Source organism: Cupressus sempervirens, chromosome 9, assembly GCF_028749045.1.
Source record: "Cupressus sempervirens isolate cs-2001-9-10 chromosome 9, ASM2874904v1, whole genome shotgun sequence".
In the NCBI taxonomy this organism is placed as follows: domain Eukaryota; kingdom Viridiplantae; phylum Streptophyta; class Pinopsida; order Cupressales; family Cupressaceae; genus Cupressus; species Cupressus sempervirens.
The window spans coordinates 115,346,788-115,418,876 of NC_143126.1; positions in this window are offsets into that span (position 1 = coordinate 115,346,788).

Here is a 72,089-nt window from a genome sequence, read left to right on the forward strand (position 1 = left end):
AAAATAATGTCACATGATATTTCTTCAGTGAGAAAATAATAAAGAGCTAGTTTTGTGCAAAAAGGACAAGTTTGACTTCAAAATTTTATTTTTTAGTTGATCAATCAAGTGGTTTTTGGATCAAATAGTGAGAAATTTTAATTTGTGTCAATTATTAGCAAGGTTTTCAAATAGTAGGGGTGCTAACATGTCTCAAATAGTTAAACAAGGATTAAAAAAACCTTTCCAACATGCACTTGTGATATTAGAACAGCCTTTCTACGAATATTATTGAGATTGTTTGATGTATAAGAACGTTAACACTGGTCAACACATTCAAAAATAGTAGCTAAGCAATCTACCTTAAGGTCACAATTCATTACTCAATAAATTGGCCCACACTTGATGCTTCTTTTCTCACACCAAGTGGTTAACCACAAGAGATATTGGCTTTGTCATGGAAGTTCCATAAGCACAACCAAGGGAACACATATGGTGAGTGTAAATCTTGAGGTGATCCAAGTAGTCCACTAGGATCGATCCTTGCACCATGAAGTTGAGCTGCAAAATAGGGTGGATACTAACCTAGGGTGTCTAGAAAGGACTTCTATTCATAGTTTTCCTATTGCTCCCAATTAAGGGACACTCCACCTTGTGGTGGGTAACAAACCTCATAGCCACAAGAGCACCTTAAGCATTCTTGCCTAGTGATCTCCCTATGGTTGAAATCCCATATGCGATTACACTAAGCCAAGACAAACACTACATCTACCAAGGTTTTGTGTCCTTAATAGCCTTGAGTTTATAATGGGTTGGAAGAGCCAGGTAATTTTCTTGACCCCACTTGGGTCATTCCTATTAGGTTGCCCAAGAGTAGGCTCTCTAAAGGATCCTAACTACCACAAAATGGATCCACTCTCAAGGGTCAAGATTTTTGATTCACCTCAAGGGTGAAGAGCATACTCTCCTACCTTAATTGCTTCCCCCAAACATTCCAAGAAGATCCAATTATTCCCTTTCTTTTGAAATCCAAAGGTGGGACAAGATTTTTGATTCACTGCAAGGGTGAAGAGCATAATCTCCTATCACCAAAGAACCTCAATCACAAGTTTAATGTGCCTATGAAATGAAAGAAACTAGTATAGTTCCACACATGGAATAAAAGAAATAAAAGAAAATTTGGTTTTTATGCTTTGGGTAGCCCTACAAATAATCATTAGTAGTCCTTATGCATTTGAAACTTTGACATGTGTTCTTTTAGGAAATTTTAAGCAATGTTTAATGCTTCAAAGCAACACCTTGCAACACCACAACTGTTAGCACCACAATTTAGCCTTTAAAAAAAAGGAACAAAAAGAAATCTGTAAATAGACCTCTATAAATAGCTAAAGAGCTACAAAAAAGCCAGTAACTAGCAAGCAAAAACTAAAAACTAACCAAAAAACCCTTAGTAGCAAGAAAATCCCCATTAGGCAATAGTTTTTGCTGGAAGATTGTTGTGCAATACTTCTCAGTATATCCACACTGTATATGAGCAATGTTAGTATGCTAATAGAAACCAAATTTAAATAAAGCTTCTACAAACTAAACAAAATTCATAAACTTCAAGATAGACTAAGATGAGCTCTCAATTGAAAATATGAGCCATTAATGGGCTCTCTCAATGAGAAGCTCTCTTATTGAGTGGCTTTATCTAAATGGATAGGATGTATGCTCAATATGCTTCCAAAGGCTTCAATGGATGATTGTGGATTTTTGGTGTGGATAGATGGCTTTAGTATCGATTTGGCTCTCAAAATAGCATTATAACTTTACTTCATGGATTGTGTTATTTTGCAAAGGGAAAGGATCCAATTTATAGGCAAGAGGCTTGAGGGATTTAGGGCTAAGATGCAAGGATGGGAAAAATCTCATGGAGGGCTTAGATTGCATGAGAGGAGAGCACATGGATTGTGCTTCCTTACAACCAATCAAGGAGTGACACATGTTACATGGTGAGAGGATGGAGGAAAGGGGAAGGATGAGTCAACAAAGGAGGCTCAAGGGATAAAATCTTCATAAAGACCCTTCATAACTGCTTTGTAAGAACATTTATGACTTTGTGGGCTTTATAAAGTTTTGTGGTTGAAGATATTTGTGAGAGATACCATGAAATTTGAATTTGAGGGTTTAGGGGGGTTTTAAGCTTTCTTAGGGTTGTAAAAATGATTAGAGGAAGGGTTAGAGATGGCTTAGGACTAGGCAAGTGGATGGCAAGTGGATGGCAATTAATGAGGGGGGGTGAAGGAGAAGATATTAGTTAACTTTGACTTGAGTTGGCAAGTCTTAACCCATGTTTAGGGAATGTGACAAGGTTAGGAGGGGATTAGGATTAGGGTTAAAGAGATCTTCTAGAAGAGTTTAGGCTTTGGATGAGGATGAAGACTTTCTAGAAGAGTCTAGGCTTTGGATGAGGATGGAGACTTTCTAGAAGAGTCTAGAACTTCCTAGGATAAGATTTTATGAAATAAATAAAGTTTTATTTATTTCAAGGGTTTGGGTTGAGGAGATATTTATTAAAATATTTTTAATAAACATGAGGATTAATATTTAATCTTGATTAAATATTTTGAGTTTGGATTAGGGGTAGGAAATGATGGGATTAGCCTTTAATCAAAATTAAAGAAGGATTAGAATATTTTGGAAGAGGTTAGTGGTCTTAAGGAAATTGGCCAAGTTTTGGGCAAAAAATAAATTTTTTATTTATTTTAGATTTTTTGGTCAATTTATTAATTAAATAATTAATAAATAAGAAAATAATGTTTAAATAAGATTTAAAAAATTTTGGGAGGGATTCCTTAATTAAATATTTTTAATTAAGATAAAGGGATTTAATGGCATAAAAATAAATTAATTAATTAATAAATGATGATGTCATCAGGGATTTTTTTTCAGAAAATAAAAATATTATTTTCTAAAAGATTTTTAGGTGTCTACACACACAACAAAATTTTCCCATGCAATATTTCTTTCTAAGCCAGACAATAGAACTCCCTGTACTAGGGTGACAATATTTAGATGATAGTATGACACTTTTTCCAAAATGTATTGCCTGACAGTTATGAGAACTATCACATGATACTGGAAAAATATCGCCCAAGAATTGTGACTAAAAAATAGAAACTTGCAGATAGAATGCAAAAAATATAGCTGAAAGTGCAGCAAAACTAAGATGTTCAGCCCCACAGTGGGCACCAAAAATGTACACTCAAAAAGTGCAGTCCTCTAAACCCTTCTATTCAAGGTTTTCCATAGATTGGAAAGCTTGAATAGTGGCTTAGAGCTCCCTAGTCATGGAGTGCAAGAGGCATACAAATGAGCATAAAGAAAGCTCTCAACTAAGCCTTAGAAACACAACCCTTCATAGTAAACCATGAGATTGGAGATTCTTTGACCAAGAGCAATAATGCTAGTATCAAAGAACTCTTGAATATGAAATGCAAGAATGAGAGTAAACTAAAATGGAATGCACAATTCAACTAAGCTAAACAAATCAAAATTTTACATCCATGCTAATTAAACTATGTGAGCTAAACTATTGCAAAGAAACTATACTAACATGCAACTAGACTATAATGCCATATGACAAAATGCCATGGATGAAAGAAATGTAGACAAGAAATATAAGTTCTCCACAAAGCTCTCAAGAATTCAAATAGAAAACTTTCAGCATAATAATACTCAAGAGTGTGGATCCTTTGAGGGAGAAAGCTCTCTCCCTTTTAAAGTTGTACGAATGGTAGAGATCAAGATGGAGGTGGTGGATGATCAACGGTTGTGTTTGAAAAGAAGAGTGATCCATGTGCACACACAAGTCAACCAATAGAATATAAGTTGACTTCCCACATAAGACAAAAGTCTCAAAAAGCCTTTTCTTTTAATTGCAAAATAGAAAAAGAACTTTATGTGTGCACTTTAAGTGGGTTAGAAGAATGGGGTCTTTTATTTAATTAAAAGGGGACATGTTCTTTTAATCAAATAATGAACTTAGGATAGCATAGTCAAACTATAGGTTATAATAAAATTATTTGATTATTAGGAATTTGGGCTAGGTAAATGATTAATTAAATGATCCAAAATGTTGAGAAGGGGGGTAATGGTCTAGATGACCATTTTTAGGTGATTACACTATCTAACTTCTTGATCTAATTGATTGCTTTACAATAAATATCATTGGCAATTCTCTCAAAAACCCATTCTTATGCATATCCTTACTACTACCTAGAAATCTCATCACATTCACTGAAGCATTTACTTAATCCATTGCATTAAAAGCAATAGTGAACAAATATACAACCTATCCTAGTTGCATTAAATTGAACAAGATTTTCCCATGCACTCTCAAAATAACTAATTAATAAAAATGGAGACAAGATTCAGAGAAAAATATATGGTGACAGTTCATCTTTGTATTAATTCTCTTTGAAAATTACATAACATTGGAATAAAACTCAAGAAAAGATGCAATGATCCTAGAAAATTAATGTATTCTTAGAAAAGTGTAGAGAAAACACATCACAGAGTTGACATCAAGAAAACTAGACCAAATGCAAACTTAGGAAGAAAACTATTATCCTTAAGATAGAAAGATATTTACAAGGTTATTGTCATAAAAGATAAAAATTGGTGCAACAGAATATTTTTGATCATGAATATTCTCTTGTGGGACCACTTCTACTACACATTTTTGTTGCTAAGGAGTTTTGTGATTGGCTTTAATGTTGTTGTTGTCCCTCTAAGGGTGTAACCAATGAACTTGCTTATGGTGGACCTAGTTCTCATGTTTGTAGACTTAATTCAACTTGAGGTTCTCCATCTACATCATCATGTACTAATAGGTTGATAGTTGCATTTGATTGTGTTGTTTCCAAGTCATCTATTTGAACCTTTGTGCTTGTAACTGTAATTGTTTGCTTACCTCTACCCTCTTCTACTTTTGTTGATGTGTCAATTGTTTGCAAATCATCTTGTTCCATTTCGTCATCATTAGTTTCACCTAGTTTCAATTTCTTTGCATGTATAAAATCTTCCATCCACTTGTCAAAAAGTGTGTCATTTGGCCAATTGAAGTTCATAATCTCATGTTGTTTTTTAATCACATATTCTCCTAATTTATCAATTTCAATAAAATCTTCCCTTAAAGAATCATAAAATAATTGCACTTTTACAACTTCTTCAATTGTATTTTCTTACCATGCATTTTCCTTCTCATTTATGACTCTATTCATCCTAAGACATGATAGGTCATCCAATTCTTGGGCCCACTCTTCCTTATTCTTTGACTTATCCTTTCTATCCAAGGCATGGGGGAAGAGTTCAAAAATTTTACCCTTATATTTTGCAAGATAATTAATGATTATCCTTTGTAATGCACTTCTTTTATCATCAAACTCAGAGAGATCATTATTCAGGTCATAAGTCTTTTCTATATGTTCACAAAATAAACTAATAACTAAAAAACATAGAGAGTGACATCTTTGTCCCTCTTGTTCCATTTATTGACATTTGGCTTTAGAGCATCATCATTTTCTTTTAGCCCATTCCATATATTTATTACCTTTTCTAATTTCTCATAAAATGTTGGCCAAACAATTTTATCTACTAAATACATGATTTCTTTCCTCAACTTATCCTCATACTAAATATCTAGTTCCATATGCAATGCCCACAGTATGTTATTTTCTTCTTCAAAATCCTCTATACAATAATAGTAAGGTCCCTGTGGTGTGTTTGGAATTTTAATTAGAGGAGTGGATTTAAAAGCTTCCACTAGTGGATAAGGATAAGTGATTATTGACCTACTAGACTATCCTCAGTGCCCCATTATGTTATTTTCAATTTCTATCCTCTTCTATACTTCTTTATTATAGGCAGCCAAAATTTTTTCATATTTTTCTTGTACTTTAATCTCTACCTTTTATCCCTCAAGGTTGTGGCTAGGGTGAGGTTGGCTATTCCAACACCTAGCTCTCTGGCTTCTTCACTTGGAGTATCCTCCACCCTTTTTACAATCAATTTTCCTATCGAATTAGTATCATCAAGTTGAGAGGATCTAACTCTAGATCCTTTCCTCATTGACCAGATCACTAATGTGGCATGATCTTCACTAAACTTGGCACCTTTCAACTCTTTCAGCATTTAATTTCTTGGTGATAGAATTAAAAACCATTGTATCAGCAATGTCCCAATTTGGCAGAAGCAAGACCCTAGATGATTTTATCATTTTTCTTCCCTCTTTAGGGGTCATGCTTTTAAATTCTTGCATCATCTCATCCTTGATTTGATCTTGTATGGAAGTCTCTTCCATCTTAGGATGCTCTTTTTTCATCTTATTACATCTCTCTTCAAATAATCCAATATTTGTCCTCCATGCAAACTAGTAGAAATCCCTACATTTGACAAAATTGTCATTAGAAAGAAACTCCTGACTGGCTTGCTCTACCATAGGGTCCAACTCCCTTCCTCTATAGTTAGAAATAGTTAACTCAAGGCTTGGCATAGGAGGTTCTTGAGGATTCCTCTCTTCTAATTCTATAGCAATAATAAAGACCCCCCCTTGGGATACCAATTGCTCCATTTGCTCCTCAGTGAGTTGTTCATCTCCTATATGTAGTGGGGACTAAGTGGGTGAGTACTCTTCTACTTGGTGCACCTATTTCTCTTCTATCTTTTTCCTCTTGGGCATAGGCTCATCAGGCAACTCCTCCAAATTCGCATTGGTTGACCCAATTATTTGTTTACCCTTTTCAATTGTAGACCTTTTATTCTGAATGATATTATAACCAAGTTTCCTCTGAATAACCAGTTACCCTAATCCTACTATAAGGATAAAAGATAAATTTTTCATGACCTCTCTAGCCTTTTTAGGAAAAAAAATTAATAAATAATATTTTTTTCTCATTCATAGCCTCCATGATCTCTAGAAAAGTGATCATCAACTTATTTATTTTACCCACCTCTTTCTTGGCATCCTTCAGAGGCTTGTAATGCTTATCAAAACAATTAATAAATTCTAAAATCCTAGACTAAACTCTCCATTTCTCTTTCTTAATCTCTTATTCTTGAAGAGAAAATTCATTTCTAATTATGTCCTTAGGGAAGTAGGGTTGATGCTTCTTGGCACTAGTTTTGGCCCTTTGTCTGAATATATCAAAAAATCCCTCACTATCATTGAAATGAACATGAGAAATAGTGATTTTATATTGATCCAAAAAATTATACAAAAACAACCAACCACCCTTGGTGGTTATGAACTAGTGATCAATTGTGTAAGATGGGAAAATTGAGCCTCTAGACTAACCAATTAGTTGTGCTTCCTCTAACCCACATATCTACCATAGCATTTTAGCCATCCATACCTTCAGAAGTACTTAGTAAGGAAGTACGTGGGGAGTCCCTTGAAATCCATACACTCTAAAAATTGTAGATGCAGGGTAGGGTATGATGTCTTCCCAATTGTGAGACACCTTCAAACTAGTAGGGTTGTCGATAGGCATAATAAAATCTAGCAGTGCCTTAGGAATTCTAGGATTGTCCCATAATATGAGGTTTCTCAACCTAGATGCAAAGTATCTATCAAATCTCATAAAGCTAGCCTCTTCTGCATTCCAAGTCATATATGCACTGCATAACTAGACTAGCAGAGCTTCTCCCTCATATTCTCTATTTAATTCCATTTCTTTTTTGAAGTAACCCCTTCAAACAAGAACATATGCATCAACAATGAATAATGGCCAAATATTTTCTCAAATTTTCTCTTTGCAATTCCAATTAGGCATGTGTGAATTTCATCTTCTTAATAAGATGCAAAAAAAAATGATATCCACACTAAAAGAAGAGATTTGTGTCATCACATACATGAACTTTATTGGCATAAAAAAAAATTCATCTTCACCAAAAACCATACATAAAGTCATGTAAATATTAGTGTCCCTAGTATTGAAAAACTACTTCTTAAAAGGCTCTTTAATTGATGATGTGACAAATGTCAAATTGCCAATTGTGGCTAGGTGTCCTCTCAATGCACCTTATCTGACTTGATCCTTTCTAGACAAATACTCCTTTTCCAGTCCCTAAAAGTCAATGATATCATGGTAATCTATGATTGGCTACAACCTAATAACCTCTCGAATCTCTTTTGGATTGATTTTTATCAAACCCTCCCCATCTACTATCCTCACCATCCTAGTTACTAGGTCATAATTTAGGGATATAGCTATGAGAAGGTATGAATCCATGAAAACCCTAGGGACTACTAGCTTTCCTAAATCAAAGTTCCAAATATTCCCATGGGGGGTGGGGGGAAATTCCTCTTCGAGAACCATTTCTTGAACAACTAGAGCCCTGTTTTAGAGGTTATGGTATCCCTAGTCCAATTCCCCTAGTCATACAAACCATCTACAATATGGAGTCTAGGGTTTATAGGAACTATCTTCTTAATCTAGGCTAACTTGTTTGTGGATTCACTTAATTGTTTAAGGAAATTTTTATGGATATTCCTATTAGCATACTCTATTTTCCCCAAGAAACCCTTCTTTGAAGGCATGTTTGATAAAAATGTAGAATACAAGAGTGCTTTGAATTAATACATGAACTAAAATACTCTCTTGGCTCTCTATTTTCTTCTTTCCAAATTCTATAGTGAATTGATTATATAGCAAATTCTTAATGATTTAACTAGGCAGAAAATAGCTCTTCAATAGGTTCTTAACTCTCAAAAAATTATAAATGCGTTTACATGAAGAAAATCTCTGAATCCTACACTATATCCCTAGTTTTACTTGCATAGGGAATCTTAGTTTTCATAAATGGATCATAGAGAAATAGGGTGGTACCACCTTTCAATTTTGAAAACAAGTTGTCAATTTTTGAAAAATCTAATGATTGAGGAATAAAGCCTTTAATGACTCAGCTTCAACCCTCCAAGTTGGCAATCAATCCAATTAAATCCTTCCACATAATTTTCTTATTTTATTGTTGGCAACTTACATTGGACCCACTTGTGTCTCTGGACACATGCCATGCTCTCACTATGTTGCCAAGGGTTAAAATGGAGTAGCTCCCTTTGGCAACATAGTAACCATTGTTGATGATCCTTGCATCAAATGATTAAAACTTTATAATTATTTCATTGTAAATATGGTGGACCCATGGTATTTTCTCGTGGTCTCTATGTCACCAAGGATAAACTTCATGCAACTTCCCATGGCAAAATAGTGACCATCGTCAATCTTGAGGAGATCTGACGATGTGGATCAACAATACATTTCCTTTAGTGTGAATCCTCTATGGAATCTAACAATTTGACAAATTGACATGTTGACAAGGCTATTACTGACATGGAAAATATGGCATCATCTTCAAAGGTTGGTCCCACCACATATCCACATGGTGTTCGGTCGCTATGTCACCAAGGGTAAAAACCTTATGGTTTCCCATGGTGACAAAGTGACCACCATCAATCATAAGGAAGATCTGACAATGTGGGAAATTCACTTTATAACCTTGTTCCTTTATTAATTGGGTCCCACAAGTGAACATTACTTGGTTGCTATGTCACTAGTAATAAAAGGAATGTTATTTCTTATAGAAACAAGGTGACCACCATTGATCTTGAGGAGATCTGACAGTGTAGTACTTCCTTAATTTTTCCAAATAGAAACATAAACCCATAGAAATATAAAGGTAAAAGCTTGGGTTAAAAATATTTTGGGAACCTTAGGAAATATTCAAACAATGTGAATAACCTTTTAAATAGTTCCCAGAAATAGAAAGGGGAAATTTAAAATGATTTTTCCTATGTATTTTAATTTGAAAAGGCACACAACGCAAAAGTTTTCTAGGGCAACATTTAGTGAAACAAAAATTAGGGTTAACAACACTAAAATCATAAAACCCCAATTCTCACAAAAGGAACCTGGAACATTCACTTAGAGATATATTCAGATAAATTTGAAGTGAAAACAAGACCAAAACTAGGCACACATTACAGAGTGAGATGTGATAACACACTAACCTAAATGTTAACATGATGTGGGATAACTTCAACTTGATAGATACTACAAAATTACTGGCACTCAATTGCTACAACTTGGCAATGATTGTAACTTAGAAACAACTGGAAGAATGAACACAAGTGACTAGGATAATATGTCAACCTAGGATGCTCCTACATCAAAAAACTAGGGTAGGAAGAAATGATTCTTCTAAATCATTGAGATGTCACAACCTAAGCTGAATCCAACTCAAATTGAGAAATCCATATAACATCTTCAACTGATCTATCTTTCACTTCATCAAATACTTTAGAGTAGTATTTTCCTCTTGTGCTTTAACCAACTCTCTAATCCAACATGTGCTCAACCTCTTTAATCTACTTCTTAGGATAATCATTGAAGGTATAACAATTCTATCATCTAACTCATGATACTTATATAGAACAGCAACAATTAATATAGAAGATATATCCATGCCATCAAGTAACTCAACTTCATAAGAATTACCATTGTCAAACTTCCTCAAGATCTTATAAGGTCCAAACTTCTTCATCTTTAGCATACCATATGTTCCAATAGGAAATATTCCTTTCTTCAAATGAACCATCACCTCATCACCAACTTTAAAAGCATGATGTCTTCTAGTCTTATCAACATTCTCCTTGTACTTCTAATTACTCTATTCAAACTTCAGTTTCACTTCCTTATGTAAAGACTCCATAAAATCACCAAATTCTTCTCCTGCAATACTTCTCTTCTCTTCACCAGCAACATCCCTTAAATTTGATACTCCTCTAGGTTTCATTCTAGTAACAATCTCAAAAAGTGTCTTCCCCATACTCCTATTCACAAAATTATTATATGGAAACTTAGCTTGTGCCAATACCATATCCTAATTATGTGTTTCATCTCCAACTAAGAATCTTAGTGAATTATCCAAGCTTCTATTCACAACCTTTGTCTATCCATTAGTCTATGGATGGAATTTAGAACTAAATTTCAAATCATTGCCCATCTTCTTCCATAAAGTTCTCCAAAAATAACCAACAAACTTACCGTCTTTGTCAGAAATCATACTTCTTGGTAATCCATGCAATCTAACAATCTCTTTGAAGAAAAATTTAGCAACATGCTCACCATCTAATGTCTTCTTACATGGTATAAAATGGGCCATTTTAAAAAATCTATCCAAAACAACAAATATAGAATCATACTCATTTTTTGTTTTAGGCAATCCAAGTACAAAATCCATACTGATGTCACTCCAAGGTTTCTCAAGAATAAAAATAGGTGTATACAATCTAGTATTTTAACTTACTACTTTTGCAACTTGAAAAACTCTACAACTCTTCACAAATTTTTGAACATCCTTATACATCAGTGGCTAATAATATTTCTCCTTTAGCAAACTCAATGTTTTATCAATTCTAAAATGTCCATCCAATCCACCATTATGTTTTTTCTTAATCAGATCAACTCACATAGAACTTCTAGGGATACACAACTAAATACCTTTGAACAACATACCTTCTTGAATAAAATATTCTTCATACTTATTGATGTGATCTATTAGATTTGGTTCTCTACACTCTCTCCACACCTCAGAAAGATCAATATTAGTATCATACAACTCTTTCATGTGATCAAAACCAAGAACTCCAACATTCATTTTGGTCAAAAAAGAATGTCTTTTTCTCAATGCATCAACAACTTGATTAGTAACTTGACTCTTATGCTTAATCACAAATGTAAAACTCTACAAATACTCAACCCACTTCATATGTCTTTGATTCAATTTATGTTGACTTTCCAATTATTACAAAGTTTTATGATTAGTATACAACAAAAACTCCTTAGGAATCAAATAATGTCTCCACTTCTTCAGTGCTTGAACAATAGCATAAAACTCTTGATCATACATAGAATACTTCCTTTTAGCATCATTCAACTTCTCACTAAAGAAAGCAATAGGTTTACCTTCTTGACTTAATACGACTCCTATTGCACTACCACTTGCATCATATTCAACATGAAATACCTTATTAAAATTAGGAAAAGCCAATATAGGTAACTCAAAAACCTTGTGTTTTGATGTCTCAAAACTCTTATCATCTCTATTTGTCCACTTGAGTTCATGTTTATCTTCTCTGATTGTCTCAGTCATAGTATTACAAAAGATACTAAAATTCTTTATAAACTTCTTGTAGAAACTAGCCAAACCATGAAATGATCTTACCCCACCCACATTCTTAGTTTAGGCCATTCCAAAATTGCTTTAACCTTCTCAAGATCCATTCTCAAACCATTAGCTAAAATCACAAATTCCAAATACACAATCTCCTCTTGCATAAAAGAACACCTTTTCAGATTAATCATCAACTTCTTCTCTTTCAATCTCTACAATACTTGTCTAACATGCTCAAGATGTTCTTCCTTAGTCTAATTGAATATTAGAATGTCATCCAAATAAACAAACACAAAATTACCTAAGAACCTCTTCAGAACTTCATTCATCAATCTCATGAGAGTACTAGGTGCATTATTCAAACCAAAATGCATAACCAACCATTCATACAAACCATCTTTTGTCTTGAAAGTAGTCCTCCATTCATCGCCTACTCTAATTTTGATTTGATGATAGCCACTCTTCAAATCAATCTTGGTAAAATACTTTGCTCCACTCAAATAATGCATTATGTCATCTATCCTCAGCATAGGAAACCTATATTTCACTGTGATCTTGTTAATAGTTCTTGAATCAATACACATTCTCTATTCTCTATTCTCTGATCAAACCTTTTTGCAGCAATTCATGCACTTTTTTGTTAAGTTCTTCATTCTTTGTTGGTGTCAATCTATATGGTTCCTTGTTTACAAAACTAGCTTGAGGAATCAGATCCATACAATGACTTATACTCCTTACTGGCAAAAAACCATCAGGAAAATCCTCTATAACAATATCCTTATACTCATTCAACAATTGATGAGAAGTCTATAACATTCAATATCTGTTATAACAATATCCTTATACTCATTCAACAATAGAGGATACTCATATACCATTTCTATTACCTTGCCACTTTCAAAGGATCTATATTCAAGGATCTATGCCCTTATTTACCACATTTGAAACAATTACCACAAAATCCACCTCTAGAATAAGAATTACCTCTTCCTTGGTAAGAACCAGTACCTCCTTGGTATGAACTTCCACCTTCCACTTGGTCTTATCTTTATCATCATTCTAGCATTCAAATTTTCCCTTATCTTGCATAAAACTATCAGATCTACCACCTTCACCATAAGATCTACCTTTGCCTCTCTAGAATCTACCACTTCCATTTCTATGTCTTTGTTCATGCTTCTTTGTCAAGATCTCCTCAACTTTCAAGGAATATTGATATGCTTCTTCCACACCTTCCAATTTCACAAAATTAATTTCATCTTGAATTCCAAATCTCAATCCATTTAGATATCTTGCAATTTTCTCAACATCATCATCCACATATCTAGATCTTATGTCCAATCTATATAATTTCTTAGTATACTCCTTCACACTCATGTCCCTTTGTCTCAAATTTTGCATATTTCTCAGCAAACTAACTTGGTAATTAGAAGGAAGGATTTTTTTCTTTACCTTGTTCAACATCTTCACCCAAGTTTCAATCTTCTCCTTTCCTCTCATTTGTCTATCAATTTGTAAATGCTCTCACTATAGTGAAGCATGACCTTTCAACCTAGTAACTACAAGTTTCACCTTCCTATTATCAGGAGTATTTTCATACTCAAATAACTTCTCCATATCAGAGATCCAATCCAATATAGCATTGGTTTCCAACTTTCCATCATAAGGAACAACTTCTACAATAGGCTTTGAATATCCCCTAGATAAGACTCTCAATAATATTTCCTCATTTTGGTCTTCTTCAAGTTCTGGGTTAGGGTTTGGTGCTACCACTTCATCATCACTCACATCATCAAGATGTGCTCCTCTCCTCTAGGTTATCTCCATAGCATCTAATCTAGCTACAATTTGTCTGAATGTATCTAATATGGCATTATTGGCATTTTCTCTACGATGAACCATCTTTACAAATTAGGTTCCTACAAGATCATAACCCTCTACAAGTTGTAGGTCAAATCCATAGATCTGTAACCCTACAACCAAATTCAAATTAGGGTTCTACACAATCCAATCTCCACAAGGACAAACCTCAAGCTCTAATACCACTTGATGCAAGGAGGGAAAGAAGAACTAGGGCCAAAGACACAATCAGCAATCCAAAACAACCTTGCAGAGTAAACATAATTGAAGAAAACACATAAAGAGAATAGCACTGCATAGAGAGAATGAACTACTTTTATTGATTCATCAAATAATTAGCATACATGCCCAGTTGTAAGGCCTTCTGGGTTATGGCCAGATACAAAATACATTCATGATCCAAGATCTAGCTTCAAATTCACACTTCCAAACACATATGCATCAAAATTTCTGAGTTCTACTCTAACTTCTCTAAGTTCTCCCCAAATTTCTACCAAAATTTGCCTCAACTCTAAGCCTAAACACCCTATTTATACTTGTCAAAATGTCTTACAGAAGATTCTAGAACATTACATAATAGAAAGGCTAACCCAAATGGTATGGACACATCCCAAGACAAGATTGTATCATAAAAGTTACAATCAAAATTAAACATGCAAGTTAGCTCCCAAAATATAGAAAACTTAGCAAAATGTTGTCACTCAACATCAACAGGTTCACTCGGCACATGAAGGATCACTCGGCACACACTGAAGAACTCAACACACACTTCAGAACGAGATGGGATAAAATGCTAATCTGAATGTTAACATGACATGGGATAACTTCAACTCAATAGATATTGCAAAATTACTGGCACTCAGTAATTTTTGTAACTCAAAAATGACTGCAACTCGGCAACAACTGGTAGGATGAACACAACTGAGCAAGATAATATGTCAACCTAGGATGCTCTTGCATCAATGATACACTATCTTACTACTACAAGAGATCATATTGTTCTACTTCTAGGTGTGACAGTGATTGTGATGATGATGTTACATTTTATGATGTTGATAATGAGGTGTTAGATGAAGTTGTTATTGAAGACTAGCCTACACCTTACAATGATTTCTATGGTGAATGCTCTAATATGATGGCCAATTAATTTTTTTACTGTGAAGAATCATTGGAGAACCTTTGATTAGTTTCAAACATTGACATGGATGACATTTGTTAATATAAATCTGATTTCTCATTTGAATACCAACCAATTACACATGAAGATAAACAATTTCAGGGTATGTGTGATCTTTTTCCCCAAGTTGAATATGAAACTTTCATATTTGAGGTTGATAGCATGCATGATTCATTTGATGAAGAAGAGTCTCAATTTAATTTTAATATATTTGAGCATGCTCTACCACTCTTTCATAGTAAGCATGATGTTGAAGTCAATTTAGATTGGTATATGCATTATGAAAGTGAAGAGAGTTATTTTTTTTTACCAAATGAGTTGATTTAAAATGTTGATTTTGTTTGTAAAACTTATGAGAAAGATTTATTTAGCTTACCTTAGGAAGATGTAAATAAAAATTATGTGTTTGAAATAGATAAGAAGTTTTGCGAAGTTTTGGTGGCCCATGGCGATCATCTTGTATGATTAGAGTAGATTTCCTATTTTCAGTAAAGTTCTTTCAGAGAAGTATTGGAGTGTTGTTCTTCTTCCAAAAATTCTAAATCCTTGCCACATTTGCAAGGGACATGCATCACCAGATAGAGCCACTATTGGCCTAATTTTTCACCTAGTCAAAAGATTTGAAATACCTTGTAAAAATTAGGGAGAAAATTTATTTTTGTTGATTAGGGTTTTTGAAAATATAATATTAACAAAAAACCTAACCTGATAAATTTTTCCCTAGGCCAGTTTGAAGTTTTTCCTTAGAAGGATATTTTGATGTCCTTAGGATTATGTCTTTACCCTATCATGGAGAAATTTCTTGAATCTATGATCAAATGTGACCTTTACCCTAAGTTTTGTGTTCAAGCGAGATATCATATATCATTTTCATGTTTTTTATCAAGTGATATGATCTTACAATCAGGGTTCCAAGTGTCTAGTTATAAGCTTAAATTTTCCCTCTTTTGATGTTACAAAGTAAAGGCTAGTGGAGGATTGTAAAGGTAAAGTGTTGGGTATCCCAATGTTATGGTATCCTTTGTAATTGTAGCATTGTGGTTGTATACTTTGAATTTTTTGATCTTATGATCATTCTATTATCATGTTATCGTGATACGATATTATGACAAGCTAAAAGGCTTGTGATCATAAAAGACTTAAAGGGGAACCCATGACCATTCAAGAGAAAAGAGATCATATGATTGTAAGACATAAAATACAAAGGTTGTAAAGGGTTATGATCTTACAAAAATGAGGAGATCATAAGATCATAAGCAAGGAAATGATAAGTGATATAGTGATACAAAGTGGGTCCATACTCAGCTAGAGGCTATAAAAAAAAATGTGTCAGAGCAAGTTGAAAAAGTGACATATTTTGGTTGGTTGAAGATGATGACTATGACAAAAGAACTTCAGTTATATAGAAACCATCAGATCATGTTAGATTGATGGTTGTCACTTTTTCACTTTATGGAGTTGCACAAAGATTAGCCAAAGCAAGAAAGTGAGGTAACAACATGTAGAATATGGTAGGACTAACCTATGTTGTGAGTTTCCAAAAGGTTGTTGACTATGTGCAATTCCAAGTGGCAAGTTTCAATTTGCTACAAATAAAATAGATATGGAAAAGTATTGTTTTGTCATAACTACCAGATCTTACAAGATCAATGATTCTCATATTCTCTCTTTTTATGGTTGCAAGAAGATTAGCCAAAGAGAGAATATGAACATTCAACAGGTGTCTTAGTGGGCCCAAATTCAAAAGGAAATGTAGCAATAACTAGGATCTTTCATGGTTATTAGATCTTAGCAGATCAATGATCGTCACTTTCTCACTTTATAGAGATGCTCAAACTTTAGCTAAAGTGAGAAAGCAGCAAGATGACACATATCCTATTTTCCAAAAAGGTAAAGGAAGAAATTAAAGGAAAGCCTTCAAATTTAGGAATTTTTTTGTATAAGATAATCATGAGATTGTAAGGGCAGATCATGAGCTTTTTGAAGTTACGACAAAGGGGAGACAATGGCCAGTGTATGGTTGGGAGTCAAAGATAGTAGTTAAAGACAAGGTTATGAGGTTATGACAAAAATATAGTTGATTGTGATCATGAGATCATTAAGGAAAAATTAAATACTTTTGAAGCTATGATAAAGAAAGGTTGCAGCTAGGCATAGGATCAGAAGGTAAGAGCAATGGTTAAGAGGTAACTTCCGAAGTTAGGAAGAGGTTCAGTTAACTACAATTGAGAGACCATAAAGAAAAAAAAGGAGAGGCCTAATGCTATGAAAAGTTGTGATCATAAGATCACAAAGGTCCATGTATATTGGAATGATGCTATAAGAATGTTTGTAAACCATTGAGTGTAAGATAATAGCTAAGGAGTGTAGACACCTAAAAACCTTTAGAAAATAAAGTATTTTTATTTTCTGAAAAAGTCCTAATGACATCATCATTTATTAATTAATTAATTATTTAATTAATTAATTAATTTTTATGCCATTAAATCCCTTTATCTTAATTAAAAATATTTAATTAAGGAATCCCTCCCAAAAATGTTTAAATCTTATTTAAACATTATTTCCTTATTTATTAATTATTTAATTAATAAATTGACCAAAAATCCTAAAATAAATAAAAAATTTATTTTTTGCCCAAAACTTGGCCAATTTCCTTAAGACCACTAACCTCTTCCAAAATTTTCTAATCCTTCTTTAATTTTAATTAATGGCTAATCCCATCATTTCCTACCCCTAATCCCAACTCAAAATATTTAATTAAGATTAAATATTAATCTTCATATTTATTAAAAAAGTTTTAATAAATATCTCCTCAACCCAAACCCTTGAAATAAATAAAACTTTATTTATTTTCTAAAAATCTAATTTATCCTCACCCTAAGAAGTTCTAGACTCTTCTAGAAAGTCTTCATCCTCATCCTAGGAAATTCTAGACTATTCTAGAAAGTTTTTATCCTCATCCAAAGTCTAGACTCTTCTAGAAGATGTCTTTAAAACTAATCCTAATCCCCTCCTAACCTTGTCACATTCCCTAAACATGAGTTAAAACTTCCTAACCCAAGCCAAAAGTTAAAAAATATCTCCTCCTTCACCCACCCTCATTAAATGCCATCCACTTGCCTATCCCTAAGCTAATCCTAAACCATCCTAATCCATCCTCTAATCATTTGCACAAGCCTAAGCAAGCTTAAAACCTTTCTAATCAAGTCCAAGTCTAAATTTCTCTCATCACCCTCAAAATATCTCAACCATAAAACTTTATGAAGTCCACTAGGTCATAAATGACTCTTCCAAGCCCTTTTATTGCTCTTACAAGCCATTATGAGGGTCTTTATGAAGATTTTATCCCTTGAGCCTCCTTTGTTGACTCATCCTTCCCCTTTCCTCCATCCTCTCACCATGTGACATGTCACTCTTTGATTGGCTATAAGGAAGCACAATCCATGTGCTCTCCTCTCATGCAATCTGAGCCCTCCATAAGCTTTTTCCCATCCTTGCATCTTAGCCCTCAATCCCTCAAGCCTCTTGCCTATAAATTGGATCCTTCCCCTTTGCAAAATAACACAATCTATGAAGTAAAGTTATAATGCTATTTTGAGAGCCAAATCCATACTAAAGCCATCTATCCACACCAAAAATCCACAATCATCCATTGAAGCCTTTGGAAGCATATTGAGCATACATCCTATCCATTTAGATAAAGCTACTCAACAAGAGAGCTTCTTATTGAGAGAGTCCATTAATGGCTCATATTCTCAATTGAGAGCTCATCTTAGTCTATCTTGAAGTTTATGAATTTTGTTTAGTTTGTAGAAGCTTTATTTAAATTTGGTTTCTATTAGCATACTAACATTGCTCATATACAAGGAGAAGATATTACAGCTAATGCGTCGATGTTATGACAAAATGTTGATCATAAGATCATAAAAGTTTTGAAGGTAACCCTCAATCATGTGATAAGGAGGTGATTATAAGATCATAGAATTTTTGAAGGGTTTGAATTCTAAAAGTGTATTGTAAGATTGTAAACCATAGGTTTGACATGAGAGCACTTTTTACCCTTTTTCTGACCTAAAAAGTGACATAGGTCTCAAACAATAAAATTTCAAGAAAGTAAAAAGGATAGAAGAACTAGAGGTGGAAAAAAATATTGGGTTTAAGGCTTAGATTTCAGAGTTAGAGTAGGAGGAAATGACCAAGAGGGATGAGCATTGATACTCGATATACATAGAAATAATGAGGATCTAATTTTTAGGAGGAGCAAAGCTTGATTTAGATGATTTAGATGAAATCAAATTCACTGAATAGTCACAAGAAAGAAATAAATGTTTTGGAAGCAATTGGAAATGATCAAGGCTCTACCAGTGGGAAGTAGTTATAGATATACATGATTAAAGGCAGTAAAAGATAAACAAAATTGAATTAAAGACTGTTATAGTAAGTTTCACCTGCCAATTTTGCAACTACTTTCCTTTTTTTGTTTGAATACAAAGAATTTTTCAAATGTAACATTATAGAAATACCTTTGTATTCATTTTTCCAGTAATATTTTGACTTGTGTCCTCCCATCTAAAGCTTGTTGCAATCCCTCTCTATAAAAGGATTTCCAAGATGTGGATCAAGGGTTCTATATTTATTGCTATAATACCACAAGGTTGGTTCTAGTTTTTTTAACTATAATACCACAAGGTCCATTCTAGTTTGGAAGGTTTTCTAGAGTTGTGATACCACTATTCTAAGTATTTCTCTTTGATGAATAGAAGTGAATGAATTACAGAGATATACTTACTATATTCATCTATTTTATGAGTATATTCATGCATCCTATTGTATTTATTTCAATAAAATGAGTAAAAAATCAGCGACAAGTTTATCTTCAATATGATTCTCATCTCCTATTCATGTTGACTATAATATTTTGTGGTTTATGAACAAAGTTCTTAAACCCAGTTGACACTCCTTAAAGTTGTATGTCTCAATATGCTTTTTTGTTAGATCAAATACCCAATTAAATGATTGATATATTTGATAGGGTTGCATATTTCAAAGTGGTATAGGTCAATTATGAGGTTTAGTTTTGATGCAGATGTATGTTCACAAAGTGATAGGATAGATCTAGAAGTCCTAATATATAAGATGTATTGATGATTTCCAAGGATGTGTGTTAGTGATTTATGGAATTTCCCAATAGATAAGGTACTAACCAGCTATAGGATCTATATGTTTTTTGTTCATATCTTTGTTTTTTTGATAATAAATGCATTAATCAAAGTCTTTTCTCTTTTATGTTGAAGAGCTGAAAATATTTACCCTCACTTAGCTTGTCAAGTTCATAGGTCATGGCATTAGTTATTTCATGTCTATTTTGTTTGCATGAGTATGGAAAAATTGGGGTTTCAATCTACTTTAACAAGATTCAGTTGTATGTTTTTGAAACTGGTACCATATAAAAGAATCTGAGGTTAACCTACCTAGGTGTTGTAGAGCCTAAAGAACAAGGAGTACAACCTTATAGCTATCCCTAGTGTCTAAATGGGTATGTTAAAGATGGGAATTAGCTACCCCTAGATGTATTCATTGTCATTATTGGGTTTTATAAACCTCTAGTTTTGAAACACCAACAAACCCCAAGATCTATGGTGGATGTAGAAAATGGTAAAGCACAAATTGCCTATTTAAAGACATACATAGTCAATCAATTGGTGTGATCTCCATCTATGTCTAGTTAAGTTGACTCCAGCCTAGCCAGTGTGTGTATGAGAGAGTTTGTATACAAATTAAGGTTTATTAGAAGCACACGAGTGTGTGAATGTGAAGCTAAATGAAAAAGCTTGTAGATATGATATTTTTGTTGAGAAGAAAATTAGAGTAGAAGGATTAAGTGTTAATAAGAAGAGTGGACTGATTTCTTGAACGGTGACCATGCAAATCAATATCAGAGATGACACTGAAAGGCTTATCAGCGAACCAACATAAGGACCAAAAAGAGATATGAACCAAAAAAAGTGATTTGTAATCACACAGATCATGTTAGCATGAATGCTAATGATACTACATTTGGAGAGTATCCTAAGCATTGGAGAGTATTGACATGTTCCATTCATGATTATGTTTCTCATTGATGTCAACATAGCATGGTTTCTATAAAGTTTGGTTATGTAGCAGATAAATATTTTGATGATATAGGAAATGGTTTGATCTTTTGGTGATGTATAGTTATGGACATGTTTTATATTTTTTTCGAACGATATGGTCAATTTTTTAGAGTTTAAGTTGAAGATGTGTAGAAATTGTACCTGATTTATAAATACTAGTTTAGAGATAGAGTATTGGGAAAGTAGTTCCTAATTTTTTTTCTATCTTACAACTCCTAATAGGGATTCAAAGTCTCTTAATAGGGGCTCATATATACTACATGTATTTATAGACTCCTAATAAGGTTCATCCTCTAACAAGGAACATTTATATTAATACATCTTCTTGTGGGTACCATTACTAATGGGGTTTTTGCTCTAATCAAGGATTTCCCTACTTAACATATCTGGTGTTATTATGTATGAGTCTCTTATTGTGGTTTTATTTTATATTGTTCATATGGTTTTTTTTTTAAGGATAATTATGATAATAATTGGATAACTAATTCACCCCCCCCCCCCCCCCCAGCTATATCAGTGGACAATATATTCTAACAATTGGTATCAAAGCATTAGGTCCTCGAAGGATAAGCTTAATAGCTTTGGGAGATTGATGATGAATCATTTTAGAAGGGATAGTCCTAGATTTGATGGGGCCAACTATGATAGTTGGAAGGAGAAGATGAAGACTCATCTATTGTGCATGGGTCTGAGATATTGGATCTTGAAAAAGACTAAGAATATAATTGATGAAGAAAAACTAGAAGGATACAGTGAAGATGAAAGAGATCTATTCATGTGTAACATGAGAGCAAGAGAAGCTCTACTAATAGCTCTTTTAGAGAATGAATACGGTCAAGTAAAGTCACTTGAAACATCTTATGAAATTCAGAAAGCATTAGAATCTACATTTGAAGGTGATAAACATGCAAAGAGAATGAGATTACAAAATTGGATATGTCCATTTCAAGATGCTAAAATGATGGAAGATGAATCTATGAGAAGTTATATTGGTAAAATATCAAAAAAATTTGCAAGAATTTGGTCTCATGGTGGAAAAAAGTAAGAGGATGAAGTTATATGGAAGATCTTGAAAAGTTTGACACCATCATTCAAGCAAGTAGCTCAGATGATTCAGCTAGTAATTCCTTGCACTAAAGGTTTCACAAAGGAAATATTTCTTGGAAGATTAGAATCTGTAAAAGTAGATCTGATATAGTTTGGAAATCTAGCAAGAGTTGAAATAGCTTTTAGTGCCCTAAAATTTTGACCTAATCTAGCAAGGAGTGCAAGCACACGTGGAGATTTTGTTGGTAGTAGTAGATATGATAAACACAAGAAGATTGAGGAAGGAATAGCATTTCTTGTGAGAAGAGAAAAATATGGTAAGAAAATATTTAAATGTTGGACTTGTGATGAATTTGGTCATTATGCATCTAAATGTCCCAAAAGAGAGAAAAAGTATAAGGGAAATTTTAAGCCTAGAAGAGATAGAGATAGAAATTATTTGTATGCAAATAAAGATGAAGAGTTTGATGAGAAAGGTCAAAGTGAAAGTGATGATGGATTGGAATTTATGGCTATCAAGGAAGATTATCTTGATAGAGAAATTAGACAAGAAAGAGCTCTAGTTTCCCAAGTGGAAAAGAAATATGATTGGATAATTGATAGTGGTTTTTCACATCACATGACTAGTGATATGAATAAGTTTGTTAAGTTAAAGAATCATGATGGAGGTATTGTTAGATTTGGTAACAATGTAGCCTATAATATAACAAGAATTGGATCCATTACTCTTGATGGTAAAACTAACACTAATAATGTTTATTTTGTTGATGGATTGAAGTATAACTTGTTGAGTGTTGGATAGTTGGTGGACAAGGGTTATCAATTACAATTCATTGAGAAGATCTACATTATCACAAATAGAGATGGTAAGCTAATTAGAACTAGCACTAGATCTAGAGGTAATGTATTTTAGTTGAATCCTATTGAAATGACATGTTTGGTAGCTAAAGTGGATAACATTTGGTTGTGGCATAGAAGATTTTGTCACATAAACTTTGATAATATTATGAAGGTTAGTAGCATAGTTGCAATCAAATATTTGCCTAAGATTATAAAGCCTACTAATGTTATATGTAAAGAATGTATTTTGGCTAAGTAGATGAAAGTATCATTTCCTAGCAAGAAGTTCAATACCACATAGAAGCTAGAGATCATTCATACAAATTTGAGTGGTCCCTCTAGAATAAGAGGATTCTATGGTGAAAGGTACTTTATGCATTTTGTTGATGATTTCACTAGAGTGATGTGGGTAGCATTAGTTAAAGAAAAATCTGAAGCTTTTGAAAAGTTTAAGATAGTTAAGAATGAATCTAGTGTTAAGATAAAGTGTTCGAGATCTTATAGAGGAGGAAAGTTCACCTTAGAGATTTTAACATATTTTGTGAAGAGAATGGAATCAAAAGGTGGCTATCTTCACCTAGAACACCTAAGCAAAATGGGATTGTTGAAAGAAGAAATAACTTTGTAGCAAAAGCAACAACAATAATGTTGTTTGAAAATGATGTTTCTAACACATTGTGGAGAGAAGAAGTCAATACATTAGTATACACTCTGAATAGAGTATAGATTAGAAAAGGTATGAAAAACATACCTTATGAACTATGGTTTGGGCATTTATCATCAATTAAGTATTTCAAAATATTTGGGGGAAAATGTTACATTAAGAAAGATGGTGATATTGTTAAGTTTGATCCAAGAAGTGATGAAGGTATGTTTCTTGGTTATTCATTGAAAAGCAAGGCATACAGATGTTTTAACTATAGAACTATGATAATAGTTGAATGCACAAATGTAAGGATTGATGAAAAGTTTGGAACTAAGGAAAATATGGTAGATTATAATTTAGATGAAGAAGAAGATAATTCTAGAATTATTAGTTAGAATGTTGAAGTTTTCTTTGAGACTAACAATGATTTGTAGAATGATGTGCTAATTTTTGAATAAAGGGGAGAGCAAATATCTAAACCTAGAGAAGAGATAAGAGTTGAGATATCAACTCCTACCTCTAAAAGAAATCTGAAAAAGAATCATCCTCCTAAGAAGATAATCGGAAGTAAAGACAAAAGTGTGATGATAAAACATAGAGTAAATGAGGAGATATGTCTGATATCTAATGTTGAACCTAAGAGTGCAAATAAAGCATGTAAAGATGATCATTGGATTCAAGCATTGAAGCAAGAATTAAATCATATTGTGAAGAATGATAAATGGGAATTAGTTCCTAGACCTAAAGAAAAGAATGTGATAGGAACCAAATGGGTATTCAGGTTCAAGATAAATGAACAAGGCAAAGTTGTGAGGAACAAGGCTAGACTTGTATGCAAAGGATATTCATAGCAAGAAGGCATAAACTATGAGGAGACATGTGCACCTATAGCCTAAATGGAAGTAATAAAGATGTGTTCAAGGTTTATTAGATGGATGTTAAATCATCCTTTCTAAATAGAGAACTTGAAGAAGAAGTATAAATTGAGCAACCTAAAGGTTTTCCTTTATCATAAGACAAAGATATGGTATGCAAACAAAATAAGTCTCTATGTGGTCTTAAGAAAACACCTAGAAACTAGTGTGAAAGTTTGGATAGATATTTGGAAAAGCTTGGAGTTGCTAAATGTGTGGAAAATAGTAACTTTTATTTGAAAGAAGTTGAAAATGGTCTGTTGATTATTGTAATATTTGTTGATGAAATCATTATTGGAGTTAATGATGAAACAAGTGATAAGTTTTTTGAAGAGATGAAGAATGAGTTTGAAATGAGCATGATAGGAGAAATAAAGTTTTTCCTAAGATTGCAAATTGTACAAAACAGTGATGTTATTTTTATTTTACAAGTTAAGTTTTTAAATGACTTATTGAAAAGGTTTGGTTTAGAAAGTTGTAAACCTATTGGTACACATATGATAATTGATCACAAGTTATCCAATAAAGATGAGACACGTATGGTACAGAAGAAGAGGTATAGATCCATGATTAGAGGTTCATAGTATCTAACTCACACCATACTAGATATAGAAAATATAGTTGGGATTGTAGCTAGATTTCAAGTTGATTCTAAGGAGTATCATTTTGCAGTAGTGAAGAGAATATTCAAATATTTGAAAGGGACATTTGACTATGGAATTTGGTATGATAGATCAAGTAATTTCACTCTATGTGCATATATTGATGTAGATTAGGAAAGAAGTATGGATGAAAAAAAGAGAACTAGTGTTAGAGAATTCTTTCTTGAATGAAGATCGGTTTCTTGGTTAAGAAAGAAGCAAGATTGTATTTCGCAAAAAATTGCTAACACAGAGTATGTTGTAGTAGCAAATAACTGTAATCAAGTTATGTGGACGAAGTAGATGCTGAAGGATATTAAAATTGAGTTTGAAGAATCTATTATCATTTACTATGATAACACAAGTATAGTATGTCTAAGAATCTTGTATTTCATTCTAAGACTAAGCATATATATGTCAAGTATCATGTGCTGAGAGAGAAAGTAGAAGAAAAGGAGATCAGATTGGAGTATGTGAGTACTAAAGATCAGATTATAGATATCTTTATAAAGACTTTTCCTAAAGATACATTTGAATACTTGAGAAGCATTCTTGGGGTTATGCCCTTGTCTACTTCTGAGTAGATGATGCAAAGAGTGCATTAGTCTACTGGTATAGAGCACTAGTGTTTTCCTGGAATGAATGTTGATGCTTCCCATATGGGGGAGTATTTTTAATGATCTGAGTCACTAAGGACTCTTGGTATTTTTTATTGAACAATGCCTTTGGACACTTGATCTGGTTGAAGACTTGGTGTAGCATATTAGAAATTGGTATTTAACACTTGATATCTAACAATTGGTATGTTGTAACATTGAGATTGAGAACTTTGACATTGAGGTCAATGGGGGAGAGTATGCATGAAAAACATCTCCTAAGGCATGGGGGAGAGTATGAATAAGAATACTCTCCTAGGTTATGGGGGAGAAGAACTCCTAGGCAATGAGGTAGAGATATCTCTTTAGAGAGATTTAGAAATATTCATGAAAGGAAGTAGGATATGCACCTAATGTATTATGAATTGTTTAGTACGAAGTAAAAAATTAATTTCTAATAAGAAGATGTATGCACCTATTGTGTTGAGATTTATTTAGCATGTGAATAGCTAATGTCATTCCCAAAATCTAGAGGATTTCAAACTTTCTCGATGGAGAGGATTTGAAAAGATGAGCATAGTAGCAACAACAAAGTATTAGTTGGTATTCCTAGAACTTAGATGTTTTTCATCTATGTTGCCATCAATGCCAAGGGATAATATTGTTAGTATTAATACTAATGATACTACATTTGGGGAGTATACTAAGAATTGGAGAGTATTAACATGTTGCATTCATGACTGTGTTTATAATTAATGTTAATATAGCATGGTTTCTATAAAGAATGACTAAGTAGTAGACAAATATCTTGATGGTACAAACAATGGTTTGATTTTTTGGTGATGCACAGTTATGGAAATGTTCTACATTGTGTCTTGATGACATGGTCCAGTGTACAAATTCTAATTTGAGGATGTACAAAAGTTGTGGCTAATTTACAAATAGCAGTTTAGAGATAAAGTATTTGGAAAGTAGTTCTTGATATTTATTTTCTATCTTACATATGAGATGCAATGAGAAGATGCATAGTTAGACAATGATAGAGGATATTTAGTTGGTGATGTCAACAAGTGCACAAGCCCTAGTATTACACATTTGATGTTTTGTATAGATTGTCAGTCGACAATGCTAATGTAATTGTAATTAATTAATTATCTTATCATAATTAATTGAGAAAGCCTCAAGCCTAACTCAATTAATTATTTTGAAGATATGGTATAAAGGAATGATTTTTTTCTTATTTGTAATATCATAATTAATGTATTAATTTCAAGGTGTGAAAAGAATCAGAGTGCTTAATGAATGTGTGCAAATGATCCAAGGGATTATTGGATGTGAGATTTGTGATCTGGTTACAAGATTAGAAGGAGAAGAGGTTTGATTGACGGGATAGAGAAAGAGGAAGGAAGAGTTCAATACAATTCTATTATTTTACAAGGAATAATACAAAGATCATTTGGCGTATGGGTTCATTGGTCTTTCCCTTGAAGCTATTTAGGTAGTGGGTCCAGCTATCTTCCACAACTCCTAACAAGGTTGGCACAACTCCTAATAGGGTTGAAATCTCTTAATAGGGATTCAATGTCTCCTAATAGGGACTCATATGTACTGAATGTATTCATAGACTCTTAACAAGGTCCATCCTCTAACAAGGAACATTTATATTAGTACATCATAGTCTGGGTACCATTCCCACCAAGGTTTTCCCTCTGATCAAGGGTTTCCCTAGTTAACATATCTGGTGTTAGTATGTATGAGTATCTTGTTGTGGTTTTAGTTTATATTGCTCATGTGATTAAGTTTTTTTAAGGTTGATAATTGTGATAATAGTTGGATATACCCCCCCAGTTATATCAATGGACTATGTATTCTAATAGATCAAACCTATTGTTTTTTTTCTTATCATTGTAAATAGGCTGTATTGAAATCATTTTAATAGAGGTTGACCTAATAGTCATTTGAAGACTTAATAGTCTATGTAAATCTTTTAACTAGATGACATCGTAAATGGAATGAACAAAGTCCTCATACAAGGCCACTCCTAACAGGGTCTTTAAATCCTCTAACTAGGTCACATTTAATAGTGTGTATTGTAACCTTTAATAGGGCTGGCTCCTCGTAGAGATCAGTTCAAAAGAGTGAAAAAGAGTGACATGTTGTTGGTGGTTTTTCTCAAATTATCTTTCCATGTAAAATCCTAGTATCAAATTGTGATGAATTTTTTATGAATATTTTAATTTAATGATATTTTGATTATTCAATGCAAGTTAAGTTTATGATAGTTTTATAGTAGTGACCAAATGACAATAGGATAAGTATAATGGTGAAGTGATTAATGTTTAATTGTTCAAGTGGTACATATAGAACTTGAGTAACTAATCTGCCCCTCCCCACTCCTTAGTTATTATAGAGAAAATTTTGAAGGTATTTAAAGCCAAATATCATGACAAACAAGAGAGAGGTACCCAAGTTGAACAAGGAGAGCTTTCCTACATGGTAGACCATGATGAAGCTACACATATCCAGTATCAATGATGTTGCTTTCAAGTTTCTAAAAAATAAATATGTAGAAGTAACAACTACTCCTCTGACTGTTGATGAATTGAGACAATAATTAGATCATAACCAAGGAATGTTGGAGATTTCCTTAACCCTTAGCTATACCAATTTTGATAACCAAAAAGATTGCAATATTGCAAAGAAGATGTGAGACAAATTGAAGATGATATATAGAGGTGATGACAATGTTTTAAAAGCCAAATTGAAAATCCTACGAGGAAAATTTGATGACATGAGAATGATGGAAGGTGAGAACATAGTACAATACTACATAAGAGTTAAAGAGGTGGTTAATTATATTCAAGGTGCAAATGGAGAAATCAAAGATGAAATAGTGATAAGTAAGGTATTGAGGACTTTATTCCCTATCTATGCCATTAGATTCTTTGCAATTCAAGAATTGAGATGCACATCAAATGACAACTTGACTTTAGAAGGTGTAATTGGTAGACTTACTACTTTTGAGATTTCTAATATTGATAACTAGACACCTTCTGCCATTGAATCTTCTTTTAAGTCACAACTTGTTCTTGGCAAGAAGAAATGAAAATATGTGAAGAGAGAAAGTGATAGTTCTAATGATGAGATTGATGAACTTGAAGCCCTCATTACAAAAAGGTTTGGAAGAGGAAGAGGTAAATACAAAGGTAAATTACCTATCATTTTTTTCATACAAGAAAGTTAGTAAGAAAATAAGGATGAAAGGAAGGAAAGCAAGTACAAAGGTTGTCATATTACTGATGAAAATAATGATAATTAATCTAAGCATAATGATGATGAAGTTGTCTATGTTTCTATGAAAGAAGATGCTAATGAAGAAGAGAAAACTATGTTAATTTCTTATGTGAACAAAAGTGATAGATGGATAATTGATAGTGGATGTTTCAATTAGATGATTGGTGATAAAGACAAATTTAAAGATATAGGCCCATACAATGATGGATGTGTTAAATTTGATAATGATATCCCATGTGTTATAAAAGATAAAGGCACTATTCAACTAACTGACAAGATAACATGTGACAATGTTTACTGGATTGAAGGACTTAACTACAATTTGTTGAGTGTTTCATAGCTAAACAAGATAGGTTGTAGAATTAAATTTTACAATAGAAAGGCCAAGATACATGATGGTGATGCTAATCTAATTGGAATTGGTGATAGACAAGAGGTAACTTATTCTACCTAGACCTATCAAGTGAGACATGTATGCTTACACTACAAGAAGATGCATGGCTATGGTACAAGAGCTTATATCATGTAAATTTTGACAATTTGGTGAATATTAGCAAGATGAAGAAAGTAAGAGGATTTTCTAAGATAAAGAAACCTGAAAATGCTATGTATAAACAATGTCAATTAGGAAAGATGAAAAGGTCTAGTTTCAAGAGTAAAACATATATTGCTAGTGATATTTTGGAATTGGTTCATACTTACCTATGTGGACCCATTCGTGTTAAAAGTTACTATGGAGATCAATATTTCATTCTATTTGTAGATGACTATTCTAGAATGATGATTGTGATGTTCCTTAAAGATAAATCTAATGGTTTTAAATCATTCAAGTGGTATTTAGGTATATTTAAAAAAGAAATAGGGAAGAGTCTGAAGTGTTTGAGATTTGATAGGGGTGGTGAATGCGTCTCACATTAGCTCAATACATTATGCAATGAAAAAGGAATCAAAAGATAGATGTAAGCACCAAGGACCCCTCCTTAGAATGGGATAGCTGAAAGGAAAAACATATCAATAACCTATTATGCAAGAAAACTAATGATGGAGAAGAATGTATCATGAAAATATTGGAGAGAAGTGGTTAGTATTGATGTCTATACTCTAAATAGAGTTCAAGTCAAGAAAGGTAAAATTCTAAACCTTTTGAAATATGGTATGACTATGCTCCCAATGTTAAATATTTCAAAAAATAATTGGTGGTAGGTGTTATTGGGACTCAAAATTGAAGCCCTAATTTTGAGTACATTCTAAAAATCAAACCCTATAAGCGCATTTAATGCATGTGTACCCAGCTATCCTTTTGAGGCCTAAGAGGTTTTTAATGTTTCTAGCACATTGCATTCATTATATCCACTTGTCCCATGAAGATAAATTTCCATTTTGAGTCATTCTATGAAGTTCTGTTTTGAGCAATGTCCAAACTTGCATTTTTGCTTTAGTGTCAAACAGCAATAGGAGGCCTTGATTAAATTTAAATATCTTGTACCTAGTAATGTTTCATGACTCACCACTTTGGGAGTGTTTAATATCAATATCATAGAACCCATGTTTCATATTTCAAATCATTTTGACATGTTTTGTCTATGTTTTGAATCCCTCAAAGTCATACATTTATTGTTGTCATGCTAATGCAAATTGTTTAAAATTCTAGGAGGCCCTATTTGACTTGTTATAACTTTAACTGAGTTGACTAAAATGATAAAATTCCTTTTTCATTAGATCCTAGAGGTTATATACTTTCTACGTTTCAATTTTGAGCTTATGATGAGTCTGTTTGTTCAGTTTTTGAACGTGATTTCATATGCAATTTGTAAAGTTTTACTAGTGCCAATAAATATAGATTGATCGGTACCCTTGTTTGGGATGTCATAAATTTGAATTTGTGATAGATCAGATCAAATGTATTATACCTTTATGTTCTACTATGAAAATTCTTTAAGTATTCTTGTTTGCAAATCTAGATGAATCTGTCTGTACACTTTCCCAGGTCCATTCCATTTGCAAAAATCATTTTTCTACTAATGTCCCTTGTCCTAAAATTCTGAGTACCTCACTATGCACACTTGCAAAATGTGTCTTGTTATTCATCATGAGCCCAAATCACATATTTATACTCTCTTCATGACAATGAACCAATGCAGTAGTTTTTGTTTCCCTTTCCCCAAGTGTCAGTTTGACCTATTTTCAAAGCCAAAACTAAATGCAATTTATGGTTTTCTAACATGTTTGCTTGCAAGTAGTTCTAAGAAAGGAAAATTTGATGGTCAATATCTTTTGATTAAATTATTTTCATGACACAAAATTTGGTAGGATAAGAGTGTGCAAAACAGAGAATTAGTATATCTATTTTCAATGCCAATCAAAGGACCCCTTGGTAGGAAAATCACAATTTGTAGATAAGCAGAAAAATTAGCTTCAATTGATTTTCCAATGCTTGATTTTAATTTTAATTAGTATGATGGGTCCAGTAGGCCATTTTGAGAGTTCAGTTGTTTTTGTTTGAAAAAAAAAAAAGCCACAAACCCACTTTAGGCCCAACTAGTTCCATCAGGAAGATAGAGATTCAGAGCTAGAAATTGGCATTATTATACTGTCTAAGGTGTGGCCTTTGGAATAGGACACAAATGTGGAATAGTTCAAGTACTTTCCCAACTCTTGTCGTAAAGACATTAAATCAAAGGATAGCCTTATTTTAATTATGGTAAAAATCTATGATGAATAAACAGTTGGCAAGTTGCTTCATGCTTGGAAAAAGATTGACTTAGTAGTACACAAATGAAGATGATATTGAGTATCAAAAAAAAAGAGAGGAAATTAATAAACTCTCCCTAATCATTTTTATAATGAATCTAGTTAGAGCTTGACGTCTAAACATGAAGTTTTTCTATGGTTGGCTCGATATTGCTTACTCTAATTTTAGAAGATGAGAGCTCATTTAAAAAAGCATGTAAGAGTGGTAAAAGGGAAAGTCTTCAACCTAAGCTATGCAAGGAGAAAGGAGAGCACTATCATTGTGAATGACCCATGAGTTTTTAGAGTTTTAAAATAGGAGTGACATGCGACGAATGGATAAAAGAGTTGGAATTACTAAAACAACCATTGGAGCCATTAGGATGTCAAAATTGCATATTTCAAAACACATTGTCCTTCTAAATTTTGTAGGGGACATCAACTAGAAATGTGATGAAAATTTGGTAATCGATCATTCAAAACAAAGCTTCAAAGAAAATAGCATAATGTGTCTCACGCACAAGGAGGTTGAAGCAGCTTCTTGTCTTAACTCAATATTTGTAACCTTACATGGATGCATTCATTGCTACATGGTATTGTCTCTACTATAAGATGGAGTAGCCATGTGTATGGAATTTCATAGTAGTTGGTACCCTTCTTCTAAGTATTAGTTTGGAAAGAAGACAACTACAAGTGATTCAGAGTTGTGAGCCCTGCCATTAATATGAGAAGATCACAGGCTATTCTCTAACTTCTTTTGTGCAACAAATGGCAAGTGGTTGTTTGTAACAACCAGTTGTGAGTATAAGCATTGCTAGCCCATAAGTAAAATCTTTTTAATCCACCCAATTTGAAGGAAACTTGTAGGAAAATGGGAAACAATTGTTATTGTTTTAGTCCCACAATCTTGTCATTGTGGGTTATTTAGTTGTTTAAATACTAAAACACTAACATAACATGGTGTCTAAAAGGCTACACCTTTTGAGACACAAAGCAAGCTCATGGTGGACACCAGCCGACTAGATTGTGACCAATAACAAATTTTGAACAAATGTGCCAAACAAGATGATGATGTCACGCTAACTAGATCTGATCAATGGACAAAAAATATGCCACACGGTGAAATTCTAGAGGTATTTTGTAAGATTGTAAGATGAAGGCTATGGAGCTCCAAAATTATGCCAACATGAATCTCAAATTTTCAAATGTTGTATATGGAAATGTGGGGCCCACCCAAGTAGATGAAAAATGAGAATTTGACATGTGGCAGTGCTCCAAGGACCAATTAGATGGTGTCACATGGTTTTTAGGTGGCATGTGATGTGGTAGACCCTAACCAATGGCATGTTACCATGAGGCACAGTCAGTCAAACCTAGTTTGACCTAAAATTGCATATATGGAGGGAAAATCAAATTTCCTAAAATAAGATTTTTTATTATTATTTTCCTAAAAGTGGATGTGCAAAAATTTTTAATTAAAAGGGGATATATCTTAAAATTTTGACTTTAGGAAAAAATATTTTTTTACATAAAATTTAAAAAGCAAGTGCAAACTAGAGAGCCTTGATAGGAGCTTGATTTTCAAAATGATATTCTAAGAGTTTCTAATAAGTGGATATAGGACTATTATATATCACTAGAATCAAGAGAGAATGAACTTTCTATTTTTGGAGTTTTTTTTTCATAGGAAGCTATTGGTTCAAGTTATGCAAGGATTTTTCTCAAGTGTCCCTTTTTCAGTTTCATTCAGTTGGGGCAGTTGAGATTTGATTTCCAATAAAATGGTGAACTAAATGAACATAAGAAGCAATATGATTGTAGTTAGGGGAAAAAAAATTTATCTCCAATTTAGTCAAATGGATATTTTATTAGCATTTTAGATGCATTTCAGATATTTTGGTAACACTATGGTTTTCATCATTCAAGAAGAGATATTTCGAGTTTGTTCATAACAATGATGAGAATCATATTTGATTTCAAGAGTAGAAAGATGATAGATGCTTTACAATAGCATGGAATGAAGATTCAAGTGGACACATGTCACTTCTAGATCAAATCTAGGATTTCATTCCTCTCCTATATCTTTCTCTTTCTCATCCATTATAAGGGTTGGCAGTTTTCATTGTGAAACTAGGTGGTTGGTTCCAGTTTGTCTATGAGACCACATTGTTGGATCCAAATTTGTGATTCCACCATTTTCTTCAGCATATTTCTCTTGTATGAACATCATTAATTAAGCTAATATATCTATTTTTGATCTATTTAGTGGTTTTATGAATTTTTTTACATGCATTTGAATGTATAGTTTCAAAGAAATGAATACAAATGAGCAAGAATCTTCTTAGTTTCATTATGATTCTCATTTCCTATCTCTATAATCTATAATGCTATGTGGTTTAGGGACAAATAACTAAGACTCATTTGCATCCCCTTAAGGTTGTATGCCAAATATATTTTTCTATTGGAACAAAGGGCCAAGTAAATGCCTGATGTATTTGACCATGTTGTTGGTTATTTGAGAAGGATATTTCATGAGAATGAGGTCTTTATGAACACCGATGTCTAATTCACAAATTGATAAGATAGATCTGATATCTTGATGTATGGAATATGTCAATGGTATCATACATGTATGTGTGTGATTCATGAAATTACCCAATAGATAAGGCACTAATCAGCTACAGGATCAACTTGTTCTTACTGCTGCATATTTGGGTTTTTTCTAAAATCAACATTTTAATCATCCTTTTCCCTTTATGTTTAAGAGTTGAAAGGATGCCCTCATTTAGCTTATCAATTTCTTAGGTCATGTCATTAGCTATTTCATGTCTAGTATCTTTGCATAAGTGTTAGAAGATGAAGGGTTTTATCTACTTTGTTAGATTCAAGTGTATTTTTTAGCACTGGTACCATATAAATGAATCTAAGGTCCACCCAACTAGGTTTTGTAGAGCCTAAAGTAGAAGAAGGTTCTAGCCTTATAGTTGGCCCGGTGTTTGAAAGGATATGTTGAAGATGGGAAGTAGTTGCCTCTAGATGTATCTTTTTCTCATCAGTAACTTGAAACTGCAATGTTTCAAAACACTAACAAATTCTACATACTAAAAAACAATAGGAATGAAAAACTTGACACAAAAAGTGATGAAAGCATATTTCTAAGTTATTCCACTAAAAGAAAATATTATAAGTGCTTGAATTCTAACACTACCAAAGTTGTGGAAAGTGTAAATGTGAGAGTTTATGAGTTTGCAAAAAGAAGTGATACTTCATGTAATGAAGAACCTGAAGATTATAATATATCCATCTATGTGGATGATGATGCTCCCAACACTCAAAGTGAATAGACTAGTCAAACTTAAAGTTCCCATTAGATAGGAAATTATGGAATGTAAATGCAAATTTTCAAATAGTAGAGAGTGGGTGCCAAGAAATAGACTAAAGGTATCGAGTTATAGACAAGCATTGTTGATCATCAGATAGTGCATGTTGAGCAGTTAGAACTTGAACCTGAACCTAAACCTGAATAAGGAAGAGTAAATGAGCCTAAGATTATTTTTCTAGATGAACCTAAAGAAGAACCAAGAATGAAACTGCATGTGTTAGCAAAATACTTGAGAAGACATCATAAACCTTATCAAATCTTTGGTGATGTTGAATCAAGTGTAATGACAAGAAGAAGACTCAAAGGTGATATGTGCTTATTATGTGAGTTTGAGCCTAAGTCAATAAAGGATGATTTAGACAATTAATATTGGATACAAGCAATAAACAAGGAAATTTACTAGATTGAGAAGAAAAATACTTGGAATTTAGTTCTAATACCTAAAGAAAAAAATGTGATTGGGACAAAGTGGGTTTTTAAGAACAAGCTCAATGAAAATGGTGAAGTAGCAAGAAATAAGGAAAGACTGGTATGTAAGGGTTATGTAAAAGGAGTTAATTATGGAGAAAATTTTAGTCTTGTGGTTTGACTTGAAGGAGTCATAACTCTACTTGCATACTCAGCTTACAAGAATTTCAAGGTATATCAAATGAATGTCAAATCTGCATTTTTAAATGGTATCCTAGAGGAAGTATACATTGACAACCTAGAGGATTTGTAGATACAAATAAAAGGAACATGGTATGTAAACTGAAAAAATCTCTTTATGGATTGAAGCAAGCCCCAAGAGTATGGTATGAAAAATTGCATAACTACTTAGTGAAAAAATGTTTTGAAAGGACAAATGATAATAGCAACTTATGTTTGAAGAATGGTAAGAACAATGAAGTTTTGTTATCTAAGATATTTGTTGATGATATCATATTTGGAGGAATGGAAGCATTATATAAACCATTTTCTAATGAAATGAAAAAGGAATTTGAAATATGGAGGCATCATATTAAATAGTTAATGCTTCAAAATTAGAGACTTTTTAATACCTCTCTAGAAATAGAAAGAAATATTTGTGATCTAATGGGACATAGGAAAGGGACTTTCCCATGTAAATACCTTATTATTCAAATAGAAAAAGGTGTTAGAGCAGGAAAAACTAGGAACCTTATTTAAGAAAAACTAGAAAAAAAAATAGAGAGTTGGAAAGGAAATGGTTAACCAAAGCAGGTAGAACAACTATGATCAAATTAGTATTATATGTTATTCATATATGTCATATGTCTTATCTCTCACTTCCCAAAGGAGTAAAAATAGATTTAGATAGTAAACTAAAAATAATTTTTTGGCAAGGTACTATAGAAAAAAAGAGACAAGGATTGATAAAATAGGACAAAATATGTAGACCTAAAGAATGTAGAGGTTTGGGTATACAAAATTGGAATTGGAAAATGAGGTCTTATGTGCCAAACTCATTTGGAGAATCTATGAAGAATGTGAAAGTAAATGGGCTGAAATCTATTTCATAAATATTTGAATAGTTCTAACCCTTAATCCCTATTTTGGACAAAGAATCCACCTAAAGGATCTGAACTTGGAATTTCATGATGAGTTTTCATCCCCTAATAGATAAAAATTATGTATTGTACATAGGTCAAGGCCAGGATACTTTATTTAGGGAGGAATCATGGGATGGGATTCCTCCCCTTAATAGTTACAACCTACCACCTAATATCAAAATAAAATTTCCAATCTTTGGGGATAGTGTGTGAGTAATTATAGATATAAAATAAATGACAATCAATATAGGGGAGGGAAGTGGAAATCCCTCAAAGCTACTATATTGTCAACTCAATAAAAACAAATATTTGAATAATTTGTAAATAAAATATAGGTCAATCACAAGACAATAAGGATAAACTAATTTGGAGTGCTTCAAAAGATAGAAAATATAATGTCAAAAGAGGATATGAAAGGATAATCAATTCCCAACAATGGGATAAGAATGATATCCCCCTCAACCTTTGCTAGGACCTAGTCTATCTCCCTAATGTAGGTATATATCTTCCTTTGGGCTTTTCTTCAAAAGAGAATATTAATATAATATTGGTTTACTAAGATGGGTTTCAAGGGTCTATCTAGGAGCCCTCTATGTAAAATTGAATCCAAAAATATGAAACACTTATGGCCCATTTGGTTCATGGAATAGGAATTGAGCATTGGAATTTGTCATTATTGATTTTTTATACTACAATTTTTTATTCTATATTTTTTGTTCCAAACTCATTTGGTTAGAAAAAAATAATTCTAGATTTTTTATTCTAAATCTATTTGACAAAGTTGATTCTGGATTTTTTATTCACAGTCCAATTTAGGTTTGGAGATTCATAAATTTATGTGATGAATGGCCAACAAATAGTCAAAAAATTATGATTATTATCATTAGGTCTTTAAGTATTGATAGATATTTTAATTATCCCAGATCATAGGTTTGGGTGTGGAATTGTAGTGGCCATAAGCCTAAGTTCTTCTAGACAATAAATGTTCAAGCTATTAGAAAGTAAATTCCACTAAGATAACTGAGAGGGGGGAGGGGTGAATCGGTTATGTAGTTAAAACAACTCTCAATATCTTCTTTAAATTTGAAAGATATAAAAAATAGATGCAACAACCATAGAAATATAACTATGCACAATAACACTAGATTTATTAACTAGGGAAACCCTTGACCAAAGGGAAACCCCTGATGGGGATGGTACCCACAAAATGATGTACTAATATAAAAGTTCCTTTTTAGAGGATAGACCCTATTAGAAGTTAATGAAATACAATCAATACATATGAGTCCCTATTAGGAGACTTTAAATCCCTGATAGGATTTGCTAACCCCATTAGGAGTTGTGCCAACCTTGTTAGGAGTTGAAAGGAAGACCACTGAACCCACAATCCAAATAGCCTATGTATTATTCCTTCCAGCTAATACAATGAAACAATTACTATCCAACTAGAAAATTATTTTTCCAAATATAGTTTTTTGTAGCTCACCATGCTTCAAATCCGTTGAACTCTTCTTTGATCTTTACAACTTTGAATACCAAGTTTGCACAATAGATTAAAGATATGACTACATACCATAAAAAAAGGATCTCACTAGTGATTACAACCAAGGAAAACATATTTCTTTTAAACCAAGCCTTAAAAAAATTAATGGATCGATCTTGAGGCTTTCTCAATTTACAATAATAGTACAGGGTATTCTTAATATATTACATTATAATATTACACTTTAACCAAGATTACACTCAATATATCAGCTCAAAGTCTTCATAACTTGTCATGTGATGAACATATGATCATACTAAATTAACCAAGTCATCTTTAGCATTTCTTCAACCTGTATCTCATCTCTCAACCAGATTCCACCTTTGCTAGGCAATGAAATCCAAACAACAGTGCCCACTTTCCAAAAATATTATCTGAAAGTTCTCTTTACTAAAATCTACATAAATCTATCTAGTCTTCATCTTTATGTGTATGTTCTTAAGTGTAGCATTTAGAGATAGTCTAGAATATAATTCCAAGTGTGCATAGGCTGATTTTTAATCCTCAAACTACATGAACCCAATCTCTCTTTGTTTTTCTATGTGTCTTCGTAGAATAACCAGTATATTAACATCAATGACAAATAGTCATAAATGAAACACATAAGCTCTGAATCATGTCTTCAAAAATGCTAATATAATCCTCCATAGAAATACCATCATCACTCATGCTAACACAAGTTAGGCAATGTGAGACCATAGGGAATAGTTGTAGGGTCCATCTATGGTGTAATCACTAGCTTTTTGATAGAGAAACACATGGTTCTCAGTATAGTATCCTAGTCCCATGGGTAATATTTATGACTTTTCTAAGGTAGAGAAAGATGTATGGCTTTTTATAAGGCCTATCTACACTCATTTCATCAATCTTCATCCTTGGACAAAAGACTTCTTCCACTCCTTTAGAGTTTACAATTTAGAGAATCATAGAGGCCATGGTGGGAATAGTGTGTTATATGGTGTTGGATTTGATTCTTTAGCCACAATGAGTTGCAACCACTTCTAGAAAAAAGCTCATTCCCATCCTTTCTCATATCTAGGAACATAGCACCACATTATTTTGCATAGATCACCTAGCAATGTGTGCATTCATTGCTATAGACTCTTTCACAATTCAAAGAGAAGGAAAAGGCACTAAAGCCTCATATTTGTGGGATATCTTAGATTAAGCTAAGATAGAGATAGATTTTTGGTTTATGTCCCTCCTAGAAACTATATACTCAAATCTCTTGGGTGATGTTTTTAATATAGAAGATCTTCTAAACTTTTTTGTGTGTGCCTATGAATATAGCTCTAACAATCTAATATCATGATCTCACATCAAGTGGAAATGAATTGAGAATGTTTTTAAAATGGACTTCAAAATTTTATCAAATAGTCAAAAGGAAAATAGGAATGAGAATGGGAATTTGATATTCCACCTATTTAGGTGGAATAGAAAATGCCCATTTTGTGGCCAAAATGGGAGTATGTATTCTTATTCCTAATTGTAATTTGGCACACCCAAACTGAGGATTTGATGTTTTTGGTAATTACATATGCCTATCCTATCTGATTCCCACTACCAAATGGGCCCTCGTTGTTTAAATGTTCATATTCTAGGAATTTTTGGCAGTGGTTAAGCATGAAGCTTAATTAGAAACTAGCATTTCCTAACAATCTTTTGGATTTTCTAAAATGCTAGCCAAAACATGAAATTTATAAGGTTTGTAGACATTTATTGAAGATATCTCCATCTATTCTCCTTTATGATCTATGGAAGGATCAAAATAAAATAATATGTTGTAATGAAAGCATGAACATACCTACATTCCTAAATAAACTAGAGGCTTGTATTATAGAGGTGGCTAACAATAATCTTAGGAATTCATAAATGGAAGAAGGATTTTTTTTTAATGGGATACAAAAATGTGTGAGAATTAGTTTAATATAATTAACCTATGTATGACTTACTCCAAATTAAATATAAATTCTATGGTTGAATATAAATGGATATCTCCTCCAACAAAATGGCAAAAGCTCAATTTTGACAGAGCTTCATGAGGGAACCTAAACCCTGCTACATTGTCTTAAAATGGATGCAATTTCCTTTTAGGACCTTTTAGCTCCTTCTTCATAATTCCCTCTCTGGGCCATAGATATGCATGTGCTCAATCCCCTTTTCTCCTATCTTCTTCATCTTTCCACCCTATTCTTTTTGGCCCTAACCCTTCTTTCTGTGGCACTTGAATCTTGACCTCCAGGACCAACTCAACTTAGGTCAACCTAGTCTAAACTAGGTTGACCCAAGTTGACCTAGTCCTAGACTAGGTTGATGTTGGAATTAAAATAGGAAAAGTAAACTTTGAGAGGTTGGGGGGTGAATCAATGCTTCAAACTTTTTCCCATAAAAATCATTCACCTCACATCCATCTTACAATTCAATAAGTAAACTAAAATACCATATTATACATGTACATCTAAAGCATGTAAATAAGTAAACATTCACACATATATGACACAAGATATGATTACCCAAAAACCCTCCAATGAGAAGGTAAAGCTAGGGTGGGGATGACACCCACAAATCTTCACTACTATAGTAATAAAGTTTATCCAAAGAAGGTTACAATGTTTGATCATGAAACATGATCTACCCTATAAAAAATCTACTCTATTAAAGGCTTAAAAAGACTCTTAGATCTCACTTTGTTAAAGGATTTTAACACCCTATTAGAAGTGTGCCTGATTAGAGGACTTCAACTCACAATTAAGTAAGCACCTTATTAGAGGATTTCAACGTAGCCTGTTAGGACCACTCTATTAAGAGATTTAATTGATTTGTAGTGCCTCTCCCATTTGACTTCTATAAATCATCCTGATGGATGCAATCTTGCTGATCTTTTGTTGAGATGAGATCAGGATTATGACCCTGAGTGGTCTACATTGTAGAGGTGTTTGGATTTATCTTTTTGTATTAGTTGCTTTGATCATGCTTTTGACTGATCTTTGAGATTATGATGTGATTTTTGGTTCACTAAGGTTTTTGCTTACTAGGATCGATGTGGTATCATGAGGTTGTTCTGTGATTACCCTAAGATGTGTGCAATGATTGCACTATGTTCTATTACCATGCTACACTGGACTAGGTTCCTGTAGCAGAGATTTGTCATGTTCATGACTGTGTTTGCTTATGCATTTTAAGGGCCTTTTTAATGTTGAGTAATCAATCATTATTAATTGCTTAAGTAATTAAATGGATTGTTCATGTTGGATTATTTGGTTGTGTGTTGTGAACGTTTACCTTATTATATTTTGATCTGAGAGATATATCTTCTTATGTGTTGCTTTATATTTGAGAGGACCTGAGGGCCAGATGTTACACCTTGATTCCAGTATCATAGATTTTAGACTTCTATGTTGTTCAGTTAATCATATTGCATGACAATGCCATTTTGAGATGGCAATGTGTTTTATGATGATATCTAGTTATCTGGTTTTTGGACATACCTCTGATTATATTTTGTGATGGATTTAATGCTATGGTTATTTACTTCATTCCTACATTGTTATGCTCTATGCAAACGTGAGTGATGTAAATAGATTATTTTAATATAATTAATTAAATGGTTAAATTAGGTGATTTAATCATTTATTACTTCGGCTATGTTATTATATGCAATTGCACTTGATCATGTTGTTTAGTGTGCAAGATTTATATCCCTGGAAGTGGCACATGGAGTTAGTGATTCAGCCATTCATATTTTACCAATGTCATCCTTATATGGTCGACGTATCCTTAATTAAATTTTTAATTTAAACCTTTTGGTGATTATTAAATCAAAACTCATTTGCATTATGTGATTAGACTAGTAAGCATGTCTGTGCATTTAGAGGTTCACATTGTCACAAAAGTTGTTAAGGTGATTTATGTGTTTTTAGGTTTTTGAACTTTTTAATTTTTTTATTTTAATTTTTGGCAGCTTTGCCATAGATGAATTCCTATTTATAGGAATAGCCTATTTTTGTTTGGGTGGATTCGATATTTAACTAGGTTGGCTAGTTAATTGCCCTAATCGATTATTCACTTGAAAAGTGAATAAATATCTAAAGAGGAATTTAATTCCTCACTTCTCACTTTCAAATTGGAAAGTTGGAGAGTAAAACCCAAAATCCTCTTCATGAGGATTTACTATTTTGTTTTTTGTTGGAGCTACAGGCATGGGATCATCGTGAGGTTGGGCTCGTTGGATCCAGCTCGGGGAAACCTTGGATTGCTGCAATTTTCAGCTACTTCTGTGGGCTATATATTTTTTAGTTCAGATTCCCGTTTTTCCCTTTTGGCTGTGAGGTAGGGCTTTCTCATTTTATTGTTTTTGCTCTATTTCTACTTCTATTTTTGATAGCCATTTGTTTGGAGGTTGAGAACTAGTGTTCCCCTCCATTTTTGTATGCCAATTCTACCTCATTGGGCGGGTACGAACATTTCCTTATTTTTCGAGATGAGGGTTTGGGATTTTGCACTGTTATGCTGGCCATTTTTGCATACGATGTCTGATTCCATTTATTTTTGGATTTTTGGGGTTTTTGTGCCCAAAGGTCAAATAGGTTTTAATTTTGAGAGTTTTTCAAAATTTGGAGTTTTTACCTCATTTTGCGTGCTGCCCTATTTTCTTGAGTTTTCTTGGCACAATGTGGGTCATGGACTTGGATGATCCATTTGGATATCAGTCAAACCACTATTGCACTTTTATGTTGCATTGGGATGTGTGTTACATCTGTACTTCTGACATGTTCGATTGAGTGATTTTATACCTGTTGTTTTTGTGTCTTTTAGACCTTTTCTTTTGTTTCGTGAATGCTAGGATTCGTGTACAATCCATACTCTCAAATTGAGGCCATTTGAGTAAGTTCATGATGTTTGGTCTTGTTGCACCATTGGGATTCATGTAGAATCCATACTCTCGGATTGAGGCCAGTTGAGTGATTTCATGATGTATGGTTTTATTGGCTTTGGGATTCATGTAGAATCCATCCTCTTGTATTGTTTTTGGTTGGGTGTTTTGTTTTGCATTGTGTTCTCATTCCTATCCTTGTGTTATGATCTTTGTGATGGTGGTGTGCCACACACGAGTACGTGTGCGTACGTTTGTCGGACGACTTGCAAGTCTCAACCTTCCATGAGTTTTTCGGAAGTTATGATCATTGGGGTTGGGATGGGAATATGCATGCCCATGGGCACTTGTCATAGGATGAGCATGGGTAGGCTAGGGTAGTATATGGAGGGGGCTTCTATCTCATAGCTCGGTGATCATGATGCCATGGGTATGGCTGAGAGGAGCTTGATTAAGTGATAACTAAAGAAAATGTGTGACTGGTAGTAAAACTTAAGATAATAAAACTTCGTGTGATGGATCCAAGGGAGTACCTCGAGAGGGAAGTACCTTGTGAGAGTTCCACACGTGATCCAAGCTTGGGATTTTTGATGCCAAGTGACTCTCCATGATGTCAGCCCCTACTTAGTAGCCTTTTGAGTGTCTAACCAGGACCTATACTCCTTGCATTGTCCTAGGTTCTTGGTTGCATCCATCATATTGTCTAGTGTGAGTGTTAGCCATGGATGTTGCTTTTGTGTATTTTTTGGTTGGATCTTTATCTCCTTCAGCATGGCAGGTGTGGACCTACGAGTTCCACGTGGTTGGGAGGCATAGCTACCTTCACCACTGCTAGGGACCAGTGTATAGAGACGATCTTTTGTCCTAGTGCGACCATTGCTAGATGTTTTTACTTGGTACTTTGGGTTCTGGAGTATGCTTTCTTGTGATTTATGCTTTCATTGGAATGCTTGGATATCATGTTTAGATGATGTTAGTTTATTTGATGCATTCCCATATTATGATGTTTAGCATATGATTAGATGATGTTATTTGATTTAGTAGTATATATGTTGCTTACTGTTGTTTAGCATGTGATAGGTGATGTTATCTACTATAGGATTATCTTATGCTTTACTACTAGCATGTTAGATTTCCTTATGCTTATATTGTTGCATGTTTTAGTAGTGATGTCCCTATTATGATAGTACCAACGATCTATTCGGTGGCTTGGGATGTTACACGCGGGGGATGGCTAGGACTCATGATGGTCTTATGATGCTATTGATGATTGGGAGAATCTGTGCACTTAGTTTGGTTGTTTAGTTCATTGCGATGTTGTTTTTTGTTCTCTTTGATGTTTATTTCAGTGTGTTCTTTGTTGCTATAGTTTAGATGGATAAATGTTCTTCTTTCTGTGTTGTTCTTGCACTCGAGTGTTCACTCCTCGATCTATGTGGATCTGGTACTCTCTAGTGTGGAGGTTCTTTGGTTTGTTCTTCGCCTTTCTGAGTTTTGGTAGTGTCTTGGTTTTCTATGGGCAAAATTTATTCAGCATGGTGCGACACTTTAAAAAGTATCGCACGCCCATGCAAACTATGTTGTACGACACTGTAAAGTATCGCACACCTTCTTGAGAAATTATGTATGACACTGGAAGAGTATCACACACCTTCTTGAGAAATGTCATATGATGATAAAAAGTGTCACATGCCTTCTTGAGAAATTTTGTATGACACTGGAAGAGTGTCACACGCCTTAAGGAGAAGTGTCGCCCTCCCTTAGTAAAAAGTGTCGCATGATTTTTGTGAAAAACCTGCACGTGCCATCAGCGGGCACTTTTCTTTGTCATCTGATATTTTTGAGAGTTTTTTTGGATACCTGTTTGGGCATTCTTTGACCCTATGTTGTTGCATTTTGAATTCTGTTAGTTTCTCTTGAATGCAGTTTTCATGTTTCTGTTTTAGTCTCTTGGGGTTTAAAATATATTGTTTAAGTATAAGTTGACGTATACTTAATTTGACATTTAATTTCTTATACTTAAGATATATTTTAATATATGTGATGAATCTTTTGAGATAGGTCTCAGACCTCTCGGAGATAAGTTATGGATTCTAGGAAATTCCAGGGCTTTAAAAATCCAGACTTAGCCAATTTTTAGGGCTTCAGGATTTCAGGCTTAGCCAAATTTCAAGATTCTGCATTTTACCCCAGCTTGGTGTTTTTTTTATGAGTGGTCATTTCTTGAGCCCTCATCATGTGCGTTGTCATTTTTGGCTTTTTTTGTGTGTGTTAGTTTAGTAGTGGCATTTAGAGATTCATTAGTTGTCGAGATTGTGTTGAAGTCTTCCGTTGCGATCATTGTGATCCCTGTATGATGTTTTCATGTGCATTTATACTTGTAAAAAAAAAAATCTTGGCTTGATTTGAATCCTTGTTTCCAAGGATCTCCGGGTGGAGCATTACATGATTCATGTGTTAAAATGTCTTAGTAATGATCCTTCAGTTAGCACTATGTTGCTTGATGTTAGATCACCTGTATACTAATGTGTACTTGATCCTTTCTTATTAGATGTATCTTTCCTATCCTCTAATTCCTTTCCCTTATTTTCCTTTAACTAATTCTACAATGTAACTCAATTCATAACACCTTAATCACCATGAATACTTTATTTTTGCATGCAAACTCTCTTCAATTCTCCTTAAGCATTCCTTTAAAATTTTAGGGTTTGTCTTCCTTAAGAAGACCTAGGTGACTTAGGGTTAGGTATGAATCAATAGTTGTGATTCACCCATACTTCCACTTAAACCTTCCCTTTTTTTTATTTCATGCATGTAATACATAGGGATTCACATTTAAGATTTTTCCTTATCAACAAAGATCATAAAACAATCTTTAAGTTGGCTTTAAAATGGTTTACATAGTATTTTGTACTAATACAAACAACTATGTAAAAACTATATTACTCGACATCTAAAGTCCTTGGTGCTTAGCACTAACTATAACTTTAATGTTATCACTCAACATCTAAATGACTTGGCATACACTACTTTCTTAGTACTCGAATCACTCAGCACATACTATCTACTTGGCATCTAAATGACCTGACACTTGAATGGCTCAGTAGTCATTGTTTACTCGACATGCACTATCTTGTATGTTATGCTTAGCATATATTACTTATTCAGCATGAACTAAGTAAATGAATTATAATGACTTAAGTGTATACACACTTGTCAAAACCAATCTGAGATCAACAAGCTCCCCCTTTGACATAAGTGTCAAAAACACTTGGTCATGCACTAATGATCTTATCCTTATGAGCATAACTTAAATATCTAATATCTATTTAACTTCTATAAAAAAATTTAAAATGTCAAAATTTTGCAACACATGACTTATCATTCATACCTCAAAATTTCATAACTCCCCTTGAGTTGATTATTCTATTCTATACTTTGTATCTAAACCAAAATCTTTCTCCTACTAAGTAGATTTGAATAAGTTGAGCTAATACTCTATTTATGCCTATTTGTCTCTATCTCTATCTTTGTCTCCCCCATACTCTTTCTCATTTCTTGTTCTCTTACTCCCCTTTGCTCTTACTCCCCCTTTTTTACACTTATGTCAAAGGGTTATACACTAATAGTGTGTTTGTCCAAAAATGATTTCTAAACCTCTAGTATAATCTTTAGAGTTCCATCCTAATTATCAAAAGCTATGTCCAATGACTTGATTTGGATGGCCAGGTTGGCAGCAAGGTGTACTAATCCTTCAAGTGTAGAAAGATAAGGATCTTTCTTTGTGAGAATTTTAGTGTAGGCTAGTTTCTTGTGTAGTATCTCCATGTGTGGAGTCAATACAGACTAGATGCATATCAATTTAGCCCTGATGTTGGATTCATCTGCATGTATGTTGCTAACTAACGTTGGGATTATAGAAGGGTGATGAAGTGTTTCTCACTTTGGGATGAAGACTTTGGTAGAGTTATGCCAAATCTTTGCATAATTCTCTCCAAGTTTAGGATATGACTCTAACTTCCCTCGTGAAGAGTTTCAATTTGGTATACAAAGAGAAAATATTCTCTAGTACCTTCTTCACACTCTCTATTTTGGTTTTTATTTCAACCTGTGACAGTGCAATAGCACTTGATATCTTTTCCTTAACTTTATTCTGAAACTTTCTCTCAAACCATTCAAGTAATTTGAAATTTGTATCTAGGTCTATGTCATTAACCTTCTCCACTGTACTAGTTAATTGTTAAATTATTGGTTTGTTTTCCTTTGGATCTGGAAAACTGAATGCATCAAGAAAAAAATTGATATCAATCAAAGCTTGTCTCTACCTATGCTCCCTTTTGAGTAGTTCTTGATTTTTCTTCTTTGCTAGAGTCTCTTGAAGAATGCCCATCTGCTCAGTTGTGATGGTTGCAAGATCAAATTCAAGCAACAAAATCACCTCATCTAAGCTCACATTACCATATAATGTTACTCATCTACCTTAGATGTGTTTGAACTTTGCCTTGAGGAGTGTGATGGTGCAACTTCTAGGATTGAACTTAACTAGGGGGAGTAGCATATTCTAGTAATGATATTAGTGATTGTATTACTAATTGCTCCTCTAGCTTTGTTTTCAAACTTGACTCCATAGTCTTGTCCTTCTCTTTCTCTATATTACCAGTAAGACCTTGATTTTGTGGTGTAGGTGTAGGAGTGACATCCTGGCCTATTTGAGCTTGAGCTCCATCTTGATCTACTATTATTATCTCATCCTTCTACTCATTGGATGTTTCAACTTTGTCATTCATCTTTACAAGTTCATCTCTGATGACTAGAGCACTTTGTACTATTGTACTATCAATGGAAATTGCTTGCTCCTTTCTATGATACACCACAAAAAGTAATGGTGGTTGTACCATGGTAGATTGAGGAAGGGGTGTAGATTTTTCTAGTGTTTTTGTTTCCTCCCCTACAAATGTCTTATCTGCCTTCTCAATCTCATCAACACTTACAAGGATAGGATTCTCAAAAAGTTCAGCCTATGTAGAGAATCTTATCAAAATATTCTTCAAGTCTTTCTCTAAAAGGGGATTGATGTTCTAAGTGATAGTCTTAGAAACATCCTTAATCTTAACAGTGTCACTAATTACACTTGTCTTTTGTTGAGGACCGGCACTTGGAACTTGTCTATCTAGTACATTCTATTCTATTTGTTGCTCATCTACAGCTAGTGCCTACGTGTCTATGTTCATGCTCATGCCTCCCTCAAATGTATCTTTTTCAATGTCTTCTTCTTTTTCTTCTTCCTTTTCCTTACCTACTTCAATAGGTGTTTTCATAGCCTTCTCAGATGTTAACAGTCCATATGTTAGCTTCCATATTTGTTTAGACTTATGTACAACATTTTCAATGTCATTTTACAATATACTAAATGCCCTATACTTTGGAACAAATCTTCTAGTGTATCTCTTAATGAGTTTTGTGATTGTGGCCTAACTCATTTCTGGCATTACCTATGCAAGTGGTGTCTCTCTTATTTGTCTTTTAGTATCCAAACAATAATGCCACTTCTTCTCAACTCTATCATATAAAATTTTTGGTATGGAGTTGGCCAGTTCAAGAGGAGTGTTTTTAAATATTGTCATCATGGCATATACTACCTCTTCAACTTGATTTTTTTAATCTTCTTAAGAATGTCAAACTCAATGCAAGAGAATCCAAATAAATCAGCATTATTTATAATATTCTCACATAGATTATCTAAATCTGAAGAAGAATTATGACTTACCACTTCAAATTGGTTGTCATATGATTCAGTCTTCTCTTCATCAGATTCAATTGGGAAACATATTTTCTCCTTGGTCTCTTATAAGACTCTTCATCCTTGCTAGCTTGACTAGCTCTCCTCTCCTTTGTCTTGGCTACTTCCTTAGCCTTTTGTGTAGTGTCTCTTGTGCTAGCCCTTGTTGTAGGTACTATAGGCTAAGTAGGTTTTATAACCTTCTTTGGTTTTCTTACTATTGGTGCTTGAACTTTTCTTTTCTTCTTTTTAGTAGTTGTAGGGGCTTCACTGGCTTCTTCTCCCTTGATGCCTTCTACAATTTCTACTTCCTCTTCTTGTTGGTCTTCTCCTTGACCTTTGGTTAAGGCTAATGGTGCTTGGATAGGTGCATTCTCTTCTTCTTCATCATCATCTTCTTCTTCTTCTTCTATCCCTTCACCAAATTTTTGTTTTAGTTTCTTCACCATCTTGTTCTTATTCCTAATAACTGAAGCAATCTTCAAGTCCATGGTGATTTTTGACTTAGCCACATCATAGTTCCAAAATTTGTAGCCTCCTTGTCTACTTCTTCTATAAGTAATGTTGTGATTTCTACAAAGGCTTCATCAAAATTGATTTCATATCCCAATGGTCTTAACCATCTAACTCTAGGAATTGCTACCTAGACATATGTAAAGTCAGTGTTAATTAGGAAGAAAACATCACCAAAATGTTTCTCCAGTAGGAAAATTGGTATCCTCATTCTTTTTTTCATTGTCTACTTGAAGTCTTTGAAGTAGCTTGTCATAACTAACTCAAAATTATCACCTATTTGCTCAATGAATTCACCTATTTACACTACAATAGGTCTATTTACCTTCCATGCAACTTTATCAAAAGTAGGAAATGTATTCTATACGTAAAATAACATACATACAAGAATAGATCCAAATTTTCATTGCGCACTTTTGGTCTTCCTTATGGATCCTAAATTCTCAGTCAATTGTTGCAACTGCAACTCAATAAGATCATAAGTATGATCTTTCTTCATTATCATGTATCCCATGTCAACTGCAATACATGGTACATTGTTGAGTCTACTAGATTGATAGAACTTATGTGCTATAATCCTCACTACAAAATCAATTAAGGGATCTATGATTGTATCTATTGTCATCCCTCATTTATTCTATATAGCCCCTGTATTCTTTTTAATTGCCTCTTTTTCTTTACTTCTCATTATCTTGGGCCAATCTAGGGTTGGATACCCTATAACTCTATGCACAATCTTCTTGGTGATTTTCATCAGTCCATTTCTAACCATGCAAAATTGTCATGTATTATGCTCAAAACTATCTTTAACCATTTTGCCTTGAAGAATTTGGGAAATCTAAGGCACGGGTTAACCTTTTCTTCTCAAAAATTTTGTATTCCTTCTTTAATGCACCATTTTTACACAATTTCCCATATGTCTCTCTAATCTCCATGTCTCCTATACTTCCAACCTTACATGTGTAATAGCATCTAACATCTTGAATCATTAAAACTTGTAGTGGTATCATTGACAACACACTAGATGGATCTTGTTTATAAGTTATGTCTAGAATAGCTCTAAAAATTGGTTGTTTAATCTCATTACTTATCAATTACACATTCAAAACTTCCTTTCGCTCTACAATCTTGGCTACTAAAGAACTAGATATGATTTCATAAAATTGGGTTTTGCAAAAACTTAAACTACATAGCTCAACACATGATAAATACCTTTTCAATCCTATTGAGATAGTGTCTGTAAGGAAACTCGGGTGAGGAAACAACTTCCTATGCTAATATCATAAGGAAAGTATGATGCAAATCCTATTAAAATCTTCTACACTTACAGATTCAATATCATGTAAACAACAATATTGCAGCCAAACATGCATACAAAAAATAGACAGAGAAAGGAACACATAACACAAGGATTTGCCGGTGGGGAAAAACCTTTTAGTAAAACAACCCCACCCCTTCAGAACCTGCACAATGTATTATCTTCAACACAAGGTTACAATACACTTGCAATGCAAGTTCAACATCAACAACAGAAGACTCTAGTAGCTACTCGCAGTACCAACAATACACCTTTTTCGCATCGCATCTCTTCACAACCCTAAAAATTCTTATAACATGTGCTTCACTTTAGGGCTACTCCCAAAAGGTAAATCGTATTAGGGTTTTACCATTCTCTGAGAAAATAGGAACCCCAAAAAAAATTTCACCCCACTATTGGGGTAGAGTGTACAGTACTCAAATATCTTAGTTGCCACATGTCTTCACCTGTCATTGAATCTTCCTAACATAGCTCTTACGTGTCATAGGAATCCGTCATAATCATTTTAGTCATGATCTCCTTACACACAATTCAAGATGTCGACACATCAACATTATTTGCAAGAAATACATTTTACAAAACAAATAATAAGAATAGGAATTATACAAGGTTGAGACACCGTATTCCTAACAGTGTCAAATAGTTGTTAAATTTATTTGCAAACACTCAAAAAAAATTCTCCAGTTCACCTTTAGCTCTTTGCTTTCTTCTTCAAATTTGAATGATTTCAAATGAGAAAAAAATGATCAATAGCCCTTAAAATATTGTATTTAATGCTAAGTGCTTACATAGCTATAAGCTCAACTTCAATAGAATTTTTGGCTCACTTGACATCCATGTAATTTTCTATATGCTTGATAACCACTATGAGCTCAATCAACACTAATAAATTTGATAGCTCAACATCAACTAACATTTCACTCAGCAACCATAGTGAAACTTTTCATGCTCAGTAGTAACATGAAAACTAACAAAACTTGAAGATTTATTCTTGATTTTTTAAAAACACTTTGCATCTTTATTCATGCATATGTAATCTTTTCATAACTGAATCCTTGGAACTAATGTATAGTATATCATTTTAAATATTAGTTCCACATACCTCTTGATTTCTTAACTTGAGGAGTTGTGATCACTTGAGCCATTGGGTGGGGTGATCCCATCTAAACTTGATGTGTTGTAGTATTCCTTTCTCTTCCATGTCTTATTCATTTCATCTCTAATATTCTCAACATTTGTCTTTCCTTTGCCTTTGTTGAACTCACTACTCGGTGCCTTTGACCTTGTTGGACAATTCATGGTTATGTGACCACTCTTCAAATAACTAAAACATGTGGTTTGACTCAACCATCTATTGTAGTAACTTCTAAAATGTGTTCTTATGCAATTTTCAGCAACATGGCCATACTCTTGATAGTAGTGACAACTATACCTTTTATTATAATCCCAATTATAAGAGTTCCCATTGTGTTTTACCTTTTTCTTCTTATTTGATGACCACTTGGGTTTGGATCTACACTCAAAAGCTCTATGTCTATACTTCTGACAGTTGTAGCAATATCCTTTAGATCTTTGAGTGTTCATGGTCTTGGTTCTACATTCATGTGTTTGATGACCTTGCTTGTTTCATTTATGGAAGTGATCCATGTTCTTCTACTTAACATTCTGATTTTCAGTCTTGCTCCTTCAATTATTAGTAGTATTTCCCAACTTTCCACAATTATGATAGGTGGGTTTGGAGTTCTTACCTTTGTTACTTTTCTCAAAATGTTTGGATGATTCTCCTTCTTTAGTGTTGGTGGAGCCTAATCTAGAAGTATCATCATTAGATCTAGGAGATCTCATTAATTTATCAAAGTACTTGATGGCCTAGCTAGTTTTGTTGAAATATTCAAAAAACTCCTTTTCCCTTTTAAGATCATTTCTCAATTGTTCATTTTGAAATTTTGATGTTCTAATCTCAAGATCTTTGCAATTTAGCTCATGATTAGAAATCATGAATTGATTCATTATCTCCAATTGCATGTTGGAAATTATCTATACTTCTAATGTTTTCTTCTCCAATCTATTGACCAATGTCCTCTTGTCATCTTCAATCATGAATTTTTCTTCTATGGATTTCTTTTTCTATTCAGTGACCTCACAAAGAAATACTGATTAAACTTCTTGTTCTCTCTTTAGATCTCTAACTTCTTTAGTTAGGATTCCATTCTTTTCCATTAGATTTGCAATTGTTGCATCAAATTCATTGGAGTTTCCATTTGCAAATAATTTATTAGTGTCAATCTCTTGTTATTGTGTGTCATTCTCTTCAATATAAATTTCATTCCTTCTCTTTAATGATCTCTTTAACTCATCTCTTACTTCATTCAGCTGATGTAGAATGAGTTGTATTTCAATCTTTTGGTTCTTAATAATCTTTCCCAACTTGTAAACTTCCATTTCCAAGATCTTTCCTCAAAGTTGTAAAGCTTTCCCTTTTTGAGAACAAAGCTCTCATACCAATTGTTCGAATTATAATAGGAAAAGTAAACTCTGAGAGGGGGGGTGAATCAGTGCTTCAAATTGTTTCCCATAACAATCATTCACCTCGCATCCATCTTACAATTCAATAAGTAAACTAAAATACTATATTATACATGTACATCTAAAGCATGTAAATAAGTAAACATTCACACATATATGACACAAGATGTGATTACCTAGAAACCCTCCAATGAGAAGGTAAATTTGAGTTGGGGATGACACCTACAAATCTTAACTACTATAGTAATGAAGTGTATCTAATGAAGGTGACAATATTTGACCATGAAACATGATCTACCCTATGAAAGGTTTTCCTTGTTAAAGTCTTACAAAGACTATTAGGTCTCACCCTATTAAATGATTTTTAACACCATGTTAGAAGTGTGTCTAATTAGAGGACTTCAACTCATAATTAAGCAAGCACCTTGTTAGAGGATTTCAAAACAACCTATTAGGACTACTCTATTAAGAGATTTAACTAATTCACCAATTAAAATTCCTCAATAATGATCCTTCGATTAGAACTCTATTTCTTGATGTTAGATCACCTCTATATAGATGTGTACTTGATTCTTTCCAATAAGATGTTTCTTTATTGTCCTCTTATTCCTTTCCTATGTTCTCCTTTAACTAATTTTGCAATGTAACTCAATTCATAACACCTTAATCACCATGAATTCTTTGTATTCACATGCAAACTCTCTTCAATTCTCCTTAATAATTCCTTAAAAAATTTAGGGTTTGTCTTCCTTAAAAAGACCTAGGTGACTTAGGGTTAGGTATGAATCAACGATAGTGATTCACTCATATTGTCACTTAAATCTTCCCTTTTTCTAATTGGATGCATCACACAAAATTTAATATTGAGTGACAATATTATGATAAAGATCATGAATTCGATGAATCTAAGCTAACAAGTTTAATTTTTTGTATTATGTGAACCATGTGGAAGATAACTATGATGAGCTAGTGGCATAGAATTCATGATAAATCATTTTAGGAGAATTGAAAGTGGACTGAAGGAGAAGTTTCTAGAAAGGCATAAAATAAAAGGTGTGTAAATTCATTGAATCCTACCTAATCCTATATAACCCTAAAATGGACGATGGAGGATAAATGACAAATGATCTAACTTCTCTTTATAAGGGAATACAAGGTATGAAACAATAGATGGCATGTGCGAGAACCCAAGAAAGATAAGGAGTCTAGGGTGTTGTTTCATATGATGGCCAAACAATAGAGTCTACAATTGGCATGCAAAGTAAAAGGACTTAAGAGGATGAATACTTGAAGGGTGAACAAGATATCAGAGTTAAAGTGAATAAAGTCAAGAAGAATGGAGGACTGAACTGAAATCTGTAATGAACAAAGTGAGTTGTACTTTTTTATCAAATCAAGCCTTATTGTTACTCTTTAATAATTGTATCAATTTACGTAGAATCCTTTGGGTTAAGGTTGACCTAATAGTCATTTGTAAATTCTTTAATCGGGTGGCATTCTAATGGAATGGCCTAAAGTCCTCTTAGAAGGCTCACTCCTAACAAGGTGATTGAAATCCTTTAACCAGGTCACATTTAACAGTGTGCACTATAACCTTTAACAAAGTTGGCCTTTCATAGGACATCACTTCAGAAGAGTGCGAATTAGTAGCATGTTACTGGTGGTTTTTCCCAAATTGGTTTTTCATGTAAAATTATCGTATCAAATGTGTTATTAAATCTATTATATTTCATGCTTACATTTTTGTAAAGTTGATTTGACAGTAACTTAAAATTTTAAGAGTTGTATGATCTAATATGGATGCATGCATAATGAATATTTTTTATGATGTGGGTTCACTAGGTTGTGAAAAGTTTTATTTGTACATATGGACCTTAGATAAGTGATTCACCCCCCCCCCCTCCAATTATTCTAAAGAATTCCAACAATTGGTATAAGAGCCATCTTCTTATGAGGACTAGTTTGAAGGTAATAGAAGAAAAAGATCAAGATGTCAAAAAGAGAGGTACCCAATCTTAATAGAGATAACTTTCCTACATGGTAAAGTCTGATGAAACTACACCTAGGAGGTCTTGGAGACCATGAAAAATCTACCATCACCACTGAGCATGTTGACCCTACTAGACTACTAACTATTGAAGATCTAAAAAAGGAGAAAGAACACAATCAAGCAATGTTGAAGATTGCATCTACCCTAAGTTATAATAAGTTTGATAACATCAAGGGTTGTAATAGTACAAAGAAGATGTGGGATGCTCTTCACACCATCTATGGAGGTGATGCAAATGTTTTAAGGGCCAAATCTGAAAGTCTTAGAGGTATGTTTGATGATATGAGAATGGAAGAAGGTGAGAATGTTGCTCAATATTTCTCTAGGATAAAAGATTTTTTTAATTCCATAGGAGGAGCCTCTGGTAAGATAGATGATGAGACTATACTAAGCAAATTTTTGAGAACACTACTACCCATCTATGCTATTAGAGTTTCTGCAATACAAGAACTAAGATGTATACTAGGTTCTAATTTGACTCTTGAAGGTCTAGTAGGTAGACTCACTACTTTTGAACTATCTAATTTTGATAACTTCAAATCTAATAATGTGGAATATTCTTTTAAAGCTAAGTTGTCATTAAAAGAACCTAATGAGAAGAAGAAGAAAAAGGTAAAATATGTTTCCATTGACAACGATACAAATGAGGAAGATGTGGAATAGCTTGAAGCACTACTTGTGAGGAGATTTCATGAAGGTAAAGGAAAATTCAAAGGTAAGTTACCTATTATATGTTTTAATTGTAATGAAGTTGATCATACTATTGCTAGATGTTTAGAGAAGAAGAATAGTGTTTGGATATAACCACAGACAAAAATAACAATTACATGCAAATATAAAAAATATCAGAAAATAATAGATCACATAGAAAAGAACACAAGGCACCAAGATTTAACATGGTTCATCCAATCCTTGGGCTAAATCCACCAAATAGCAAGTCCAATATTATTATGATCTAGTGATTACAACCTTATTACAATCTATAATCTCTTACAGCTCAATACCACCATAAAAACCAATTTTTGCATCACCCACAATAAAACAATCCCTAACCATAAGGACTTTTATACAAGTATTTTTATCGCTTTAGGGTTATAATTAATAATTACATGTTAACCCAAAATCCTAATAAAATAAGGCCCAGAATCCAAAACTCCACTGAGGAATTATGGAGTATGTACAGTACATCCCTGATCAGTCACCACAATCTCCCACTTGGAGACTGATACTGTAGCTATGCCACTACTCCATGAGGCTCCCATTAGATCAAACCACACTGGACTATGTTGTGCTTTTATTCATGTTTAGTCTAGAAGACCAACTGAAGCTAAAGAGGAATTCAGCTTCTCCTTTGTTACCACCTTTGTAAACATATCTACTAGATTGTCATCTGTATGTATCTTGTCTAGCTTTAACTATCCATTATCCAAAACTGACTGAATGAAATGGTACCACAACAAAATCCATTTTGTCTTTGAATGCAGAGTTGAATTCTTGGCAAGATAAATGGCACTCTGACTATCTATCAACAAATAATTATCCCTCTGAGGGTGTCCCAATTCTTCCAAATGAATTGAAGCCATATCATCACCTTGGCTACCTTTGTAGCAGCAACATACTCTGCCTCTGTCATAGATAAAGCATTAAGCTTTTGTAACCTAGAAACCTAGCTCATAGTTACCACACCAATAGTAAATACATAACCTATAGCACTCCACCTAGTATCAATATCCCCTACCAAATCTAAGTCAACATATCCCTCTAAATTATTAGTAGAGCCCCAAAGTGTAAACACTTATTGTATGTTTTTCTCAAATATCTGAGAATCCATTTGACTATTCCAATGCTCAATTCCTAGATGACTCATATACCTACTAATGACTCCCACTACATGTGCAATATCTAGCCTTGAACATACCATAGCATACATCAAGCTTCCTATAGCTAAAGTATAGGGTATCTTGGACATCTTATCCTCCTCTTCATGTATCTTGGGAAACATATCCTTAGTCAACTTCAAATGACTAGGTAAAAGTGTGCTAATAGCTTTAGCATTATCCATAGAGAAATGTTGCAACATCTTCTCAACATAATCAGCCTGAGATAGTGTCAATTTCCTATTCTTTCTATCTCTACAAATATTCATACCAAGGATTTTTTTTGCTGCCCCCAAATCCTTTATAGCAAATGCATGTGCTCACAAGAATTGCAGCCCCTTAATGTGATCCATGTTAGACCTAGCTACAAGCAAATCATCAACATATAAACACAAAATAATGTGGCTATCATCATCCAACCTCTTAAAATAAAAACAATGATCTGAATGACACCTACTATATCCTACTCATACATAAAACTATCAAATTTTAGATACCATTGTCGAGGTTCTTGCTTCAAGCCATATAAAATTTTCTTCAATTTGCACATGAAGTTCTCCTTACCTTTGACCTCAAAACCCTATGGCTAAGCCATATATCTCTTCATCCAAATCACCATGAAGGAAGGTTTTTTTAACATCAAGTTTCTCCAAATGCAAATCTTCAGTAGCCACAATACTTAAAATAGTGTGAATAGAAGTCATCTTAACAACAGGAGAGAATGTCTCATCAAAATCAATGCCCTTTTTCTGTGAAAATCCTTTTACCACCAACCTGGCTTTAAATATTTTCTTACCTCCATCCTCTTCTTTCAACTTGTAAATCCATTTATTCTATAAATCCCTTTTACTTGCAAGAAACTTTCGTAAATCTCATGTCTTATTTTTTATAGTCCATTTCATCTTTCATTGTAGACTCCTGCTGAATCTTAGTATCCACCTGCACAACTTCATCATAACATTTAGGTTCTTTGGCATTAGTAAGTAAAATGGCATACAAAAAGGGAGAAAATCTTTCTGGAGGTTTAATTAGCCTTATTGACCATCTAGCATTCACTAGTGTGTGTGGTATTTGTTGTTGCAGTTGTTGCACATCATGAGGAATGGCTTGAACATCATCTTTTGGAGTATCATCTAGCACTACATAATTATCTTCTTTTTTCTCATGTTGTTGCAACAGATCTTTGTACAACACTTTCTCATTGAATATGATTTCACTTCTTCTTACAATTTTACAATTTTTAAAATTCCAAAGCCTATAACCAAATTCATTATTTCCATATCCAACAAGTACACATTTCTTTGACTTAGCTTCTAGCTTGGTTCTATTTTCAAAATCTATATGAGCAAACGCTTCACAACCAAAGGTTTTGAGAAAAGAATAACTCACCTTCTTACCAGTCCATACTTCCTCTCAAATACCACAACCCAAAGGTGTAGAGGGACCTCTATTAATCAAATATATAGTGGTATTGATAGCCTCCACCCACATGTGTAAGGTCAACCCAGCATACAACCTCATACTCCTTGCATGCTTCATTATAGTCTTGTTCATGTGTTCAACCACTCTAGTTTCCTATGGAGTCGTTAGAATAGTTTTCTATCTATGAATACCATTAATGGAGCAATAATCTTCAAATTCATGACTACAATACTCACCACCATTATCAGATCTAGGACATTTTAATTTCTTACTAGCCTCATTTTCAACCAAGAATTTTCATTTCTTAAAAGTTTGGAATACATCATATTTTTGTCTAAAGAAATAAATCCATACTTTTCTAGTTGCATCATCAATAAATATAACATAATAATGAGAGCCACCAAGAGAAGATACCTAAGCCAATCTCCATACATCTGTATGCACAAGCTCTAATTTCTCCCTTTTATTTTCCTTCCCAGTCTTCACAAAACTCACTCTCTTTTGTTTTTCATACACACAACTTTCATAGAAATCCATATTAACACATTTCAAACCTAGTAAAACTTTATTTGAATGAAGCACTTTCATACCTTTCTCACTCATGTGCCCAACTCTATTGTACCATAGTGTTGTATTAGAATCTATAGTAGCTATTTGTTCTCCCTGCTCAATTGTAGAAACTATTCCTAAACATTCATTTTTCTCTTAAACAATTAAAGTAGAAGGAATAATATGACATGTACAAAGATATAAGATTCCTACTTTCACATTGTTTACTACTACAAGGGAACCTTTTGAAACCTTCCAATTTTTATCATTAAAAGTAACAACACAACCCTCATCACTGAGTTTCCCTACAGAAATTAAATTCCTACTCAGACTTGGAACATGTCTTATCTCATGTAGTAGCCAATGATTCCCATTCTACAACTTAATCCTAACTTTTCATTTTCCAAAAATTTGATAGGGCTCATTATCCCACAAATAAATAAGCCCAAAATCCCCTTGGAAATAATTAATGAAATAATCTTTATGAGTTGTAGCATGGAATGAAGCACTAGAATCTAAATCCTATGAATCATCAACACTTTCTAAAGAAAGAAGCAAAGCATCCTCTTTGGATTTGTTACTTACCACATTTGCCTCCTTGTCTCCATCTTGCTTTTCTCCTTCATTTTTATTTCAAGTCCAATAATATTTCTCCTTATGCCCTGGTTTCCCATAGTACCAGCAGTCATTTGGTCCTCTCAATTAAGACCTGCTCCCTTTTGACTTTCCTCTTGATTTCTCATGATTTTTAGAATTATTTATGTTGGTGTTTTGAAAAAACATGATTTCAAATTACCCTGATGAGAACAAGTTACATCTAGGGGTAGCTACTTCCCATCTTCAACATACCCTTTCAAACACCGGGTGAACTTCTACCATTCTTCTACTTCAAGATCTATAAAACCTAGGCAGGTATACCTCAAATTCACTTATATGGTACAAGTGCTAAAACATACACTTGAATCTTGTCAAAGTAGATAAAAACCCTAAATCTTCTAATACTTATGCATAGATCTCAGACATGGAATAGCTAATAACATGGTCAAAGAACTTGATAAGCTAAGTGAGGGCATCCTTTTTAGTTCTTCAATATTAAAAGGAAAAACATTTGATTAATGATGTTGATTTTCAGCAAGACCCCAAATATGCAGTAGTAAGAACAAGTGATCTTGTACCTGATCAGTGTCTTATCTATTGGGAAATTTCATGAATCAAACACATACATCTATGATATCAATGACATATTTCATACACCTAGATATCAAATCTATCTTGTCACTTTGTGAATCAGACATCGATGTTCATAGAGACCTTATTCTAACAAAGTATGGACTTCTCAAATAACCAAAAACCTTGTCAAACACATCAAGCATTTACTTGGCCCTTTGTTCCAATAAAAAAATACATTAGACATACAACCATAAGGGGATGCAAATGGGTCTCAGTTCTTTGTCCTCAAACCACATAATATTGCAGATTATAGAGATAGGAGATGAGAATTACAATGAAATTAAAAGATTCTTGCTCATTTGTATTCATTTCTTTGAAACTATACATTCAGATGCATGAAATTAAAACATAGAAATGCCTAACATATCAAAATTAGCTATATTATCTTCACTACTATTGTCCATACAAGAGAAATATGTTGAATAATGTGGTGTCATAGTGATGAGAACACATCAAAACTAGAACCCTAGTTTCAAAAATCTAAGAACACTCAAGGTTGGAAATGCATGGTATCACAGTAGTGAGTAATTTCCCCAAAACTAGAACCAACAATGTGGTTTCACAGTCTAAAGTGCCACACCTTACAATGGAAAAGAGAAAGAAAAATATAGAATAAATGAATTCCTAGATCTATTATATGTCTGGCATGTCTCCACTTAGAAAACTTCTATCTATAGATGCAAAACATCTTTCCACTCTCTCTTTGTAATTGTACATTAGATATTTTCATTGCTACTTGAGAATGCCTAGAAAATATCTCTAGAATGATTGAAAGGAGTAACTAATTTTGATGCCAGATGTGAGATCAAGGCAAAGGCAAAAACATTAGTTAAATGACCTCTAGAGGCAAGATAAACATTTTAGAATTATTTTTCTCCACATTCAAGCTTCAAAAAACTTTCATATCTACCCTCCGACCAATTTTGATGCTCAATGATGAATTCTATCCATTCTACTGAGAATGCCCTAAAAAATACAAATCTACTTATAGATTAAACCGTTGAACATCTGTGTAAATTTTAACCACATATTCAAAAAATTCATCTCCTCTTGGTTCCAATAGTATATTGAAGTCCATATTTCGGTTCAATTTCACCCCTCTAGCAACCATTTGAAAAAATAGCCTAGGACTATGAAAAAGATAGTTTAAAAGAATGAAATTTAAAAAATTTAAATATTTTGATAGTATAAACTATAGAAAAATCACCATTTAAAACCAAATTCTTCAACTAGGAGATTGAATGCTCAAAAAAATGAATAAAATATGATTTTATATTATATCTCCTTATACCTCCCTTGTCCATTCTCACAACGCCATGTGTCAAATAGTGAGTGGCAATCTTAATCACCACTGGGTCCCACAACCTCTGTTGAACTTCAACTTTTCCATGAGGTCACCATATCTCCACCAGTGAAACCTCCCATTTTCCAATGGCGACATGGTGACCACTAGAATCTAGAAATTTTTTTGCCAAAATAACTTGCCATGCACTAGCCAGCCAAGTGGGCCCTTCCTCATGCTTCACAGCTTACAAAAACTTGTGTCTTATAGACATCATGCAATATGAATGCTTGGGTATTTAAATATATAAAAAAGGCCTCCCATGATGAATGTGGGACAAAATAATTAACCCTTTTTCCTTTGAAAATGCTATGTCCATTGTTCCTTCTCTACTTGAATCAATTCCAACTTCTGGGTTGTGACTTTTCCAATCACCCTCTAAACATGCTCTTTAAAATTGACATTTGATAATTGTTGTAATTCCATCTCTAAGTGATGAAGCCAGTTCCTTGTATCTTGCAATAGCTCTATGCAATCTTCAAGCTCAGTAATATGCAGATTTTTTGTTCTCAGATTTTCTATAAAATGAGAAACTCATTTTGCTTCCATACCAGACAAACGGATAGCTATTATAGAAAGCTTGGTTAAAATTTCCTGCAAAGCCCCATGAACTTTGAAAAATGATGAAATGCAAAATTCTCTAAGTAATTATTACATGCCTTAATAATTGTATCAAATGAAACACCCTAGGCTCCATTAAATGCTACAAACATTATTACACAAAATAGGATAGTTTTGAAGAGAACCATGCTTGGATTCAAGAATTGTATTAATTGTATTCAATAAAAACTATGTATGAAACAAACCATCAAACTTTTAGAGCTATGTGTTTTTCCTTGTGTTGTCTTGACTGCTTTATGCAGCTATTTGAGCCCTTCTTTCACTCCCACTTTGCTTGAACCAAGTCATTCACTCTTTTTTTATTCTTGTCTTCTATTTCCCTTAAATCTCTCTCTCTTTTCCTTTTTTCAACAAAAATGCCACCCTTAATTTGGCTAATTGGAAATAACCATATAAACCTGACTCCCACTTATTAGTTTTAGTAGTGGGAATTTCAAATCCACAACAACCTTGTTCATTTTTAGAAATTTTGGCTTTAGCAATGGAATTCATCGACCGCTAGCATTTCATCATTCATACATCAACGTGTAATCTATCTAGTGATCTCTATAGTCTGGGACTTCAAAGCCTCTACTTCTAAAGTGATTTTTTAGTTGCTTCCAAGTAACTGGGGTTCTCTAGCAAGGCCTAATGCAATTGCACATACTAGAGAGCTTTTTCCTATTCCATTTGACCCAATCACAAGATTAAGATAGGTCATGGCTTAGATACCAAATGGCTATATTTCATGAAGTTGTGAATCTCAATTTTGACTATGTTGCCTAGTAAATAATCATTTTTTCCTCTTATCAGTCTAATGTAATTAGTCGGGCCGCAAAGTGGGTCCGGCTAAAAAAAAATCATTTTCGAACAACTGACATCTCAGAGTGGCCTATTGAACATCTGACATTGACATAAACCATTTGATCATTATTGATTCAACTTTTTAAAACTCAATTCACCTCTTCTTGTAACTTGTCATCTTTGTGCCAAGAGGTCCTTTGACTGGCTTTAAAAATTGACCCAAACCCCTGACTGGGCTCTAAAATCAAACCAATTGGTTCTTTTTTCCACATACTCTTACCCTATCAAATCTAATCTCATGAAAAATTCTCAGTCAAAAGATATTGACTGTCAAAGTTTTACTCTCAGAACTTCCTGCAAGAGAACATGTTAGAAAACACTAAATCACATTAGGATTTGACTTTGAAAACAAGGCAAACTGACACTTAAACAAAAATTGGGGTGTTAGTTCACTATCATGAAGATAATATAATTTTAGGATGGGGCTCATGAAGAATAATAGGACAAATTTGGCAAGCATTCAAAATGGGTTACTCAAATTTGCAGACTAGAAACAATGGTAGAATAGTGACTTTTGTGAATGAAATGAACCTAGGAAAGCATGCAAATTAATTCATCAAAACGTATAAATTGGTACACTTAAAGTATTTTTAGAGTAGAACATAATGTGCAATCCATTCAATATCACCTATCACAGATTTAGAGTGATGACATCATGAATAGGGGTACTAACCAATCTGTATTTCTTGACACCAGTAAAAACTTACAAATTGCATATGGAATCACGTTCAAAAACTAATCAAACAGATTTTTCATAAGCTTGAGTCAAAAACATAACAAGTCTCTAAGCTCTAAAATACAACACAAAAGGAATTTTCTCATTTTAGTCAACTGGGTCAAAGCTATAACAAGTCAAACGGGGCCTCCCAGAATTCAGAATAGTTTGCATTAGCATGACAACAAGAAATGACCAACTTTGAGGGAATCAAAACCTAGTCAAATGGATTCAAAATGACTCAAAACTTGAAACATAGGCTCTCTGGTATAGACACTAAATACTCCCAAAGTGGTGAGTCATGAAACATTACTGGGTGTGAAATATATAATTGCAAATAAGGCCTCCTATCATTGTTTAACACTTGGGCAAAAATGTAGATTTGAACATTGTTGAAAATGAAACTTCGCGGAATGACTCGAAATGACAATTTATCTTCATAGGACGAGTGGATACACTAGATGCAATGTGTTAGAAACATTAAAAACTTCTTAGGCCTCAAAAGGATAGTCAGGTACACATGCATCAGAAAGTGCTTTGATTTTTTCAATGGTACTCAAAATTAGGGCTTTAATTTTGAGTCCCAACAATTTCCTCTCTTAGTCATTCTACCTCTACTTTGTGCATTCAAAGCACTTCCTAATGTAGATCCAACTAAGGTTTTCCTACAAGTTTCCTCACTCAAAATAACACCAATCACATCATCATATTTTAGATTATTAGATCCAAAAATAGAATTACTCATAGCCATTACCAAGCCATTCCAACTTTCAGGCAAAGAACACAAAATCAAGAGAGCCCTAATTTCTTCATCAAAATTAATACCCACAGAAGGTAACTTATTAGTAAAAGTATTAAAATCATTTAAATAATCTACAACAGATCCACCTTCTACCATTTTCATATAAAATAAACACTTCATGAGAAATACCTTGTTTCAAGCGGAGGGCTTTTCATACAATCCAACTAGGGTTTCCATCAACTCTTCCTTCATCTCTTCTTTTGTAATATTAAACGTCATCAATGGTGATAGGCATAATCAAATTCTTCCAAGTGCATTTCTATCTAAAATATCACACTCATCATTTGACATAGATCCCTGATTCTTGGTTTTTCCATCCAATGGCTTCCATAAATCCTTCTGATAAAGATAGTCCTCCATTTGCATCTTCCATAACCAAAAGTTCTACCCATTAAACTTTTCAACCCTCAACTTACCCTCATCTACCATCACTCCCACTCAACCATGAGATCTTATAGAGGATAAATAAAAAAAAACCTCGCTCTGATACCACTTGTTAGGATTTAACCATAGATAGAAACAAAAATTATGTGGAAATATTAAAAATATTATAAAATAATAGATCACACAAAAAAGAACACAAGGTGCCAATAGTGGCATGTTGTGATGGTTAAGTTGTTATGTTGTTATCCTTGCCATCAAGGTTCAAATCTCATGGGGATGAGGTCCCCCATTTTTGGCCTCACTGGTTCATAGCTCCAGGTCAAAGCGTTTACCCCTCTTTAAAAAAAAAAAAAATAACACAAGGCACCAAGATTTAACATGATTCACCCAATCCCTGGGCTATGTCCACCAAACAGCTAGTCGAATATTATTACAATCCAATGATTACAACCTAATTACAATCTGTAATCCCTTACAACTCAATACCACTACAAGAACCAATTTTCACATCACCTAGAATAAAATAATCCCTAACCCTAAGCCCTTTTATACAAGTATTTTAATCGCTCTAGGTTTATAATTAATAATTACATGTCAACCCAAAATCTTGAACCCCATTGAGGAATTATGTAGTATGTATAGTACTTCCTTGATCAGTCATCATAATCTAACAAATAGTAGAGGTGGAGATAAATATAGAAGAGAGATGAAGATAGCAAAGATTACAAAGACAAAGGCAAGAAGTCTTGCTACATTGCAAAAGAGGAAACCAAAGATGGATCAGATGAACATGATGATGAAGTGGTGTATGTTGCAACGAAAGATAAATTTGATGAGAATGCGGCAACTACTCTAATGTTGTGTGAACAAGAATAATAGATAGATCATTAATAGTGGGTGTTCACATCACATAACTACAAATAAAAGTAAGTTCATTACCTTGAGTTATTATGATAGGAATAGTGTAAGGTTTGGTAATGATGCACCATGTCTGATAAAATGAAAAGGTTCTATCAAACTCATAGAAAAAAATTCACATGACAATGCTTATTATGTTGAAGGACTTAACTATAATTTGTTAAGTGTGTCACAACTAAATAGTTTAGGCTACAAGGTTGACTCTGAAAACAAGATTACTAAGATATATGACACTGATGGAAAGACAATTGGAAAATGTGATCAAACTAGAGGTAATATGTTCTACCTTGATATGAATGATGCCACTTCTCTAGTTGTTGAATATGATGATGTGTGGTTATGGCACAAGCAGTTATGTCATGTTAATTTTGATAACTTGGATAGTATTAGTAACATGAAAAGAGTGAGAGGTTTCTCTAAGTTGAAGAAACCTGACAATATAATTTGCAAACAATGTCAGTTAGGAAAAATGACAAAGTCTAGTTTTAATAGTAAGACCCATACCTCAAAAGGAATTTTGGAGATTGTTCATACTCACTTGTGTGGACCAATTAAAATGCAGAGCTACAAAGGTGACAAGTATTTTATGTTATTTGCTAATAATTATTCTAGGATAATGACTGTTATATTTTTTAAACAAAAATCTTATGTATTTCAAATATTTAAGTGGTACTTAGAAAGAGTTGAGAAGAAAATAGGTAAAAGTCTAAAATGTTTGAGAGCTAATAAAGTAGGATAATTTACATCAAATGAGTTTGATATGTTTTGTAATGATAGAGGAATCAAAAGACAGACATCGACCCCTATGACCCCTCCACAAAATGAAATTTATGAAAGGAGGAACATATCTATAATGGATTGTGCTAGAACACTCGTGATGGAGAAGAATGTTGCTTTACAATACTAGAGAGGAGTTGTAAGTATAGTTGTCTATACCTTGAACCATTTGCAAGTCACGAAAGGTACTCATTAAATACCTTTTGAACTATGGTATGAATACTCACCCAATGTAAAATATTTTAAGGTATTTGGAAGCAAATGTTATATCCTTAAGGATAATAGGTATGGAAAATTTGATGTAAAGAGTGAAGAAGGTATATTCCTTGGCTATTCTACAAGAATTAAATCTTATAAGTGTTTAAATACTAACACTAACAAAGTTGTGGAAAGTGCAAATGTGAAATTTTAAGAATATACAAAAGTACATGAGGTTGAACCTATGAAGGAACAACAGGAATAAAAATAATTTTTATACTTTTATGAGAGTATGCCTACTGATAAAGATGTTTTAAATCACATTGCAAATCAACATCAAGTTTCAATGACTACCAAGTAACATACAATGAATATTGAGTACATTCAGGAACCAAGCTACAATCAAGTGTTAAATTATAGAATAAATTTGAGGCACACTCTAATCTTGAGATTAGTGTATATGAAAAAAATGATGAAATACCTAATAGAGAAGTACATAGTGATTCAAAATTTGACAAACCAGATAAATAAATTAGAGTTGCACCAAGATTATCAAAGTATGTCAAGAGACATCACCCTATAGACCAAATTATTGGAGATAAAAATGCTAAACCAATGATAAGAAACAAGTTGAGAAGTGATACATGTTTTCTCAACTTGCATGAACCAAAGATAGTGAAAGATGCCTTAGAAAATGAGGACTAGAGTAAAGGCATGAAAGAAGAGATTAAACATATTGAAAAGAGCAAGACCTGGACTCTAGTTCCTAGTCCAGAAGAAAAAAATGTGATTGGTACTAAGTGGGTTTTTAGAAATAAGTTGGATGAAAATGGTGAACTCACAAGGAACAAAGAAAGATTATTTTGCAAGGGGTACACACAAGAAGAACGGATAGACTATGGTCAAACATTTTCTCTTGTTGCAAGATTGGAAGGAGTAAGAACTTTTCTTACTTACTCTACATGCAAATATTTCAAATTTTATCAAATGGATGTCAAATCTACATTCTTGAATGGTATATTAGAAGAAGAGGTTTACATAGAAAAACTAGAAGGATGTGTTGATTCTAATAACAAAAACATGATATGTAGAATACACTTAGCTTTATATGGTTTGAAGCAAGCACCAAGAGCATGGTATGAAAGGTTTCACAATTATCTTGTGAAGATTGGATTTGAGAGCACTTATGATAACAACAATCTATACTTAAAGATAGACAAAGGAAAAGGTATTTTACTATCTAAACTTTTTGTTGATGATATCATATTTGGAGGTCAAGATACTTTATTTAAAACTTTTTCAAATTGTCAAAATTTGGTATAGCTCTGATACCATGTAAAAAAATTTCTTAGGGAAAAATAACACTAAGATCAAGAAGCTCAAACACTAGCACAATTTGGACTAGTAATGGATGATCAAAATAACAATAATGATAATATCATATGTACAATACACACTAGAAGTGCCTGTATATAAAGGCATCTATAATGAATAGAAGTGAGCAAAGTGATAAGCCTCACAACTAAGCACATGTCCACCAAGAGTGGATTATCCTCCATTGAGCACAAGAGTTTGTGCAATGATGAGAGGATAAGCTTACATAGGTGTATCTCATAAAGAGATTTTGTATACACCATGTTCTCAATTAGAATGTGAACAACTATGTTGTCTACATGACAATTCAGATGATTATGCGAACTCTTGTGTTGTCAACAAGACAACTCATCTAATTATGCATACTTCTAGGTGTCTATATAATAAATAATAAAATAATGCATTTAACCTAACTAAACTTAACTAAAGTGAAATAATAATTACTTATTTACACTAACACAAATGAAATGAAGAAAGAATTTGAGATGTCTATGTTTGGACTTGGAGAGATCAAGTTCTTTGTGGGTTTTCAAGTACATCAAATGAAATATGATATATACATCACTCAGTCTAAATATGTCAAGGAGATACTAGAAACTTTTGGATTGGAAGATTCCAAGGCACTAAGTACACCTATGGTGAAAGGACATAGAATTTTTAAGAATGATGATTCAGCTGAGGTGAATCAAACATTGTACAGGTTGATGATTGGCAAATTGCAATATGTAGTACATAGTAGACTTGATATTGCATTATCTACTAGGATAGTTGCAAGATTCTCTACTAATCCTAGGGAGAATTATTTAAGAGTTTTAAAAGGATAATGAGATGTCTAAAAGGTACAAAAGACTATGGTCTATACTACAAGAAAATGAGAAATTTCAATTGAAAGCCTACACTAATGCTAATTGGGCTAGAAATATTGATGACAAAAAGACCACTAGTGGAGGATATTTTTTCTTGGGAAAGAGATTGGTTACTTGGACTAGTTAGAAACAAAATTGTATATCTCAATCTACTACTAAAGTTGAATATGTTGTTGTTGCAGTAAATTGTACAAACATTGTATGGTTCAAACAGCTAATCAAAGGTATTGTTGGTGTTTTAAAACTACAAAGCAACAAAATTCTTAATACCAAGATGAAAATACTCACACAATCTAAAGACTAGCCAATTCTTATTAGAAATTGTATGTGCAAAACCATTTGGGCCCAATTTCAACAAAACCATGGGTGGTTTTCTACTCTTATGGCTCTGCAAAACCAGGGTGGGTATACCCAGGGATGATTCAAGACTGGGAAACATTGTATGAGGATTATTTTAGTTTCATTCTGATTCTCATCTCAAATCCTCAAATACATGTACAATTCTTGAGAATTTGATAAACACATCCCATATAGTAGATATGGCCAAAATTCTTCTACAGATCTGCAGGTGTTCTCAGCAATAGTGGCTAATTGAAGCTAAAACATTCCATGCAAACAAGTACAGGACAACTTTGAAAATCTTCAAGAAATAAAAGTAAGATTGATTTAATTCTGCATTTTGACAACCATTTGTGACACATTTCTCTTTCAGCTGGATCAAATTTGATCAATGCCTAATCCATTAGGGTTCAGAGTCTACAGCAAATTCTTAGATCTAATTTTTTTCCTTAAAACAAATTTTATCAGCAGTTCTTATCAGAATTCATCATTCAAAATCCTTTTCACTACTACAACAACCTTATCAAATTCATCAAAGCTTTTACTTAATCCATTGAACTAATAGCAGTTATGAACAAAAATATAACCTAACTGAATTGCATTCAATTGCACAGGCCTTTACTCATACAACATCAAGATAACCAAGTAATCAAAAGGAGACAAAGTTTAGAAAGAATTGATATGGGGACAGCTCATAATTTTTATTCATTTTCCTTGAAAATTGTATACAATTTATAGTAAACTCAAAATGACCTTCAGAAAGAAACATAGATCATTCTATATTCATGTATTCTCAAGATCTGATAGAGAAAATATACCACAAATTTTTTGCTCAAAACAATGGACCAAAAATAGACTAAGTATATCACTTAGAAAAATAGAATTCAGACCCTTTCTCTAGCCCTGGGATCTCACTTATATAGTGTGAGATGCAACAAGCTTCAAGCTAAGAGAAAATGACAGGTGTCCTTTACAAGAAGAAGATGCACACATCTGTTCAAAAAGAAAAAGATTAATAGGAAGTTATGTGAACCATATATTCTCTTGCATGCTTATGTCTATCGCATCCATTTGTTGATTTAGCTCCAACTATGATTCTGTTGTATATGTAACTGCTAAGCTTGCCCATGAAAAAATTTAATCTAATGATTGCAAATTGACTTCAACACATGGATTTTATCATCATCACAGTACTAGGAGAAACACCCTTACTTCCCACTCTTCGTTGATTAATACAACTCCCTAAGATAATGGGATTAACCCTTAAGAAATAGCACTCGAGTATGGAAACAATGTGGCTGTCAAATATAACAAAATGAGCAATTTTTTCTTAGCCAACCAAGTCTGCATCCAAAACCAGCTTTCAACCAAAATTTTTCACCTACTGACACAAAAATATGGGTACTAAAAAAAATTCAAAGGGACTATTCAAATGAAGCCCATGGGTATAAAATCTTCTTCACCTTCTCTAAAAATTTTGCACAGGGTCCTACATACTTTTGTTGCCATGGTATTGAAGTGTGCCATCTTGAAAATTTCCTTAGAGAAAGGTATTACTGTTGATAGGGTTTCTATTTTATTAAGTTCATTCTTTGCTCCCCTCATTACCTTAGTAGCTTGATCACAACCCATAGAAACACCTGAGATTACTAGTCTTCCTTGATCAAAATTCCACATACTAACATACGAAACAAACAACTTCCTTTCTGCAAACCACCTTTCAAACAAACTTGAACCAATTCGAGAGGAAGAAACACTAGGGATCCAATTACTCTTGTCAAGTAATCCCTCTGATATCCAAAATCTAAGAGTTAGTGAATTCTTTGGAGCCATTTTTGCTACACCATGCAAGATTGCAACACTTCAGAGACTCAAGTAAAATACGCACTTGGAAATCTCTTATCTGTAGTTCTTTTATTTTGTTTGGCACTCATGCCAAAATATACACAATCCTCTTAGTAAAAGATCCTATTTAGAAAAGACTTCAAAATATTTATTCACATAAGGTGCAACTGAGAAACTCTTATAAGTTACACCCTATTTTTTCTTTCACACACAAAACCTTTCATATCTCATTAATATGCAGAGTGCCACCCCCTTCAGTATTTAAAACCTACACTATCGATCTTCAAAATCATATGATCATGGGGTACAGAGAAAGACAACTTGGCATTCCACTTGAAAAGTTGGCCAGTCAATC